Raw genomic sequence first — 72,089 nt, forward strand, 5'->3', positions numbered from 1 at the left:
ATCAGCATAATAAGCAGACGTGTTTTTATTAAATAAAGCATCTTAAGTCTGTTTATATTAATATTTTTGGTTTTGATACAAGATTTTATAGCATTAAGTTTCAATGCAAATTAATTTTTAACATGTTTTGTTAAATTTAAACTGAAGTCCTGGTGTTGCTCTGTTCTTTGACCTCTTTTAACAAAACCACATGATCAGAAACTCCACCCTACAACATTTACCAGGAAGAGACTGACTTATTTCTCCTTTCTGAATTTGTCTCAACAAAAGCACAAGAGAATCAATATGAAGAACAAAAAACAAAGAGAACAAAGAAAAACTCTTTCAAGAAGGTTTTTTGCTAAGTTTTTTTGTGACTATGAACTTAAGCATTTCTTGGTGCAAAGTGAATATTTCACTAGATATATAATCGTAACATGAACAAACCACCCTAACTCTGTCAAATTTAGTAATCATCAGTTTTCTTGCCCTCTCTAAAGATGGGTCAGGTGGCTTCTGGAGAATTATGGCACTGATGAGGAGGCCACTGAAGGTCATAGGCTAACCTAACAAGTCCTGTGTTTGATATTTCCGGAAGATCACATATGTTAATTAATTTGTTACATGTAGGCCCTACTTTTGACATGCCTGTAGAAAGCACTCTGAAAAAAACAGGAAAGGACTAGAGAGGGAAATAAGGACTGAGTTAAATAAATAAATAAATAAATAATATATATATATATATATATATATATATATATATATATATATATTAGTGTCCCCTGTTTTTATTTTATGTTATTTTTCTGTTATTATTGGGCCTGGCATATACTGACAGCCCAATGAGTTCACACCTCCGTCCAGAAGAGGGCGGTAATGCACCTCATGTTTACACTGCCAATAAGATCCACAGAAGTAGAAGGGATGCCAATTATGAGATGCTGTTTGCAGGATGGCAGCTCGAACAGACACAACGGTAAGAATATTTTTGTGCTTCTCAAAAACCTGACTGTTTCTATAGACCTTATTGTCCAGAGAAACAAGCGCGCCGCCATATTTTGAATGTTGTCTTTGAACTCCCGGTTTTGCGGGATCTCTGTACATTTCTGTGGCATCGCTGTCAAAGAATAATTAGCTGGTAAAGTGGATTTACTTATTGTAGAGTTAACAAAAGTTATCATGAGCATTGTATGTTTTAAGCTGATGTCTTTAACAAATGTCAGTAGACCGGGAATATTTTAAAACGAGCAGTTCATTCATAAATATGTAAGATCGCTCTGTGGAAATACAAACCGGAAGTCAAAAACGAGCGCAGCGCTGAAAAGGGGCGGGGCTAAACAAGGTCTATATCGTAAACCCTGCGATTTTGTTTTATATATTTTCATTTTTTTGACATCTTCTCTCTTCTGACTGCCTTTATCAATCGCTCTCTATTTTTTACTCTTTTTGAAAGTTGTGAAAACACTGTTGAGCTTATATTTTGCTGTTTGAGCAAATGGAAACACAAAATATAATCTTTCGGCGATTTTCGACGATTTAGTCCCTCGTGGTCAGATTGAGCCCACACTTTTACAGAGCGATTGCATAAGGAAATATGCATTTTTTTTTATATGATAAACTATATATAATTTTTTTTATTTACTTCTCATCTATGCATTTCTGCTGCGTTTTAGTGGATATTTTGTATTTTATTACCTATTTACTGTACAAATACTTAACCATGTCATAAATTGGCTTATGAAAAATAGATTTTTAATTAAAAAAATAACTTTAATGATGAACTTAATTAAATCTAAATTGTATTTGGACATTGTTCTATGTGTTAGGGATAGAATACTACCATCTAGAGGTTTGTGGAAAAACTTTAGGAATTATAGTTAAAGAAAAAAAAAGTGCAATGACCACATATTTGTATGTGTGTGTGTGTGTATGAGATAGAGCATTCAATCCACTTTGTGTTTATGGTCAAGGATCAGACCTTTATTTACATGTAAAATCTTTCAGATTTAGGCCAGTTTTGTTGATTTTATTTGCCAATTTCTATAAAAATGCCCTCTGTTGCAGTCACACACGTGTGTGTGTGTGTGTGTGTGTGTGTGTATGAGATAGAAAGTTCGTTCCACTTTGTGGTTATGGTCTAGGACCAGACCTTTATGGAAATGTAGAACATTTCAGATTTATTCTGGATTTTTTTTTTTTTTGACAAATGAAATGGGGAAAAAAAAAAAGAACAACCAAATCAAGCCCAAATTTTTTGTGCATGTTTAGATTATTTAGGAGGATTCACTGAGTTTCATGTCCCTGAGATGAAGGGAACACTTTTTAAAAATGAAGGAAACTGTCAGCGGGGTCAGCCTGACCCCAAGAGCTGATTAAGGGTTAATTAAGTCTCTCATTCACTGCTATAAAAGTTTACCCAACTATGACGACTTCCACTTCTGAGAAACCCGTAAATGTGAAAAGAGTCTATAGGGAAAACTGCGAGTAAAATGAAGTTTAAACTAAAGGTTGGACTTGATAAAGTGTTCCGTAAACTTATCATAGATCAGCACTGCCAATTTAGCGTTTTTTACCGCTAGGTTTAGCGACTTACCCACCCCTTTCAGAGTTTTAATGCTTACATTTCTTTTTAGGAGCACTTCAAAAATAAAAATAAAAAGTCAAAAATTAAGGAGCAAGTTCTGATCAATAACAGAACCTTCCCATTATAAGGCGATATTTTTCCTTAGAATGACTTCCTGGGAATATACATAGACCTATATATTATACTTTTGAAAGGACATTTTTTGCAGTCCTTATTAAATTTGTATTTATTAAATTTAGCTTACAGCTCTAAAGTTCTAGCTTTCTTATACACCCGTGAGCGATTTCAGACACAGCTACAGAGTCCACAACGAGAGTCGATTCCCCATCACTACTTTTGAGACTTTTTTTTTCAAAAGCCTAGTGACAAATCTGGCAACTTCTTGGAAAAACTTATTCTAGATTCCTGTCATTTATATAATTTTTAATGCAGGAGCAATACATAAAGCAAATTTGCTTGTAAACACTTTAAATAAATACAATATAGGTAGGTCTAAATCCTGGTAACCACTTACCGGTATGTCAATGTTATATCGACTCGTCTAGCCCAAGTTTTTGTCGGTGTTTGCTTAAAAACATCCAATAATGGAAAATATATGGTAAATATTTAATTGATGAGTTATCAATACAATATATAACAAAACAATATATAGGGTATGATTTTACCACAAAATTCAACATATTGACATTCAATGATATTTGCAAATGCATGTTTCGCTCTCTGGAGTCCAGCTGTTTCTGTGAATTGCAGTGATTCATTTGCTTCTTTTTTTTTCTGTAGCTTTCAGCAGTCTGTAAAAATATACCTCAGATTTCTTGTCAAATCCCAATTTAACCCCTGCATGAGAAGTACAATGAATAAGAAAAAAAAAAAAAATAGTGAAACTTCCTATAAAATAAGTAGAGTAATTTGACTGTATAATGGTCAAATTAATTAATTACCAATCACGGGCAAATTTATTCTCTGGAAGTTATATGAGTAACACTTACTGCATTGTTGACATTCCTCACATGCAGCCCTTGTCTATAACATTAATACCAAAAATATGCAATATTTTTTGAAATGTTGATATTTTCTGCAGGTAAAGAAAATGCACTCATTATAAATTCAATGTGTTTTTCAGATGGATAAAGTATTCAAGCTTTTGGAAAACTACAAACTAGAGAAGTTCTACAACCAGTTTGTTGAACATGGGATTGAGGAGGTGCAGGATTTCATTGACGGGGTCACTGATGAGGACTTGGACAACATGAGTAAGATTTATGAACAGATTTATCTGAAAAAATGTATTGCTGTATATTTTTATTAAAATTATGACATGCCATTACCTATTACTACAACAATTATTCAAATTATAAAAAAAAATGTTACATTAATTATTAAATTACATTCTCTGCTTTGTGCCTCCCAAGAGTTTAAGAAAGTTCAGAAGAACAGATTCAAAAGCATGATAGATGAGATTCAGAGACTTGGTTTAGCTCCTCCCCATGAAGGATCATTGAGGAAATCACTACAGGCATATCGCCTGTATTATTCATTTCCAAAATGTCAAGGTCACAAAGAAATACTTGGTAAGTGTTTTGGTAAATCCCTTAAACGTAAAAGACATAATGACTTTTTTTGTGTGTGATAATCATAATTTTGAGTTTTTTGCACAGATATGGACCCATTACAAAACACAGTGGAGGATCTTATTCTGAGGATTAGCTTTCACGAGAACATTAGTGACAACATGACTGTGTGCCTGTTCACTGCTGATGGAATGCCTTTGACAGACGATCCATTTTTCAATACATGTTAGTGGTTATTGATATTTTCTTATATATATATATATATATATATATATATATATATATTACTAATGTGCTACTGTAACTAGGGGTGTAACGATACACTCAGCTCACGATTGGATGCGTATCATAATACAGTTAGACGTGCTGATATTCAGTAATACAATATATCACGATAATGAATATGCACAATATTATCATAGATATCATGGATACCATGAATAATTATTACGAAATATTAACATTTTTATATTCCCCTTCAACTGTTTAAAATGCACAACACCGCTGTATGCTGCGTCAAAGGGACACACGCACTCATATGTTCATCGTGCACAAGAAGCACATGGCTGTGAATCATTCTATTACATTTAGTGTTAGTGGCGATCAATAGTGGATGATAATAGGCTGTATAATGTACTGATGATAATAAGGTTGCGCTGTTGGAAATGGAAACATGAACGAAGCACACACAAAAAGAAACTCAGTTAAGCATACTGCAGTAAAAATTTTGAGTTTTTATAACTTTATATTGGTAAGCAAAATCATGACCAAGAATACTGTTTTCCTAAATAAGCTACCATCATGATTAAAAATGTGACACTGATTTCATACAACAGTTCATAGTTAATATCAAGCCACTTGCATTTTAGAAGAAACATTGACTGTTTTTGTTCTATTTTAGCAGCAAAAATGGTTTCAAACAACGATCACAGCAGTACCAAAGCTCAACACTCAGCCTTGTTTTCATTACTGAATGATTCAGTGTTGAGTCAAAGATTCAATGACCCATTCATAAACAACTGCCTCATTCTTGAATGAATCGTTTGAATGAATGAATCAGTGATCCACTCATTAAGATGGTTAATTGACGCCACCTACTGGTGGTTTAGTTTCATTTTTAAAATACTGATTGAATTACTGATTGAACTTAACTGATTGAATAAAATTGTTGTTCAGTGATTAATCACTTCTCTATTTAGAATGTTCAGACTGCTTTGATATTCTCAATTGAATGTAACTGAAATTGTATTTACATTTCTTTTTTCTCACAGGGTCCCTGAAAGACAGGCACATTGAAAATGGGAGTGAACTGTATGCCATATTCACACCAAAAGAGAATTTGAGAGGAACTGCCAAACACTCCCAGAAAAACAACATAAGAAATGAAGGCCCAAATAGTGTCTTCTGTCATGTGATGCTAAAAGTAACAAGACAAAAAGAAATTTATCAGTTGAAGTGCAGCTTAATACATTTTATATTTCATTTATTGAAAGTTTCACAATTTTAATTGTCACCCCTTCTTTGGGTTTGAAGGGTCTGACCTTGTGCCACTGGTTAAATGTCATCCTACAGTGTGCACAATTCTTTGAAATTCATTTTCACATCTTTTCTTTAGATGTGCTATATCAGTAATTTAAAGTCCTCTAAAAATGAAAATTCTCTCATCATTTACTCTCATTCCAGTTCATAAATGACTTTCTTTCTTCCACAAGACTGTAGGGCAGGGATGGGCCACTGTTCCACAGAGTGTAGCTTCATCACATACACATGAAAAATCAAAAAACAAAAACAGGCAAAAGCCGCAGGGACCAGGGTCTAAATTAAATTCCGGATAAAAATTTCCCCCTCCAAAAGTCAGTTTCAGAGTTCAGGAACTTTCGGAGATGGGACTTGGGTGCTGAACATGCTGATTGGTCACGCAGTATTTTATTTCAACCACCATTTTTAAAGGTCTGTTGCGGTGCGTGCATTGAGAGTTGTTTGCTATTTAAATCAACAATATGACTGATAGACCGCCGATATTTATTAAGCTTATATGCAAAGGAAATCCAGCGGGAACTGGAAAGTTGTGCGCAGTCCTGTCACCAGACTAATTTGGCTAATCTTCACAGTCCTTTAGACAGCAATGGAAACGCAGACAGCAACAGGTCTTGGGGGGGAAAATAGTTCCTGGGACATGTTGTTCTGGGTTATTTAGGTGGAAAAGAGGCTAAATTGGCATTATGTGTTGAAAGTATATGATGGCTGCAAGGGCTTAGGCTGCCTTTTGGGAAAGGCCCAATGTCTTCTAATGCAAAATCCCAGCAAAAATTGGTTTGATGGCAACGTCGTGTCACTGGCCAAAAATAGTCGCGGTAGGACTGCATAAACGGTAAAAAACATTTCCTAAAAATGCATTCAGATATGTTTGTACATGTATACAATTTGCTGGGGTTGCATGTATAATTTTTTATTTTGACTTTTAGCTACATGTAGTTTAATATATAAAATACTTAATAAATTAATGGATTTAATAAGATAATGTCTAAGATGTCAGTTCAAATTTAATTTTGGAACTATTTTTCAACCATGACGGGATGTGTCGGAAGGATGTCATTAAACGTCCAAATGTTTGCTGGGATGATAAGTGTGTGTATGGATGCTTTCAAAACACTGCTTCACGAAGCTTCAACACTTTTGCAAAAATTTTATTTTGAATCAGTGGTTCGGAAAAGACAGGAACAAATTCAGTTTTATAATTTTAGATAACTTTTCACGAATGCAATTGTATAATTTGGTGTTGGGCCATTGTGGGTCAAGCTCTTGATTGGGTAGGCCTGTGTGTGTGTGGTCCCACAGACTGTAAAAAAATAAAAATAAAAAAAGACCAGGGGGAAATCTAAATGTTTTTGCTTCACTTTTCAGGACTTGTACTGCACTCTTATATATGCGTTATATGTTAAACATTGCTGTTTGGATGCTATCGTTGGCTGGGTTTAACTGGAACGGCATGAGTATAAATGCTGAGAGAATCTAAATTTTTCAGTGGACTATACCTAATTGTGGTGTTTATCAAGAAAATGGGGTATAGTGCGAAAACACCTAAATTATATGGCATCAGCCATCAATAAACCATCATGGAAGGTTTATTAACACACATTTGAGTGATTCTGAAAATGTCTAATTGGCTCTAACCAACCATATACTAAATTATTCAACCCCCAAAATTCAAATGTTTACTCTTTATAACCTCAAATAAATGTTGCTGCTGATCACATGGTCTATAGTACCATACATTTTAAACTTACAAACATTGCTGCCAACTGTGTCTCTGAAAATTTCTTGAACGTCCATAGCCTTTTCTCATAGCTTTTATGAGAGCTCTTTTGTCTTGGCCATTTTCTATTCTTCAGCACATGCATGGACTAAATTATACATATAGCAAATTAAGTGTTGTTAGAATTACCAAAGGCTTAATTCTGCTTTAACACAATTTTGTTCTCTACAATTCTAGTGACCTAAAAACAGAAATTTCGAATAATTGTCACATAGCTGTATTATGAAAAAAAACCTATAATTCAAATGTGTAACGTTGAAATTAATACTTTTTAATATGCCACACTTTTTTTTTTATCTCAGAATCGTTAGAAAAGCTTACATTTGTAAATTTTTACAGTCTCTGTGGGGTTGAATAATTTTGATTGCAAGTGTATATGCATGTAAGTGTGGACATCTACTGTACATGTACTGTATGTACACACATACAACCATTTTTTTTTTAACAAACAGGGCAGGTATGAAATCCATGTGGACTTGGATTGTGACACATTGATTGACTTGAGAGGACGGCTTTCACTTGAGAGTGGAATACCTTCACATGTGCTTTACCTGAAGTAATTTGCTTCATTTTAATATAGAATATCCTAAATACTATATCTGTGGCAAGTTGTATTTGTCCCAGTGGTTAAATCTTACTAAATGTAATCAATATTTAATGTTGCTCTCTTTTATAGGGACTATGAATGGACTGTCAGTGAAACACTAAATGATCTTGGAATCAGTGAAGACACAGTGCTCCAAATCTCTTTGTCTTCATTTCATGATAAAGTACCGCACATGATCGAATTCTGCCAAAGTGACATCACACCATCAGTGAAACAAACAGAGAAGGGCGTCAGTGCCTTTTTCTGTGCTTTGAATGCCATTGTAAGTTACCCTTTCTGATCACTCTTTACTTGTTTTTAGTATTAAAGCTATTACCTCACATCACATTCAAAATACTTGTTTTACACACCAGCTCTCATGTTATAGTTTCTTTGGAAAGACAGAATCAGAATCACACATTTACTATGGTGTATATAGCAATTGACAATGGTATATATGGCAAATATAGTGAACTACTGTATATAGGTGATAGGGAGTGATTCAGATATTTTAAACATGCTTTCTATTGAAATGAATGCTGTCCTGTTTTCTGTCAGTGTAACTCAAATCTCGGTGTGCTCTGGTAAAGAGACATGATAGCACAGAGTGGATCTTCACAAGTCAAAATGTGTCAGATTATTTTATTAATTAGTATAATAGAATTAATTATTGTCTTCATTCTAAACAGAATAGTATATTAAAATGTAATAGAGATCAAACAGTGCATTATAAACAGCAGTGATGAGAAGAGAGAACACTGGTGCCATGCACCAGAAAATATTACTTGTTTTTCAAACTCATCGTCATCTTCATTACTAAAATTATCGCTACTTTTTCTAGTAGTAACAGTTTTATATATTAAATCTAAAGGGTGAATCTCTTACACTTAATTTTTAAGAAAACTGTGAGTGTCACAAGCTGTCAAATGCTGCTTTGCCAGGCTGTGAAGTAAACAAAACACTATCTCCCTTTGACTTCCTGTTTCAGTGGATATTATGTCAACAAAATGAATAGTGTTGTGCTTTTCAAACCGTTTCAGTGGGATTTTGAAAAGTGGATGAAGCCAAGTGTCTTTTGAAAATAATCATCACTTCTACACATGCTGCAACTGGAGTAAACACATGCAAATTGAAAAATTAAGAGAACTTCTTCGTCAATTTGACAACATGTGCGTTTCTGTATTTGTTTGCGTTGTGAGTATTTCCAGCGTGTTTCTGTATCTGGTTGCATTGTGAGTATTTTCAGCAGGTTTTATGGTTGAGTTGTGAGTATTTGCAGTGGGTTTCTGTATTTGGTTGAATTGTGAGTATTTGAAGTGGGTTTCTGTATTTGGTTGAATTGTGAGTATTTGCAGGTCGTTTCTGTATTTGGTTGAGTTGTGAGTATTTGCAGTGGGTTTCTGTATTTGGTTGAATTGTGATATTTGCAGTGTGTTTCTGTATTTGGTTGAATTGTGAGTATTTGCAGTGCGTTTCTGTATTTGGTTGCGTTGTGAGTATTTGCAGTGGGTTTCTGTATTTGGTTGCGTTGTGAGTATTTGCAGTGGGTTTCTGTATTTGGTTGCGTTGTGAGTATTTGCAGTGGGTTTCTGTATTTGGTTGCGTTGTGAGTATTTGCAGTGGGTTTCTGTATCTGGCTGCATTGTGAGTATTTTCAGCAGGTTTTATGGTTGAGTTGTGAGTATTTGCAGTGGGTTTCTGTATTTGGTTGAATTGTGAGTATTTGAAGTGGGTTTCTGTATTTGGTTGAATTGTGAGTATTTGCAGGTCGTTTCTGTATTTGGTTGAGTTGTGAGTATTTGCAGTGGGTTTCTGTATTTGGTTGAATTGTGATATTTGCAGTGGGTTTCTGTATTTGGTTGCGTTGTGATTATTTGCAGTGAGTTTCTGTATTTGGTTGCGTTGTGAGTATTTGCAGTGGGTTTCTGTATTTGGTTGCGTTGTGAGTATTTGCAGTGGGTTTCTGTATTTGGTTGCGTTGTGAGTATTTGCAGTGGGTTTCTGTATTTGGTTGCGTTGTGATTATTTGCAGTGGGTTTCTGTATTTGGTTGCGTTGTGAGTATTTGCAGTGGGTTTCTGTATTTGGTTGCGTTGTGAGTATTTGCAGTGGGTTTCTGTATTTGGTTGCGTTGTGAGTATTTGCAGTGGGTTTCGGTATTTGGTTGCGTTGTGAGTATTTGCAGTGGGTTTCTGTATTTGGTTGCGTTGTGAGTATTTGCAGTGGGTTTCTGTATTTGGTTGAATTGTGAGTATTTCCAGCGTGTTTCTGTATTTGGTTGAATTGTGAGTATTTCCAGCATGTTTCTGTATCTGGTTGCATTGTGAGTATTTTCAGCAGGTTTTATGGTTGAATTGTGAGTATTTGCAGTGTGTTTCTGTATTTGGTTGCATTGTGAGTATTTTCAGCAGGTTTTATGGTTGAGTTGTGAGTATTTGCAGTGGGTTTCTGTATTTGGTTGCACTGAGTATTTGCAGTGTGTTTCTGTATTTGGTTGCACTGTGAGTATTTGCAGTGGGTTTCTGTATTTGGTTGAATTGTGAGTATTTCCAGCAGGTTTTATGGTTGAATTGTGAGTATTTGCAGTGTGTTTCTGTATTTGGTTGCGTTGTGAGTATTTGCAGTGTGTTTCTGTATTTGGTTGAATTGTGAGTATTTCCAGTGTGTTTCTGTATTTTGTTGCATTGTAAGTATTTGCAGTGTGTTTCTGTATCTGGTTGCATTGTGAGTATTTTCAGCAGGTTTTATGGTTGAATTGTGAGTATTTGCAGTGGGTTTCTGTATTTTGTTGCATAGTGAGTATTTGCAGTGCCTTTCTGTATTTGTTTGCATAGTGAGTATTTGCAGTGCCTTTCTGTATTTGGTTGCATTGTGAGTATTTTCAGCAGGTTTTATGGTTGAATTGTGAGTATTTGCAGTGGGTTTCTGTATTTTGTTGCATAGTGAGTATTTGCAGTGGGTTTCTGTATTTGGTTGTGTTGTGAGTATTTTCAGAAAGTTTTCAAACTAATATGTTTTCTTAATTTGCTGCTGTTTTGTCTATTTGCATGTGTTTACTTCAGTTGCAGCACGTTGAGCTGTCTTTGTCACCCGTACTTCTGGCATGCATAGCACAGCAAAATACATGGTTCATAAACGGATAACCTACATTAATAGTTAATAATAATATCATGAATAGGCTACTGTTTTGCTCATAGTGTATAATCTAACACTATGCTTCCACTCAATCTAATTCTGAATGTCTAGAGAATTCAAAATGGAGGAGTTTGGTTCAAGAAAGTGATTGCATACATTAGGAGAATCAGTGGATGCAATGCCTTGGCTCAGAGCTTGTTTCAGGTCGTGTGCCAAAACAGGACTGGTACACGGGTCCAGAAGGTAAAAATATGCGTAACATTTTTATTAAATAAAATTTAACAATTTTTTTTTTATAAATATGCTACATTATATAATGTCTTAATTTTTTTATTGCCTTTACTTACAGATTGCCATAGTTGAAGGACTTTACTATCTCTTCAGGGAGTTGTTACCCAGCCATACAAAAAGATCTGATGACAGGATAATCGAGGACATTGATGTGTTTGAGTATGCCCCAGTTTGCTGGGCCTACCTCTTGTCTCAAGCAAAGGTATAATTGCATTGTATAATGCACAGGTGTTTTCAAAGAAGTGTTCATGGTTAGTGTTAAAAGGTCATGCCAAAAAAAAATAGCCTATTTTTTCCAAGGAAGTTTTTTAAGTTTACAACAAAGACACATTTTCAGTGTCTTAAATATATTCACCCAATGGATTGATGTTTAATTCATACCAATATTATTCCCATTCCCAATTCATACCATTCTCCCTGCAGGATGGGAGCACAGAGCATGAAAACTATTCTCCAATTTCCCTGAAGGCACAGTCAACAGATCAGCGTTTTTCTGAGCCGGTGCGTGTACCGGACGTGCCTGAAGTTTTTGAGAGAGCGTATGTGCTGGATGTAATTAGAGGTAAAAGTCTTCACTTTTTATTTGATCATTTATGCTGTATGGGAGGTAAATGTTAAATGGATAGTTCACCCAAAAATGAAAATTATCCCATGATTTACTCACCCTCAAGTGTATATGACTTTCTTCATTCATTTAACGCAATCAAAGTTATTTAAAAAATATTCAGACTTTTCCTTTCTTTATAATGGGTGTGAATGGGGACACGATTTTGAAGGCCAAAAAAGTGCATCCAACATAAAAATAAAATCCATACATCTGCAGGGGGTTAATAAAGGCCTTCTGAAGTGATTTTTGTAAGAAAAATGTCCATATTAAAATCTTTATAGCCTAAAATAAGTAGCTTCCACCGACGGCCTACGCAAGTCGACTTAAGCCTACAGAGTAACTTCTGGCACGGAAACGTAGAGGATAGTGCAAAACAAAACACCGGTTCTGACTTAAATGAGAATTTTTAAAGAGAAATATCAGTATAAGAGAAGAGGAGCTTGAGTTTGTTGCCCAGCTCTTTGCTCTCCAAAGAGAGCCGTCTAAGCCTATAATACTTAAATATGGATATTATTCATACAAAAACCCATCGCTTTGCTTTAAAAGGCCTTTATTTATTAACTCCCCGGAGCCGTATGGATTCAAACTTGCTTAAGGAGAGAAATATTCCCAACTCTGTTAAAGCAGTCTATCCTATGACAGTACTTTTGTGTATTATTTGTTTTTGTTTTTTTGTTTTAGAGGGTGGTAGAATTCCAAACTGTAATGAGCTGAACCTTAAGGAGACATCCCTGAAAAAAGCCACTGATGTTGAAAAGATTTTGCTCAGTTTACCGCCATTTATTGAATCCTTCCCCCTTTGGACTGACTGTGATGGTACTACACCTGATTCCAGGTATGACACATTTTCATGTGCTGAATCATTTTATTTTTTACAGGAATTTTTTTAACAATTGCTTGGGCATGTTTCTCAATACTTTGGGTCACTTGTTCAAAACTTTTCACAAATTTCTCCTTACCAACTTTCAGCTCAGCACAGCATTTAATTTCACGGTCAAAATGCACTAAAACTACAAAAACACTTATTTCATGTCTCAAATCAATTCATTTTTCCAGAACAGGCTTTTACCCACCAAACACACTTTGTCATTCATAAAACAACAACCTAACAGGAACCATTATACATTATACAAAGAAACCGACTGCCTTAAATTGTCCAACTGCCATTTAAATTTATAAACCAATATATTAGTGTGATCTTATTTGATTTGAGTCCACTAAAAAAATATTTTAAAGGGGTGGTTCACTGTTTTTTTTTTTTTTTTAGGCTTCATTGTGTTTATGGGGTGCTGTTTAATACGGAAGAGCATTAGGGCCAAGCAATAATAAAAAATAAAACCATCTCGAGAATAAACTTAAATTATGAGAAAAAAAATCGTTAAATTATGAGAAAAATGTTGTTAAATTTTGAGAAAAAAGTCGATAAAATGTTGAGAATAAACTTGTTAAATTACGAGAAAAAAGTCGAGATAAAATGTTGAGAATAAACTCATTAAAATATGAGTTTATTCTCAACATTTTATCTTGACATTTTTCTCGAAATTTAATACGTTTTTTCTCAAAATTTAACAACTTTAATCTCGAGATGGTTTTATTTTTTATTATTGCTTGGCCCTAATCCTCTTCTGTAGTTTAACATGTCTTAATGATTCGTTTAAAAAAAAAAATGCTGTATTTTTCATATATTTTACCTTTATTCTACACCGCTGTTTCCATTGTCATTTGATACCACTCCCTCCGAAATATGCAGTGTGCTCAGATTGGTTAGCTGGCCCAGTATATCGTGATTCACTGAAGCGTCCGGAAATGCCACACCCCTTACTATTAGTTGTTACGTGTGCTTCAGTGGAAATGTAAATAACTACGTCTATATTATCAAATTGAACCTGAATCAGACCCAGATAGCAGTAATGATGAAAAGGGTCAAGCAGAACCTCTGCAAGCACGGTTTATTTACTTTTGTACTTGTGTCAAAGTGTTTAGATGCTGTCACTTGTAAATGTTACTGCTGTTTGTTAGCTTTCAATATATGGTTTTATCCTGATTAAAGCTTTACTGTAGCTGAATACATGACTGAGTAGTAGCATTTATGTAAAGGTAGTGTTTAATTTATAGTATGAACAACTGTTTGTCTATGAACATAGAAGTTGAAGTATCTTCGTAAGTATTGCCCCAACAAAACACTCACAAGTCCAAAAAAAAGTCCAAAAGTCAGCTTGGTTCCTTTTGCAAGTTGGTGTGTAGAGTAAAATGATGTACACTACCAGTCAAAAGTTTGGAAACATTACTATTTTTAATGTTTTTGAACAAAGTCTCTTATGCTCATTAAGGCTGCATTTATTTCATAGTAAATACAGGAAAAAAACACATTATTAACCAGGTGATTTATATCTATCATACATTCATTCTTGTTAATAAATGTTTAGTTTGTCACATTGTGGTGATCAGTGTTCGTTTTAGTCAGACTCTTAATCCTTTAAGACTTTATAACATCTTTTTTTTTTTTCCTCTGACCACCTTAACTGTGTTTATAAGACATTTATTATAGCAAAACAATGATGTGAATGATGGTTAACAATGATAATGACATAACCATTATGTTCTTGATTCACTTATTTCATCCAGTTTTTAAACCATTTTCAGCAAAATAAAAATACTTATCCATAATGCTAATCCTGATGACAATATACTTTTAGTTTTAACATCAATCCAGAGGAAACATTTGCCCAAATGAAAAAGAAAGTGGAAGATTATTCTCATTTGATTCTAACTCCACCTTTACAACTCAAGGATGTCGGAATTAGCGGACCACGCTTGATCCTCCTCAGTCACGGTAACTGATGTCACACATTGTTAACATATAATATAATGTTTGAAGTGTCAGAACAGAGATGCCCAAACTAGGGCCCGTGGGCCAAAGTTGACCCGTGACGTAATTAGATTTGGCCCGCCATGTCATGAAGGGAAGAAAAAACTATGCCAAAAAAGATGTGTGCCATTTATGAGCGCTCTAATGCAAAAGCAAACAAAAACAAAAGCTACAATGAAATAATGAAACTGCATTATCATTTGTTTATGCCTATTACTACAGCGTACATCTCCGATTACACGTGCCCTGCACCAACAAACGTGGAGCATGCAAGATTGAGGAAACAAATGCACAAGTTAAATTATGAAAAATCGCTCTGCCAAGTTTTAATTTCTGCATTATTATTCATAAATGTGTGTCAGTTTTTAACCAAGTTCATTTTTGTTTTCATCCACATGCATATTATGCATAAGCGAAAGCATTTGGAGAACACTGCTGTAGAGCTGCAATCACTCCAGCTCCTCGTTCAGCTCCCGCAACACTCGCTCCTGCTCTGCTTCATACTACAGTAACGTTAATAATCACATCCATGAACATGAGTTCTTACCGACTCCAATCCCTATTCTTTTGCACCGTCCGTTGAGATGGAGACCACATGTCCCAAGTTTTCACTCTAAAACTTGGAGTCATCAAACTACGCCTTTGTTTTGAAAACGCTTCTAGCGACCTCTAGCGGAAAAAAATATTACAGATTGTACCTTTAATGCCATTGTTACGCCAACAGGTGGCGACAAATTAATGTTAAAAATGTATTTGTCATTGAATCATTCTTTCAAGAGATGCGTTCAAAAACGCTGATTCATTCAACCAGTAATGAAGCAAGTGAGGTCTTTATGAGCGAGTCATTGAATCATTCTTTCAAACTGATTTTTTTTAAAAAAACCAATTAATTCTAATTAAATAATTTTAAATATTTTTCAAATTTTGCAACAATTAACATTTGTCAGAACCTCTAGGAAATTACATGTTGTTTTGTTTAGTTATCTGTTCAGAATCGTGGATTGTGATTGTTTCTTAAATGTCAAGATTTTTTTTTTTTTTTTTCCCTAAAATGCCATTTGGTGTTTAAAAAGTAACTGAAAACATCATTAAAAACTGCATTGTACTATAAAACTTTGAAAAAAAAAAACTGGATTTTAAGCAAATTGATGTTTTAAAATAAAGAAATCATAAATTAACCAAAGTTTACCACTTAATATAAAAGTTTGATATAATGCAACTTTTACTTTCGGCCCACAGACCTCAATCAAGTTTGATTATTGGCTCTTCCTTGGGCACCTCTGTGTTAGAAGAACTGATAATAATAATCCACACTTTATTATTAGTAATAATATTAATATTTAATCAGCAGTGGCATTAACTAATGTTTTACTGTTACAGACAAATTTGGTGTGTACAGCCATAAAGATAAAGATTCTCCTCAAAGAATTAATGTTTTCGACCCTCTTGCTGGAGAATACACCAGAGTGAATATTGATGAACTGGCTAATAAGTAAGTGTTCTTTATTCATCATTTTAGTCAAGGGATAATTCACCGATGAGGAAAAAAAAAAAAAACCTTGTCTTTCCAAAACAAGATTTTTTTGAGGGTTTTTTTTTTTTTTTTTTTGTCCATACAATAAAAATCTACGGTCACAAAAATGTTTTCAACATTCTTTAAATATCTTATTTTGTGTAAATATAAGAAAGAATATCACACAATATTAGAGTGAGAGTAAATAATGACAGAATTAGCATTTTTGGGTGAACTGTTATTTTTAATTAAAATGCCAGGGCTCATTTTTTTTATTGTAATCTCATCTAACAGGTAATTTTATGTAAATAAAATATTCTAAATACAGCAGATTTACAGCAACCACTGTAGAAATACTGCATATAGTGATGTGCTGATGTGCATAAACGTTAATATCATGTAAGCTTTACAAAGTGCCATGTGACTGGTTTGATTATATATGTCTCCCTAGACTGAGAGACGTCAGAGATGATCTAACTCTCAAAGTCACCAAGACTCCAAAAGAAGCTATTGTGGTACGTTCACTATTGTACATAAATGTATCAAAAATAAGAAGGTTCCATAAATTGTTGTATTTAATGTAATCTGTGTGGCTTCATTTTTTTTAAAGGTACTTCTTGATTCAAGTTCCTCGATGGGTGAGGAGTGTTTTGACAAAGACTGCAAAATGAAGCGAATTGAAGCCGTCAAAGAAATATTTGATAGCTTTGCCAACCGATGCATGGCTTATAATTTTGAACAAGTCATCTGCCTTGTGAAATTCGACTCTACAGTGAAAACTCTTCATACATTCACAGAAACAGTGGAAACATTTAAGGTAAATTTAAGTGTTTTAGATTTTAGTTTTTCTTAAATGATTTTTATTTATTTATTTTAATATATTTGAAGTGCTCAACACCCATATGTTATAACAACTGAAACAAAGTTAATTACATTTAATACATTAGGAATGTTCCTTGTTTTTTAGGAGCATGTTCATGGACTTCAGGCATCTGGAGCCACTTTACTGTATGATGCTTTAAATCGGGGATGCAAAGAACTTAAGCAAATCAGACAGAGATTTCCAGATTGCCGATGTCGCATTTTATGCCTGACAGATGGAAATGATTGTGGGTGAGTTTTCAATAACTCTCAGAGTTATTGAAACTCTATATATAACTCTATATATATATATATATATATATATATATATATATATATATATATATATATATATATATATATATATATATAGATTCTGAAGTATTCTAATGTGTCACCAATCATATTATTATAGCCATATGGAGAATCTTATGGGGGAAGGTTTAAATCAAAACACACTGCAGTCCCTGTGTGTGCTATTGTATAATTATTAACTGAATAAGATGCATTAATTTAATGAGTATAATATTTAAAATGCCATAATTTTATTAAATACAGATCAATGTGTACACCGGTTGACACTGCAAAAAGGTTGATGGATTCAAAAATTGTCGTTGATGCTGTGCTGATTGGTACAGTGGATAACGCTGAGTTGCATGGGATCAGCAATGTTACAGGTAACTTATACAGTGTATATATATAAAATGGATAAATAGGTTTTTTATATATACAACTGTGCTTAAAGGGTTAGTTCGTCCAAAAATTTAATTTCTGTCATTTATTACTCACCCTCATTCCATTTCACACCTGTAAGACCATTCGTTCATCTTTGGAACACAAATTAAGATATTTTTGATAAAATCTGATGGCTCAGTGAGGCCTCCAATGACAGCAAGATAATTAACACTTTCAATGCCCAGAAAGCTACTAAAGACATATTTAAAACAGTCCATGTGACTACAGTGGTTCAATGTTATGAAGCGACAAGAATACTTTTTGTGCGCCAAAAAAAAACAAAATAACGACTTTATTCAAATATTTCAGAAACACTGCTTCATGAAGCTCCAAAGCTTTATGAATCTTTTGTTTCAAATCAGTGGTTCGGAATGTGTATCAAACTGCCAAAGTCACCATGATTACAGTAAATGAAGATTTGTTATGTCATAAGTGTTTTGAAACATTTCGAAATTTCATGTCACTTTGGCGGTTTGATACACGCTCCGAACCATTGAATCAAAACAAAAGATTCGTGAAGCTTCTTGAAGCAGTGTTTTGAAATCATCCATCACTAGATATTGTGGAATAAAGTCTTATTTTGTTTTGGTTTTTTGCATACAAAATGTATTCTCGTCGCTTCATAACATTAAGGTTGAACCACTGTAGTCACATGAACTGTTTTAAATGTATCTTTAGTAGCTTCCTGGGCGTTGAAAGTGTTAATTATCTTGCTGTCAATGGAGGCCTCACTGAGCCATCGGATTTTATCAAAAATATCTTAATCTGTGTTCTGAAGATGAATGAAGGTCTTACGGGTGTGGAACGACATGATGGTGAATAATTAATGACATTGTTTTCATTTTTGGGTGAACTAACCCTTTAATTTTGTTTTCATTGGCTAATTATTACTGCTAAATGTTTTGTTTTTAGGTGGTTGCTGTTTTAAGCCTGAAACAAGCAAAGCAGCCTTGCAACTCTTTGAGATGGAAACAGTCTTGTCACTGGAACTAAGAAAGGAAAAGAAACACTTTGATATTTCATCAATTAACAAAGTGGTATAGCATTTAGGATAACTTTTATTTCAGTTATATCGATTATGAATGTAGTTTGCTAAAATGTATGAAAAGAATAACAATAGACTGAAAATGTGATGCAAGTTTAAGCTTTCTCGCTGAATGTTTTTGTATGTATTTGACAGGATGACCTGAACATTTTTGGGACCTATGGTTATGATGTCAAACCAGAGGTTAAATTGCCTCCACAGATACACAACAAAGTGACGCTGACAAAGACGTAAGCTAACGTGGAGTTGAGCTACATCTAAAGCACTCCAAATTTCACAGTCATTTTACTTTTTTGGAGAATTTAGTTTAATGTACAAAGACATTGATTTATCAGTCTTAAATTAAAAGATTTTGAAAGGAATTAAAAAAATTTCCTTTCAACACTGAAGGCACTAAACGTACATTACTTGATAAAACGTTTGATATTTTGTCTAAATGTTTTCTTTTTTAATTCAAATTTTAAAAAATGTGCCTACTGTAATTTAGTAGTTGGATTTCTTTACACTGAGTCAAATTAACTGAATGGGATTGCAATATTCATCTTGAGGAACAAATAATATTGTAGATATGAAAATGTAAGTGTCTCATCTTCTATGCCAAATTTATTGCAGTGCTTTGAAAAACCGGATCAAGGAATCCAAGAGAATGTTCGTTTTTGAGAAGGACAAGAGGATTTTGGAAGAGCTCAAGAATCTTCATTGTGACCCTCACCCTTTCTGCACAGTGCTGCCCTCTGAGTCCGATTTCAGTAAGTAAGAAGTGGATGTGGTTTAATATTGGGGTCAATGCAAATAAGGTTTTTAAAAGTGTAAAAAACATAATGGAGAATTAATTTAAGTTTTATTAAGTGTTAATGAGATTGTTTTTTATAATCAATTAACAATTAACTTTTGTCGTTTTTTATAAGATGGACATTTTTTATTATTTTTTAAAGTCATTCAGTGTAACACTGTGACACTTTGGGTTATACCGAATGATGATATTTTCAAAGAATATTAACAGGCTAATAGGTAGCTAGTTAGCTTGCTAGCAAAAGGACAATCAAACATTTTATATTTAGTACAATTTTTATTTAAATATTACAACATTTTCCATGTTTTATAGCAGTTCAACCAAAAGACCTGAAGTTTCGGGACATGCGTTTGAGCAAGTGAAACACAAATTTATCAAATAATTGAAAGAGTTAGTTACTTTGTTTCATGACCATGTGGTCCTTTTCAGGTGTCTGAATGATGTCACATCCTGTCACATGATATTGACCGCATGACTTGATCCAAAATGGTCCCTTTATATTGGTTACTCCGAATGACATCTATGAAATTTATTTTTCCAGACATTCCTTCTCTTAACAAATTAACAACTTTTTACACATAATATGAGGTTATATAATCATGCCAGATTTATTACATTTTAAGATATTTTAATCACAAATGAAATGGCTGTATTTGCCTTTGGACGGTTAAATCGAGTGACCTTTTGACACTTAAATCTTTAAAATACCTTTTTATGTAGCAAAATATAATTAAAACCTTTTGGATTCAATAAAAGAGATCTAGCTGTTCTACCTTACATACTTTAAATGTCATATCTTTGTTCATTATTACTATTATCATTAAGGCCTTTAGACAAAAAGAAGTCCCATCATTGATCCATTAATAATAATGAATTAACTTATAATAATGGCTTGTATGAATTAAATAATTGAATAATAATTACAAAAATAAATAATTTGTTTATATGACTTCACATAGTTCATGTAGTCTGATATAGCAGCATGACTGACTAAAAAACAATTAAAAAGTTCAGAACCAGATTATTCTTACTTGCAGAAAGTATCTTTGTACTAATTTACCTGTTTAAGTTATGCTACACATTGCACTACACTACTGTGAAAACAAATAAATTAAATAAGGGCACAGTGGTCTCAAACTAATTCTGAATATCGTATAAAGATTTGATTTCACTTACCATTTTTTCCTCAAAGGGATATACTGTATCAATATATCTACACTTTTTCTAGAGGGACTAATAACAAAGTTTGTGTTCTTACTCTCAAAAGCTGTGTAAAGAGAACCAATATCCGTAATCCGTCTGTGATTAACAAATACATTTAGTTTAAATGTGTCAAATGTACCTGCAATATAAGCTAGTGTGCTGTTAAATAATACAGTTTTTGTTTTTCAGCCTTTTGGAAGATCCTCATGAGAGGTCCACCTGATACCCCTTATGAAGATGGAGTGTTTGAGCTGTATTGTGAGTTTGGTCCTGAATACCCTGTGAAACCACCTCTTATGAGATTCTTCACCCCTGTATCCTTTTTTCCACTGTTGTCCTCAAATTTGGTACATCCATACAGGATCTGGATGAACTAATAGATCGATTTTTGAGTCTTCTTTCAGCAGTTACAGATAGGTGACAGACATTCATCCCATTTAAAAAACACAAAATGAGAATATTCACTGACAATAAATGAACATAAACACAATTTTTCTTACAGTCCCTTAACTTCTTTACAAAGGTTTACCATTGCAATGTGAACAATGTGGGAAGAATCTGTCACAACGTTTTTGATCGAAACTACTCAGCCCACATTACCATGAGAGAGATCCTGGATGCGATATTTGGGCTCTTGATCGCTCCTGAACCAGATGATCCTCTTGACAGGTAAACAGAAAATATAGGCTGTTACAGGTTTTGAGATTTTAAAATAGTAGCTGTTTAGATGTTTCATAAAGTAGTCATTCGGTAAACATTATGCTCTTTGTTAAGCATTCTGGCAGAAGAATTCCTGAGCAACAGACACAAATATGAGGAAGAAGCCAGGAAAAGTACAAAGATGTATGCCAGTTCCTCTCTGGATGACTTGGAAAAGGTACATTCAAAACTGCAAAAGTTAACAAAAGCCTCCTATTACTACTAACTATATAAAGAGAAAGCATATTCTTTCTTTCTTTCTTTCCTAGAAATATGTAGGTCCAGAGTTACAGAAAACTGTCATTCCTCCTACTTTAACTTGTCCTCTGTCACACAAGTTGTTTGTCGATCCAGTGAAAACCACAGATGGGATGGTGTATGAGCGCAGTGCTATTGAGGATCATGTGAAGCAGTAAGTTAAATGTGAAACATTATCTCTAAATATAAAGCAGATTATTCTTGAATGTTTGTTTGTTTTTTTTTCTCCCAGGATTTAAATTAACCTAACCCTAACCCTAACCCTAACCAGATATATTTTCAGTTGGACAGATCTATATTAGAAAAATCTCTACATTTTTGACTTTTCCATTATTATTTTAGGCATGGAAGTACTGATCCACTGACAGAGGATGTGCTACAAATCGCACACTTAAAGCCAGACCTGAATACAAAGAAGGCTGCTAAGGAATATCGCATGTCACAGATCAAGGAAACGCCTGTTTAGGGTTTTTCATTCAGATGTACCATTATGATAATCTTGCGAATTATCAGAGCAGTTTGATTTGTTACTATCCCTGAATGGGACCCTTTGTTCTCAGGTTTTCTAAATATGGGGCTTGTTCGATCTTCCAATGTAAGATTTCACCCCTTTTATTTTAGCAATATATTATTACATGTCTGTAATTCAAAATGTTGACTTTGGTTTGATGTTGGTTTGTGTGCTTTATGACTCACTGTCAGTTGTCTGTTAGTAACAACTGCTAAATTTCAAATCAATAAAAGTAATATTAAAACTATGTGGGTAATTTTATATCAACAGAATCAGGTTTTCTATGTCAGCATCAGAAGGTAGTTAATATTACATGCAGTCTTCCCTAAATTACACACCCACAAAGAATAACTAAACATTGCCTGCATGGGCAAATATTGTGTGGCATGAAGCGTATAGGGTCTCACCACTGTCATTATAGTAAATGCCTACATCTTATGGAAAGCTGTTTTAACATTTAATCCTTAAAGGGGTTGTTCATTATTTCACTTTTTTAACTTTAGTTAGCAGTTCCTAAATCACCATCAGGACTTCAAATATGGCATCAAAGTTCAAAAATCATCCATCATCCATTTGTTCCATCTGCAAATGACCCACAGGTCAATACCATAGATATATTTCAAAATGCAGAGAATCAATGGACATATTCATAACCCATGTCAAAGGTCAATCACCATTTCATTTCCATAACCATTCCATATTGTAATAAATCAAAACTTTATTTTAGCTTCTTTAAGGTAGGCAGTGGTTACATAAATTTGCAGAACTGTACAATTAGCATTTCCTCAAAAAGACTCAATAAGAATACCACACGGGATTCTTTTACAAAGCATCGTGGGTTTTGTGCTTTTCCATCCATGTACAAATAATACAAAAATAGTTTTATAAAGAAAAACAGAAACACATAAACATATGTTTATCTACAAAATTAATTTCAAGCATAAGCCCTCAGATCAAAAGGTTTAAGCATTTTTGAATGGCTTGTATGTATATAAAAACGTATGATATGTACTGTACATATATGGGATGAACCATCAATGAAATCATTGCAGTCTTAGTCAAGCAGACTCTCTTTTCATTTACACACGTTCAGAAGGTCAAACACAACTCATAATGCCATCGTTTACTGTACACGTGTCAGATATAGGCAACCAAGTCCCAGACAGAGCTGTGAATCTAGATTCAATTCACGATTCATAGGTTTTCAAGAATTATTTTTTTGCAAGTTCAGAACAATTTGATTTAAGACAATTCACAATTAAATTAGATGAGATTTGATTAATGATTTGATTCTGAATTCTTTAAGTGCATTCACAGGATTATTTAAAGGGATTGTTAATAGTTTGACCGAGAGAAAAATAAAACTACTTTAGCAGTAGTGGCCACGAGTAGCCTGAGGAGAGATCACACATTGGCTGCTCAGTCAGTGAGAGCTATATGAACGGAGCGCAATCCTGTGACAGCATGCATTGCGGCATAAATAAAATAATATGCTACTGAATTGTCTTATTTTCTTTTTTTCTTGTTTTTATTTTGCTTTTTTTTTTTTTTTTTCTTGTTTTGTGATATTCAGAGTTGATCTTTTTATCTAAATCTGTTGATTGTCACCATTGTTGAGATTCATGATGTCTAAAGTTGTATAAACATTTTTGTTCAAATTAATTTTAACACTGTTATCTCTTAACCTGCATCATGGACAATAACCTAAAACTAACTGTGGTGGTGTGGCCAAGAACAAACTGGACAGGTATTGGGCAAAAATGAGCAGGGTTTATTTGTTCCAACAAAAAGAATAAACTTAACAGGGAAGTTGAAAATCATTTCCAAAATAAACAAAGCAAAGTAAAGTAACTCTCCCCTGTAAACAAAATAACAAAAACTACTGAGATCAACTGGCCATGATGTTACTGTGGCTAGACAACCCTGACTAACTTCTGCTCATCTGGTCATTGCTATAAATACCCCTTTAGCACATACCAACCCAAGTAAAGGTACATATCAAATAATAACTTTACCAAATAAACTCAAACAAAATAACAAAAATCACAGAATATATGCCATCATACAATCATTTACCTAAAATACTCAACCCAACAAACAGATTGAATGACATAACAAAATAACATAACACCAAAGATCCCCTCTAACCCAAAACATTATGGTACAGTCCAACTTCCTCTGGCACAGCACAAATTAGGAGATTGAAGCACCACCTCTCCCTTTGTCTGCTTCCACATGGAATGAGGCCATCACTGCTCGAGCAATCTTGGACTGCTGTTAACTTGTAAAGAGGGGATTCAAATAAAAGTAGCAAACCATATTAAATTAAACATTAATTCAAACACAATGGTAAGGCTAATCACGTGAGGTGGGATATGCACCCATCACACTAACAATTCCTATAAATGGAGATTAAACTCTGAGTAAGATCAGGGGGGTATTTCAGAAAGCAAGGTTAACTTACTATCACATATAGGCTACCCTGAACTCTCAGTTGATTAACCCAAAGATTTTTTTTTTATTTTTTTTTTATTTAATAAGTAATATTTATTCACTGAGAATAATAATTATTTAATACGATACATGTGTTATTATAGAAATGATAGCAGAGAAAATGTCTTGGTATCCATGGGTTTCATGTGACGTCACTGTATTCTATCGCCGCCATATTTGTGTCCGGTCACAGCTGCGCGCTCTGTTTAAGTCTATGGTGACAGCAGCTACAACTAGCAGAGGAAGGCCAACGAAACACTCTCAGAAGGTCCACAACAAATTTACAATATGTCTGGGATATGTGGTGCTGTTAGCCGTTTCAACAGTCGTCAGAACTGCAAATTTATTTGATCCCAAAGGAGTTAGATCGGCAGAATTATTGGCTTCATTCAGAAAGGACCATACCACTGGCAGCCAAACAGCAATGCACAACATTAATAACTGCTGGGACTGTCATTTACATAAGATTATAATTGTATACAATATTGTATTAAAATATTGTGAATTCTAGTTGCTGTGTTTCGGCGTGTTATTACAGGATGAACAAATTCACGACACGAGCTGACTACATTACTTAGTTCAAGTACATGTGTGCGTGATTTTGTGCAAATATAAGTTGTAATTTTATGTCTATCTTGTATAAATATATATGAATTGCCCTATATAGGATGCGTTCCTTTGAGTTAATTAACTTAAAGCGCTTCATTTTACGGATGTTCATTCAGCGCGCGCAGCTCAAATAATACTATCAAAATGAGATGACTTGAGAAAAAAATCTGTTATTGTTCGTGATCCTTATTAATCAAACCATGTGTTGCTGAATATAATACAAGAACAATATAAGAGCTAGTTATTAAAAATAACGTATCATTTTTTTTTTTTAAAATATGAAAATTTTAATATTACTGTAAACATTTTAATGACATAATCATTGCTGTTTGAGCTGCGCACGCTGAAGCTGAAGAGAATAAAAGCCAGGGTTGCCAACTTTGGGACTTTGGCTGGAGTGAGACTTTGTAAAAAATTCAGTTTGCGCGTGTGCGCGGAGAAAATGTTTGGTAACCCTAATTTTAAAAATCAATGTCAGTCCATGTTTACTTAGTATCACTGGGGTGAAATAATTTATTTTATTTTTCGTCAGTTTTGTTACCTGACAGGGGCGGAGCCAGACATTGTAAACATTAGGGGCTTAGCCCAAATCTATATTTGTCCAAAGACATTTCAATTTTCTATTAATAGCTTTAATGACATGAAAGGAGCTTTTGTTGTCGTATGAAAATGTACATTATTTGACACTGTAATTTGTAAAACTTTGTTGGATGTACCTCCGCTAGGGGGGTCCGGGGGCATGCCCCCCCGGAAGAAAATTTTGTACATTTTAAGGTTAAATGCATCAGTCTGGTGCACTCTGGAAACTCAAAATTAAGAGCTTCAACCCATGTACAGTGTGCAAATTGAAGAAAGAAACAGCATTGACTTGTACCTGGACATTAAAAAGGGTTCAAACATTTTTTTTACAATACTTTTGTACTCATTTCTTTTTAAAAGATATCCTTGAGCTTTTATTTTGATCACCAGCTGATCGCGTGCGCAAATGCGCTCACTTCTCTTTAAAACACGCAGCACAGACAGACTGTATATATACTTAATCACTGTCTTTTGCTGTTTTATAAAGGCACAAAGCCATATCACAGTTTCGATTTTAGTTCGTTGGCAAACGTAGTATGTTTTAAATTTTCAGTTCATTATGAAACGGTGGCGGCAGCAGAGGGTCATTAATGGAAAACACTGAATGAATGTATAGCTGATAAATGTGCTAAAATTGTCATATCGGTTGTTATATAACAAAACGTAAATAACTTACTCGGTTACTTACGTAACCTCGGTTCCCTGAGAGATAAGGGAACGAGTATTGCGTTGCAAACGCTATGAGAAAACTCCTTTTCTCGAGAAAATAACGGCCATGGTGTGTAAAGCAGAAGCAGCCTGGCTAGCATCGGAGTGTGCACGATCCGGGAGTGCTGAAGATGTTCTGTGCTTGACGCTTTGGCCGCTCTGTATATTGAGTGCGCGCGCGCGGCAGGGGCTCTCTCTCACTTCTCACACGCAACTGACGTATCAGGTGCAAGGTTTTCAGCCAATCAACGATCAGAGAATACTGCAGTGAGAACGTTGTAGGGAGATGTAACAGCTGTGGGCCTCCTCTCCTGTCATTAATACGCTGTGGTCTAGGCTACTCATCAACAGAAAGTAACGGATTGAGAGGGGAGAAGAATGGATTTTGGCGTGACATTTCTTGCGTGTGCGTGAGAGCGTGAGATTGATGCTGAAAGCGTGAGTGTCACGCCAGATGCGTGAGAGTTGGCAACCCTGTAAAAACCCGTAAACAAAGTTAATTAACTCAACGGAACAAATCCTATATAAGGTATATATTTATACAAGATAGACATAAAATTACAACTTATATTTGCACAAAATCATGCACGCATGTACTTGAACTAAGTAATGTAGTCAGCTCGTGTCGTGAATTTGTTCATCCTGTAATAACACGCCGAAACACAGCAACTAGAATTCACAATATTTTAATACAATATTGTATACAATTATAATCTTATGTAAATGACAGTCCCAGCAGTTATTAATGTTGTGCATTGCTGTTTGGCTGCCAGTGGTATGGTCCTTTCTGAATGAAACCAATAATTCTGCCGATCTAACTCCTTTGGGATCAAATAAATTTGCAGTTCTGACGACTGTTGAAACGGCTAACAGCACCACATATCCCAGACATATTGTAAATTTGTTGTGAACCTTCTGCGAGTGTTTTGTTGGCCTTCCTCTGGTAGTTGTAGCTGCTGTCACCATAGACTTAAACAGAGCGCGCAGCTCTGACCGGACACAAATATGGCGGCGGGCATAGCGGAAGTGACGTCTTTGAAACCCATGGATAGACCTTATGTAGCCCCGCCCCTTTTTAGCGCTGCGCTCGTTGTCTTTTGACTTCCGGTTTGTATTTCCACTGCGATCTTACATATTTATGAATGAACTGTTCATTTTAAAATCTTCCCGGTCTACATTTGTTAAGACATCTGCTTTAAACGTGTGTATGCAGTCATCCGAAATGCGTTCATGGAGAGCCGCGTCACAGCGCGCAAATTCTCTTTCAAGTCTTGCACCTAAATGGACAAATTCACAAATGCCCATTTTAGCGATTATCCTAACAAACATAGTAGGTTATGTCATAAGAGAAAAATGAGACAGACAACGCATGTGTATCAGTCTCAGTGTACTAGATCTTTGAATTATGTCTTAAAGGGACAGCAGTCTAATATTCCTGATTTGTGTGTGTGATGATAATCAAAAGACGAATAAATCACTCTTGACTGAATAGCTTTTGTAACTTAATGTTTCATCTTTATTTAATTATTCAAATTAGTTCTTATGCAGTTATTTTATAATTGATTACTTTGTTCAATTTCTGTATCTGAAAATCACACTTCAATCTAATATATAGGCAATGATGAAAAAAAAATGGATGTGTTAAACAAGATAAATGGTGTATGCTTAATTTCACGATAAATGCGATTATCATGAATAAAAAAAGAATCTATTGACAGCCCTTGCTGCAAACAAAACTCAATAAATCATCATTATCTAAACCTCTGTTCTATGAAACTTTGTACACGTCTGACAGAAATAAAGTTAATCTGGTTAGTAATGATCCTCTGCTGGGATATTCAGAGATTTATTGTCTTCTCTTTTCTACAACTGATTTCAGGATGTGTGGCTTTTTTAATCAGTTGTGCAAGCATGATTTTGAACCAACGTCACATTGTAACATTGATTCAATGGCATTAAATTTCAACATTTATCAACACTAATTGCAGGTGCAAAAGTGATGTTGATTCAGTGTGGTTAATGGCTTATTGTGATGTCTAGTACAATAGTTGTTTTCCCTTGGTTTCCTGTCCACGTCCCTGTATTTCTACAGTCTGTCAGTTCAGTTTTTTTCCTTTTGTTTCCTGTCCACGTCCCTGTCTTTCTACAGTCTGTCAGTTCAGTTTTTTTTTCAGTAAATCTCAGTCCAGATATTTCCTCAATTACTTGAATGGGCACCTGGTATCCTTTTAATTTCTTTAATTTTTTTGCATATTTGTCCTTTGCGTTAGTTTGTTTTTTGCTGTCTTTTGATTCTTCTTGGTATTCTGATTCATCATTGGGCATCAGATAGCATTCCGGCTCTTCTACTCTCCCTTTTTCATTCTCCACAATTATCACCTTAAAGTAGTGAGTTGGCACTACTTTATCAAATTTCACCTTATATTTTGAACTTTCAGTTAGGAAAAGTGGTCCAGAGTACACATGGACATTCCTGACTGAATCTTTCAGTCTTTTATTTCGACACTCTTTCTCCAGCATTTTCCACAAGCCCTTGTTTAAAATCTTCACCTGTGGCGTCATGTTGCTCAAATAAAAAGTGTCCTTATAGGCTTCTTGACACCACTTGTGATTGGCAGCTGCAGCAAGATGACCTTTTTCACAGTTCATCACAGATGTATTGCTTCTAACTGGATAGTCTGGTTCATCACCCTTAATAAATCCTTGTTTCTTTAAAAAAGGTAAAGTGTGAATGTTCAATATTTCATACACCCATAAAGCATTATTTGTTTTTTTGTCGAATGACATGACATAAGATTTTCTCTTCCTTATGTCTATTTCAGTTCTTTCATCAGTGTCTTTTTTTATCTTTGAAGGTAATCCATCTATTAATTTATAGTTAGAGTCATCATCATCACAAGACATTGAGATTGAATAACTGTCAAACATTTGTGTGAATGGGATAAATATGCAGGTGGTGGATTTATCTTTTTTATCAGTCCCGGACTGGCCTTTGGAATTGGCAAGAGAATTTATTCTCTTCCTCTTTATGTCTGGAGATGGTTTTGCAATCTTCTCGACATCATCTGTCAAACACTTTCTTTTTGAACGCTTATCTCCCTCAGCAGCTTCCCCTGTCTCCAGCACATCATTGCTTCGAAATGATCTGTCTTCTGAGTTTTCTTTCACTCTTGGTGCTTTGCCATGAACTAGATTAATATTTGTTGACCGAAGAACATTTTCACAGCTTACATTCTCTTCATCATGCACATCTATTACACACAACTCAAACTTTTCAAGTAAAGTTTGCTGCTCACAGTTGTTAACTGAATCATCCTCGTTCTCATTCACCGATTCAGAATCACTGGTTTCACTATCGTTTGAATTTACCTCAGGATCTTCGTCTGTGCTAGACGTTATAGACTGATTTTCTGATGCAACACCGGATTCCTCCTGTGCTGCGTTTTGTTTACACTCATCACAAATGAATTGTTTTAACACCTGCAGCAATATCACACAAGCCCAGTGTTTTCTTCTGCTTGATTTCATATCCATTCTTTGTGTTTTTCCCCAAGCTCGTTTGATATCATCAGCTGGCCAGCAATTATGTCCATGCTCATTTTTAACATCGTATTTCTTTTCAATCTTTGTTTTAGTCTCAGGTATTTGCTCAAACTCATTAAAATACAACAACAAATCCTTAGCTACATGATCTAAAGTGACATCAGGTGGGTTTTTACCCCCTTTCTCAAGAGTGGTTTTGCCATTTCCAGATGATTTAAAAGCCCATTGGAAGCAGTTTAAACTCATGATGAAACAGAGCAACTTAGGAACAAAGTTATGGATTAATTCACCCTTCCCTCAATGTGGTATTACTTCTTCAAGGTCTTTATCCACGGATCCTCTCTTCTTCCTGGCTAAAGTAATGTCTACACTTCTGTATTAAAAATAAACCTTTGTGTCAAAATTGTGCATAATTCAGGATTTCAGTTCATTAGAGACAGAAAGATATACTCACATTAACAGGTTGTGATCATCTGCTGCTCTGATTGATGTCAGATCTGTTCAACACTGCACAAAACAAAGCAATTATTTTATGTACTGTTATTTTGTATTAAAACAGAACAATTTAAAAAAATTAAGACCATTGTCTCAGTGAAGGAACAACATTTACTGAGACTTACAATACATCCATCTCTTAAAATCCATTAAAGGGGAACTTATTCTAGAAGATTAAGAAGTTAAAATTTCATAACATCCTGCTGAAATGCCTATGAATGATTTACCAACAGTGTGTAAATGCTCTTTCTCAGTGTACGGTATGTGAAACAAAACATAGTGTGGGTTTTACATCTAGAAATCAGCCTCAAAAAAAGAGGCGATAAAGATAATGGTTCTAAGCACACATATTTTATGTCATAATTTCTAATAAACTGTTGAGACATGAATATTTTTTTTTTTTTTTTTCGAGAATAGAAAAGTTTTGGTAAAATGTTAACATTTTACTTAAAGTCCTTATATATATATATATATATATATATATATATATATATATATATATATATATATATAATGTTAAAATGCATATTATATTTGCAGATTTTGAATTTGGTTATTTGTTGTGTGTGATGGAATTTTTTAATTAATCATAACTAACATTTATTTTTCCTTGCAGGAATAACATATGTTTTTGAAACCTAAATGTACTCAAACTTTGGGCCTAAGTCAGTATGTGTCTGAATCATGTCCAAAAATTAGAAAAGGGGGAATTAAACTTTGGGACAGCTAGACAACCAAATAAAATAGCCCCATGATATTGAGTAACCAACAAACTAATAAACAGATGATTTGGGCAGATCTTGCTTTACCTAGTAACAGAAGGGTTTGACATATGAAGAACCAAACATATTGCAGAATGCTCCTATATAAACTGCTGTATTCTTCTTGCCGGTGGGATTCTCTGTGATTGATTCAAGGTCCTCTGGCCGTGAATAAAGCATATTCTACTTTGGAACTAATTACTTTGGAACTAATTACAAAGATTGAACTATAACCAATCACTGTTTTTAATATTTTTCAGTGTGAAACATACACTTCAAACTTGACTGTACACTACACTTTTTCCACACTACAGTTTTCCAGAATTCTTCCAGAATTCCAGGTTTGTACTTGTATATGTACTTTTTGTAATGACCAAAACATATAGTATATTGCTGTGTGCTGCCAATATTTCAGTGAAACTAAACAAGGTGTTATATATTTATTCATTCATTCATTTACTTGCTTAGGACTGCAATCCTGAAGGAGCTGAGAGAGGAATTTCTGAGACCACTTTTTGTGACTTTTTGAAAACTTTCAAACTTCTGTAACAAATTGAAGACAGTATGATTGATGACACTAATTCAAATCAAGAGACTACACCTAATGCACCTTGGCTTCATTTAACTCTGATATTTTTAAAGGGTTAGTTCACCTAAAAATGAAATTTCTGTCATTAATTACTCACCCTCATGTCGTTACACACACCATTTATCTTCAGAACACAAATTAGGTTATTTTTGATGAAATCCGTGAGCTGTCTGACCTCAGATAGACTACAACACATCTACCGCTTTCAAGGCCCAGAAAGGTTAAAATAGTCAACGTGACTACAGTGGTTCAACCTTAATGAATAATGACTTTATACAAAATTTCTTCCCTTTTATGTCAGTCTCCTACGCAGTTGACGTTGTACACACATAATATCTTAATTTGTGGACTGAAGATTAATGAAGGTCTTAGGGGTTTGGAGCAACATTAGGGTGAGTAATTAATAAAAAAAAAAAAAAAAAATGGGTGAACTAACCCTTTAACAGAGATGTTAGCCCTTGTGCTATTCCTTGTCCAGGTTTGTACATCTGAATGTCAAAATGCTGATATGTGACAGACAACAGAAAACCTGTTATATGTAAGGTAAAATATAATCCTTCAGATTGCTTTTCTTTTTTCCCTAAGTGTCCTGATTGGTTATTTGTTTGAACACATGTTTACAAGGAATGTAACCATTTACAGTTGTGTGTCAAGTTTCAGACAAGCAAAAGCACAAACTACCATACTATGCTAAGAGATCCCAATGTTACTTTGAATATGTGAAAATAATGCTTGATGTTGAAATTTGGTTCCTTGTTGATCTATGAACTTGTTGGCACACAGACTTAAAACTAAAAAGTCAAACAAGGAGCCATAACCATTGCGTTAGTATGGGAGAAGGCACAAACTGCTGAAAACAGCCTTAACTTGTCAAATACTACATTATGTTCTATTTATTGTCAGATTGGATGTTTCTTATTATTCCTGCAGCAATTGAGACAATAAATGTTTATGAATGTAACATGTTTTGACCATTTATTTAATATAAATAATGAAATGTAAGGTAGTTATATAAAGCAAGTAAGAATAAGTTATATTAAAGGTACAATCTGTAATATTTTTTTCCGCTAGAGGTCGCTAGAAGCCTATTCAAAACAAAGGCGTAGTTTGATGACGCCAAGTTTTAGAGCGGAAACTTGGGACATGTGGCCTCCATCTCAACGGACGGTGCAAAAGAATAGGGATTGGAGTCGGGAAGAACTCATGTTCATGGATGCGATTATTAACGTTACTGTAGTATGAAGCAGAGCAGGACCGAGTGTTGCGGGAGCTGAACGAGGAGCTGGAGCGATTGCGCAACACACGCCTCACGAGCAGCGGGACTTTTATTATGTCACAGTCGCCGGCGCCGCTTCCGCTTTTCCGGTCATGAGTATGAGGTTTACGGGAGCTGTCCTTGTTGACAGAACCAGCGGCAGATGGTAAACAGTAATTATGTTCCTTAAATAAGTAACACAATCCACCATAAAATGTGCAAGAAGTAAATAAGGAACAGCTTGAAGCAAGCTAGTGGTTTGCTTGACGCTAGACACTACTTCCGCATTTGTCCACGACACTGTTGTCATGTGGTTTCTACGTCAGTAAAGGCGGTAACAAAGGGTAACTGACGTCATTGACAGGCGACTGCACTGCCCCGTGTCACTGTTTAGAATGGGAATTTTCTCATGATTTACAAGTAGTTGAAAACATTAGAGATATTGTTAGTCATCAGCTGGACAAAATATATAACACTAGCCTAGTGTTTTTTGGATATTTTACTGCGGATATTTTACAGATTGTACCTTTAAAAGAGTAAGGTTTATGTATTACACAATCTTAAATTGCAGATTATCAGTTAACATAACCTTTATTTAATTGAATGTCAACTGAACATACTGGGGAAGCTTAAGTAGAAGTTAACATTTTTTTACATTGGATTTATGTGATTAAATTGGATGGAAATTTTATATGCAATTGAATTACAAAATATTAAATAATATCGATTCAACATAAAATGTGGATTAGAGGGAAAAAAGTAGTTTGGTTATATAACAGAAATGAATTAAAGTCCTTACCTTGTCTAGCAGAAATACACAGCAAATCTCGAAAACTTACAGGGTCCAGTAAATTTATATACACTGTCTTAGAGAAATATCAGTAGATTCACCGTCACAGTTCTCCAAAGAGCTTTAGTCATGTCTGTTTTTAAAATGAAGCAATGTGTTAGTCCTTGCCAAATTTTTGCTGAATGAGCCCCTCCCTCCATAGCTGTTTATACTGACCATCTCACTGTTCTGGGAATATGCGTTTTTTTGTTTCACACATTATTACTTTAAAGTGCTCCAATTATGTTTTAATTGTTGCTCATTTGTTTTGGAGGACTCATACTAGGTTTACATGCATCCAAAGTAAAACAAAACAAACAAAAAACACTTTCACTAATTGCATAATCATTGCACAGGACCTCATTTTTCAAAGAGTCTGAAATGATTCGTTTGAAGAGTCTGTCTGGATCTCTGCTCTGATTGTCTGTAGTGATTGGTCTACCCCTTACAGTATGCGTCGAAAACAAAATGCCCATTCATTGTGAAGGGAAAAAAAAGTGCTGTCAAAACAGTAATGATGGCAATATACATTTTGAGTCTGATGATGAAACATTGGAAATTTAACCAGAATCTCCATCGCAAGGGCGACTTTAGCAGAACATTTATCAGTGCAAGTTTTTACTCATGTATGTATTTTGAACACTTAGCAGTGTTGGGGAAAGTTACTTTTAAAAGTAATGCATTACAATATTGCGTTACTCCCTAAAAAAGTAACTAATTGCGTTACTTCGTTACTTTTTATGAAAAGTAATGCGTTACTTTACTTTTGCGTTACTTTTTCTCACCGGGGCTGGGCTTGCTTGTTTGTTTGTTTTTTTAATAACAACAAAAAAGTTCTATTTTTGGCAAAAAAGGCCCTTTCACACCAAAAGTGAAATCAATAAGCCTCAGGCTGAAGGAAAAGCATATTTACATCTGTACAGTAGAGGGCGCAGCTCAAACAAACCTTTCAGATGTGCTGCCGTTCTGGATTTAAGAAGAATAGGATACAGGAGAAGGAAGTTCTAGTTCTTATTTCTAAATCTTATCTAAAGTATTTCTGCTTATTAGTATGGTTGAATTAGATATATTGAAGGTCAGCAGCAAAGACATTGGTTAATAATTGAGATTAAATACATAAAGTATATTTGTGTAATTTAATATAGTGAATTATTACAGGTTTGCAAAAATTCTGAGATTGCATTTCACTGTTTTTATTCATTTTGAGGAATACTGAATAATTTCGTGCAAGTGAGATGAGTAACTGCATGTTCACATTCACATAGAACTACAATAACCATCATACTTACACAGCGCACACAATATCTCTGCACTTTATTTCTCTCAACATGGGGACAACATGTCAGTCAATAAATGTGAAAAAGTAACTTGCGTTACTTATTTGAAAAAGTAACTTAGATATTTTGTTGTAAATTGAAAAAGTAATGCGTTACTTTACTAGTTACTTGAAAAAGTAATCTGATTACGTAACTTAAGTTACTTGTAATGCGTTACCCCCAACACTGACACTTAGTAGACAATAAATTCATCAGTAATTAATCACTTAGTTGTGAGTGGAGCCAGTTGGTTCAAATAAAGCGGGTACTGTCCCATCTTTAAAGGAGAAGTGTTTTGCAAATCTGATTGATTTCAGAAGCGGTCGTCTGTAAAATGACAAGAACACAACTAAAGGTTATTCTGCTGTGGTGTCACATGGGATTTAGGATAGAAAGAGAATTTTTCTCAATGCAGAAAACAGTGTCTTCTTGACTTGATGTCGACAACACAAAACAACAGTGTTTGAGGGTTAAACATTGTTCACTAGCGCTTAATAAATTTGTGGTAACACTTTAGAATACTGATCCTTCGTTAATGAATAACTACACAGGAACAACTGAGTAACACACTATTAACACTCTAGTAACTACTATTAACTAATAATAAACTCTGATTGAATTGATTGATTGAATCAATTGAATTCATTCTGATTGAATGAATTAATAAGTAATAGTGTCAGTTGAAGGTGGTAGTTCACTGTTAACTAATCAGTAACTACTGTTTTTTCATACCTCCCATATATATATATACAGGTTCATAATTGACATGAATAATGCATAATGTATAATTCATTCTAAAGTAAAGGTCTTGGTAACACACTAGTAATGACCAAATCCTTCAGAAGGAATTACTAATTATTTGTATTAGTATTCTAAAGTGAAAAACATGATAACTCTCTAGTAACTACTGAAGTCTTTGTAAACTTTAGATGTTTTTGTACAGTAATTCCTTATGATATTTGGTAACACTTAAGTAATAACTTGAGGGTTGATCTTCACTTTAGAAAATTGATCCAAATAAGAAGTAGTTATTTAGAGTTATATACACTCTAAAAAATGCTGGGTTAAAAACAACCCAAGTTGGGTTGAAAATGGACAAACCCAGCGATTGGGTTAAATGTTTGCCCAACCTGCTGGGTAGTTTTATTTAACCCAAAAATTGTTTAAAAATTACTGTATTTCTTGCTTAAAATGAACCCATAATATGTTGGAAATTAATATTTATTAATATGTTTAATAAACAAACATTTGAATAATACTTAAACAATAAACATTTATTAAATTGCTTATTAATAAATGCTCATCTTTTGATTATTATTGTTGCCTCTAGTAATTATGTGTCTGATTTTTAATTTCCAACCTATTTTGGGTTCATTTTAAGCCAGCCGTACAGTAATTTTTTAAAAAAAAATTTGGGTTAAATAAAACAACCCAGCAGGTTGGGCAAACATTTAACCCAACCGCTGGGTTTGTCCATTTTCAACCCAACTTGGGTTGTTTTTAACCCAGCCTTTTTTAGAGTGTAGTAACTCTTGAGTTATTACTATCGAATACTTTACAAAAACATCTAAAGTTTACAAAGACTTCAGTAGTTACTAGAGAGTTATCATGTTTTTCACTTTAGAATAATAATTAGTAATTCCTTCTTAAGTATTTGGTAATACTCAGTCATTACTACAATGCGTTCCAAATTATTATGCAAGTGACAGAATTTAGTTTTTCTAAGAAAATGTTTGTTTGTTTATTTATCCATGTCTTTTTAGATAAGGGGTATCAATCTCAGACAAAATAATTTGCCAGGTCTATGGAAACCCTACTTAAGCCGTGCACACACTTAACGATTGTAAGGCCGATTATGAATGTAAATTGATATGACTGATCGCGCTCAAACGCGTCCAGTCGCGTTCAGTCTGCGATTACAGTCGGTGTTCAAATTCCATGTGTAAGTATTTAAATCTGCTTCAGTAGCAGGAAACAATCACTGTATGTGTTTTCAGTTCAGTCTTAGAATGTTTCAGCTAATCGTTAGGTGTGTCCCCGGCTTTAGAGGTTGTTCCGCATTATTAAGCAAGTCACAGTTCTCATGCAATATGGGGAGGAAGAAAGATCTTTCTGAAGATGAAAAGCATGAAATGGTGCAATGTTGAACTCCACATATCTTGCAAAAGATATGTTAATACCCTAAGAAACTCTAAAGTGACCTTCCATCTCACTTCCCAACATTCCAGCCCAAATCATCATCCGCCAGCTCCTTGCTGACGTCGCAGTCTTGTTGGAACGGGGTGGCCATTCACCAACCATCCAGAAATCCATCCATTTAGACCATCCACTGTAGTACGGCATTAGTCAGTGAATAAAATTATTTAAAAATTAGTCTTCATGTATTTCTAAACCCACTGTAAACATTTGTCTTTGTGAGCTTTGGTTTGGAGTGGCTGAAATGCATCTTTACGCACAACTGCCAGCCTCCATGGAGAGCTTCTTGAGACTCTTGAGACTCCAGAGACACCAGCAGCTTCAAATACCTGTTTGCTGCTCAACACTGGCTTTTTTTATAGCTACCCTTTTAATACAATTAATTTTTTTGACAGGAACTTTAATTAATAAGAGTTCTGCTGTGCTCTAAATCACTCAAAAATCTTATGATAATTTGATAATTTCCATTCAGTTTCACACAATATTAGTTGTTTTCATGCCTTTTGCACAACATTGCACCATTTCATGCTTTTCATCTTCAGAAAGATCTTTCTTCCTCCCCATATTGCATGAGAACTGTGACTTGCTTAATAATGTGGAACAAACTCTAAGTAGGGTTTCCATAGATCTGGCAAATTATTTTGTCTGAGATTGATACCAGTTATCTAAAAAGACATGGATAAATAAACAAACAAACATTTTCTTAGAAAAACTAAAATCTGAAGGTTTATTGTACTGAAATCTTACTGATATGTCACTTGCATAATAATTTGGAATGCAGTGTAGTGGGTTACCATGACCTTTAATTTAGAATTAATTATACATTATGCAATATTCACATTAATTAAGAACATGTATTTAGTTCTTAGTAGCTCTCTGGGAGGAATGAAAAACTGTAGTTACTGATTAGTTAATAGTGAACTACCTCCTTCAAATGAGCACTATTACTTACTAATTCATTAATCACACTTTATTGTTAGCTAATAGTAGTTTCTAGAGTGTTAACAGTGTGTTACTCAATTGTTCCTGTGTTATTCATTAATGAAGGATCAGTAATATAAAGTGTTACCGTTTTATTCCACATCATATTGCATTTTATTAATTTATTTATTTATTGTTATGTATTATTAAATCTGATTTTGGAAACCAAAACAATTTAAAAAGCATGAAATTATCAAATTAATTAAATTTCAACTATGTGTTTGTGTAGCATAGCATGCAAAATCTTAAACAATATTCCATGTGTCTCCTACTGTACATTTTTTTGTGCATCCATGGTCAAAAACACCTTCATTTTCACATAATATACATTGCACATCACCACAAGTCTAAAATGATTAATTTGAAGAATCTGTCTTGATCTCTGCTCTGATTGGTCAGACGCCTGCACAGAATGTATTATTAATAATGTGTGCCCTCCAATATTTCTGTCTTGATGCATGAAACCATATTAAGCATTTTGACGTTGAGCATTTTAGAACTTCCCTAATTTGCTTTTAACCTGTATGAGACATAACAAAGACTCAAGATCTGTTTCAGGAATGTTCCAATAAAAAATAACATTCCCAGAATATCCCATGAATTAGACATTAATTTTACAAAAAAAAAAAAAAACAAAAAAAAACACTTTTTTTACTACTTTTTAATAAAAGTGAAATAACAAATAAATGTAAATGCAAAAAAGTCAAAACCTGAGGAAATCTGTGTTCCAAACCGCAAACTGACGTTTTCTGCTTTTCTGCTGGATAGCCTTATTATATAAGATGTATATCTTGTGTTCTTGAATTATTTTGCTCTAGTCTTTTGCCACTACTTTGTGGGCTTAATTAAGTGAACTTGTCAACCAATCAGAAAATGTGTTTGTAACATCGATGTCAGATCAGATGTCTGCTCACTTTTTCCAGCAAACCACATGACTTTCATGAGGAGGGGGAGGGGGGGACTTCCTTTTTTTGTGTGTTCTTCAACTTGAGCAAGAGGAAGATTTGAAAAAAGATTGCAGAAAGAGAGATGAGACACAAAACAAAAGAGAAAAGCTTTCCAGCGCTGGAGAGAGCTAAGAGGGAAGGCCTGAAATCAGACGTGGTGGTTGCTCTTGATTTCACTCCATGGGCCCTATCATACACCCAGTGCAATGCGGCGCCAGGCACGACACAAGTATTTTTTGCTAGTTTCAGCCTGACGCATTTATAATTTTCACTTCCTGTGCCACATTGTTTAAATAGCAAATGGATTTGCACCCAGCTGTTCAACCATGGGCGTGCTGGTCTGAAAACGAGGTGTGTTCAGGTGCAAACCAAACGTAGTAGTCTAAACACCATACTAAAAGTACAGAAAAGCACATGAGCCCAGAATATGAACATGACACGTTTAATTACAGGTTAAACATTTTCCTCCCATAAAGAAAATGCTTATGGCTTAATGTACTAAGACAGTGACATTAAAAGACCAAACTTAGTCAATACTAATAGATAAATTAGTGTGTGCAGAATTTGATCTTTTAATATCACTTAGTAGACTACATTAAGCGACATTAAGCATTTTCTTTATTATGGTTTTAAATGGATAAAAACTGTGTGTAATAAGACACATTTTGTTCACATTCTGCTCATCTGCTTTGCTGTACATTTCTATGGGAGTAAAACACTTAAAGGTGCCCTAAAACCAGTTTTCACAAGATGTAATATAAGTCTAAGGTGTCCCCTGAATGTGTCTGTGAAGTTTCAGCTCAAAATACCCCATAGAGTTTTTTTAATTAATTTTTGTAACTGCCTATTTTGAAGCATCATTAACTATGCGCCGATTCAGGCTGCGACCCCTTTAAATCCTCGCGCTCCCTCCTGCCCCACGAGCTCTCGACTATACAGTGCATAAACAAAGTTCACACAGCTAATATAACCCACATTATGGATCTTTACCAAATGTTCGTCATGCATGCTGCATGCATACATCGAATCATGTAAGTATAGTATTTATTTGGATGTTTACATCTGATTCTGAATGAATTTGAGGCTGTGCTCCGTGGCTAACAGCTAATGCTAAACTGTCAGAGAGATTTATAAAGAATGAAGTTGTGTTTATGAATTATACACACTGCAAGTGTTTAAAAATGAAAATAGTGACGGCTCTTGTCTCCGTGAATTCAGTAAGAAACGATGGTAACTTTAACCACATTTAACAGTACATTAGCAACATGCTAACGAAACATTTAGAAAGACAATTTACAAATATCACGGTCCCACTTTATATTAAGTGGCCTTAACTACTATGTACTTGCATCAAAGAATAAGTACAATGTACTTATTGTGTTCATATTGAATTGCAAAACACTTTTGCTGCTATTGAGGTGGATATGGGTAAGGTTAGGGACAGGTTTGGTGGTATGGGTAGGTTTAAGGGTAGGGGTAAGGTGTAAGGGATGGGTCAACAGTGTAATTATAAATGTAATTACAGAAATTAATTACAGATGTAATTACATGCAGGTGTTTTTAAAATATAAGTACAATGTAAAAACATGGATGTACACAATAAGTGCATTGTATCAAATTATTAATTTAAATGTAAGTACAGAGTAGTTAAGGCCACTTAATATAAAGTGGGTCCAATATCACTAAAAATATCATGATATCATGGATCATGTCAGTTATTATTGCTCCATCTGCCATTTTTCGCTGTTATTCTTGCTTATCTAGTCTGATGATTCAGCTGTGCACAGATCCAGACGTTTATACTGGCTTGTCTAATGCCTTGAACATGGGCTGGCATATGCAAATATTGGGGCATATTAATGATCCCGACTGTTACGTAATAGTCGGTGTTATGTTGAGATGCGCCTGTTCTTCGGAGGTCTTTTAAACAAATGAGATTTATATAAGAAGGAGGAAACAGTAGTGTTTGAGACTCACTGTATGTCATTTCTATGTACTGAACTTTTGTTATTCAACTATGCCAAGATAAATTCAATTTTTCATTCGATGTTACCTTTAACGTTCAAATTCTGGGCTCAACTGCTTTTCAGTACATAGTATGGTTTATTAGTATAATGTTTACTGAGTTTGGTCTATTAATATCACTGTCTAAGTACATTAAGTCATGCTAAAGTCCTGAAAATGGCGCTCCATTTCAGATCTGTTTTCCACGCTGATCAGTTTATGGAGATAGTTCATAACACAGTCAGCGTTCATCGTTCTAATTTGTTTTTAGCTGTATAATATACATTTTAACATCCACCTCCACTATTTCCCAGTCTCTACTGTATTGTAGGTGACCTAAAGTCCCAAAACTGGGTTTGGCTGCAGTCTGTTAAGCTGTAGCAATAACAATGCTAGTGATATAATGTTGATTAGTCGTATGTTAAGGACTGCCATGGCATTTGTATTATGGATTAAATCAACATCAGAGACCTGCCACCACAGCCAGTATACTGGCCCAGACCAACCACTGGCCTACCATGGTGTCTCAAAAAGGCAGGTGCAAGTGGCTGTAAGTGTATTGTTAGGGTGAAGTGCACCAAATGTGATGTCTACATGTGTCTCTTTGTACAGAAAAAAGGTGAAGTTTCAAGGATTATGGGGGGTTCATGTTCATAACCTTCCTCTCATAAGATTGCGTAATGTTGAATTTTCATGAACTACAATGTTTTTGGTTTTATGTCAATGTTTTATGATACATGATGAACAGTATTAGATTTGTTTTTAACTGTATAAATTTGCAATTTAAATAATATTCATGAAAAATGTAATGAAATATAAAGCATTATTCAGCAAAAAAAAAATTAAAAAAAATGGAATAAATAAAAACACAAGATGTTGGAAAATACATGTTACTGCTAAAGCTTATAATAGCACCAATTAATTCAAAACACAACATTTCTGAGGAAAAATATTAACTGTATACCCTTACACTTATTTTATTTTATTTAAGTTATTTCCACTATTGTACGTTGTTGCCGTATGATATTCTTTATATCATAAAGTACCTTAAAATAATATATTTTTTACAATATATATATATATATATATATATATATATATATATATATATATATATATATATATATATATATTTATTATTATTATTTTTTTTTACAGCACTTTAAGTTAGGCCATATAGGCTATATTTTATATGGGGCTATCATAATGGCGTGTGGTAGAGGGTTAAATAGTTTTTTTAATTTCACTAAACATTTTCAGTTAGTTTTGTGAACATTTTTATTAAACATAGACCTTTATTTTCATTTCAAGGATTATTTATGGTATTGGTGGTACACTTTGTAAATGTAAGGAACTAATTTAGATGTGCAAATGGTGTGGTGAGGTGTACATGCTCTTGCAGATTCGCCTCACATTTGTGCATCTTCGGATGCTGAGCCAAGCAGAAAGTTACAAAAGTTGTTGTGCACCCCGCCCATGCGAAATGGGTTCGCGCACACTCAATGAACACTTCCACCAACACCACAAATGATCATTTTTGTTGCGCGCACCCAGGCAAACTTGCGGACGCGTGGAGTATAAATCAGGCTTCAGCTTCACCACAACCTGCGCGCTAATCACTGCAAAAGTGTTTATTTTGCAGCATTGAGTATTGTAGCCACAGGCATTACTGTTGAAAATAATGGCCAATCAGAGGTGTTTAAGTTAGGCTTGACATACACTGTGTGATTTCTGTTCTGTGCGATTTCAGTAAGGTTACCAACTCACACTGTACGAGTAGATCACATGCGAAGTAAAGCCAACGCTCATGATTAATGTGCTCACACTATACGGTCCGATCGTTGAGCTGCGACTTGCTGCTCACATTGTACGTGTGGAATATGTGCCATAAACCCATGTATCCAGAGATATTGTCAAAAGCATTAGCTATCAATATCAAGAAGATTTAGCATATCCAATGTATTAAATTATTATTATTATTACTATTATTGTATCAATATTATTATTAGGGTAGGGCTACTTAATTAATATTGCAATTCATTTGCAATAATTTCACAGCGCTTCACCACATGACCGACGCACTGCACAACATAAGATTAGATAGATTAGCTTACTCCTCAGTGAAAATGTTTTAAAAACATATAGGTCAATTATAGCCTATACAATGAATTATTGGCCTATAATTAAAATTATTAACAGTCTATTTCCAAACAATCAGTAATCAGTCATCAATGAAAATTATTTAAAAAACACTAAATACTTCTTTTCTCATTGTGTTTCACTACGTAGCCTATACAAGAGAAATATTAAGAAAATAAATTAAGACACTTAAGCCTTTTCAAAAATAATTGTAACCAAATTTAAAATGTTCAAAGATTCCTTGTTACATCTGAAATTGTCTGTTTGTCATGTTATAATGTTGTAAATATACTTTATAAAGCTTTATTACAAGGTATTATAACTGGTTACAGTTATTAATGAAACTATACAATGCATTATAATGTGCATTACAAGACACAATTAAAATACTTTTATACATAAAAGGTTTAAGTAAAGTGATCCTGACTGGTGATTATTATATTCAGAGGAGCAACTGTACATTTGTTGAGTGAGGGGTTTCTTCATCAAAAAAACAAAAAACAAACAAAAAAAACCTTATAATCTTTCATGTCATTTTTAAACACATTCCATTAAACATGAACACATCTTCAAAAGAGGACGAGTTAAATGGTAGTGGAAGTCAAAAATGTACAAGTGAAGTTTCTGACCACAGTTTCCTGTGTTTCAAATTCAGATCAACATTTGCAACCCTTCAGTTCCTCAAAAGGCACTTTTTCCTACACAAAACTGTAAAAAAGTGCATGTGTGCAAAGAGCATCAGGCAAAAAGACACTATAAAATTACTAACAAAAAAGACAATTTCTAACGTGGAACGAGGCACGTAAAGCACAATACACAGTTAATAATTCGCAGTTCTGGTGTGAGAATAAAGTGCAAGACTGAATTATGTACGTCATTCAACTTTCCAGAATGACTTGTGTAAAGATTATGCCTAAAACTTGGTTACGGTGCAAGTCATGGTTGTGAACATGAAACACATAAGATATTTCTGAATATTATTACAATAAGATATTAAATATTGCAATCTACAATAATAAAATAATTTTTTCCACTTTTTTTTTTAAATAATCTGTGAAACCTATGAACACACATTCCCAAAAAAACTACATAGATCTAAATTTAACTCACATCTCAGTTTTGTTTAATAGCTGGAAAAGGAGCTGAATCTGACGGTGACGCCCTAAACTTTACTATGTTTTAAAGTTTCACAACTGAAACAATCATCATCATTGTTGACTGGACAGCAGATCTGAGTAATCCTCGACAGAAAGGAAAAGGGCGAGGTGTTGCTGTAATTTATAGTAATATTTATAGTATCAGCCAGAAGTCTTTCAAATATAATTCCTTCGAAGTGATGGTGCTTTACGTAACATTATGTAAGTTGACATTTGTGCTGGTTACTGTATACAGGCCACCAGGACACAATACAGACTTTATCAAAGAATTTGCTGATTTTCTATCAGAATTAGTACTAGCCGCAGATAAAGTCCTTGTTGTTGATGACTTTAATATCCATGTAGATAATTTAAAAAAAAGACTCATTGGGATTGGCATTTACAGACATTCCAAACTCTATTGGTGTTACACAACACGTGTCAGGACCCACTCATTGTCGTAATCATACATTAAATCTAACATTGTCACATGGAATCGATATTGATGATATCGATATTGAAATTCTGCAGCAGAGTGACGACTGGAGTAAACAGTGATGCCTGTTAAACAAAGCACTAAATGGTTTAGCTCCCCAATACCTGAGCGAGCTCTTAATGCATTATAGTCCTTCACGTTTATTGCGATCTCAGAATTCAGGCCAGCTGATAATACCTAGAATATCAAAATCAACTGCAGCTGGTAGATCCTTCTCCTATTTGGCACCCAAACTCTGGAACAATCTTCCTAGCATTGTTCTTCCGAGGTTTACTGTAGTCAACCGGATCCGGGCCGTATCCAGTTGAGACCGAGGACCGGTACCCTGACGCGACCACAACGCAGCCCTGAAGTATCAGCAGAGATCGAGTCAACTAGATCATCCATTGTGAAGACATCATCAACACGACAGCCAGTAGCACAATTCCTCAACAAACCGTCCATACCGGCGTGATGAAAAAAACACACGATTGGGCTAGTTTTGTTTTTTAAAACCTGGCAACCCTGTGTGGCAAGCCCATGTTGAGAAGAGGAAGAGTTTCTGTAGTAGCTTTGTTATTATGTCTTCGATCTATGCGAGTTCAATGTCGGAGTCACAAAAAAGGTTGTCCTGAGAGATGGAGCAGTTCCCACTTTAAAAGCAGAAGCTGTTTATAGGCTGTTTATAGGTTTGTGTTTTCCATTACTAGTTTCTATTGCTTTTTTTGCAACACAGTTGCCATTTACCAAATTGCTAATTTAAATGTATCTGACAAACACATTGTGCCAGCCATAAGGAAGCATGTCACCTCCAGCACCATGGAAAGCACCATCAGAGCCACCCAGTGATGTTCAGGACCAGGGATAGCTCCTCCAACACAGGTGTGCTCAGTTTCCCTTCTAACAGGGAGCCTCAGCTGCAGGCTGTTGGGCCTAATCAGCAGCCACATAAAAAGAGAACAACGAAGTCACAGGTGAGCAGACACAGTGTGCTGAATGTGCCCCAGCCCAGGCATTGGACCAGTGCTAACCAGGGTAGCGTTTCCCAAAAGCATTGTATGCCTAAGTTGATCGTAGCTCCATTGGTTTCCACTTTTTCCTACACAAAACTGTAAAAAAGTGCATGTGTGCAAATGTGCAAAGAGCATCAGGCAAAAAGACACTATTACATTACTAACAAAAAAGACAATTTTTAACATGGAACGAGGCAAGTAAAGCACAATACACAGTTAATAATTCACAGTTCTGGTGTGTCAGCTTGTGAGGGCAGAGGCCCAGGGAAGGATGTGAGTAGTCTGAACTACATAGACTAATCCTATATCTCTTCTGCCTTCCCCACCCAGATATAATTTGATGCCACAAGAAAGAAGAAGAAATGCCTGAGTTACAGTTTCTCCACATTCCCCTCTCCTACAACGTTTGAAAAAATAAAGAAAGTTTAAGTTTTGATGCACTGAAAACTGTTTGCGTTGACCTGTTGAGTTTAACTTCCCTATCTTGAATGTGAAGGTTACAACATACACACTTTTTTTAAATCTCACCAGTGAACTTGGTGTTTGTTGCCCTTTGTGATCGGTGTAAATTATTCTTTGATAAGAGCTCTTATGTGTTGTTAACCCACATGCTCGTTTGGCAATGCTAGACATGGTTCTGTGTAAACGTGGTCTTTACTGTGGTAAAAACATGGTTAAACTTTGGAATGTGCTCATAGTTCTGACGACAGATATTTGGCCACACTCGTTCTGTAAAGACAATGGTGCTATACAGTCAGAACCAGAGACACCAGCAGATCACTCACCTTTCCACTGAGACTGGAAACTTCTGCAGAACAAACACACCATTTATCATCAAGAACTCAATCAATCAATGATGTGAAAGCAGACGTCATTGTCTTTCATCATCTTCTCCATGTCTTTGATTGTGTGTGAAAGAGCTGAGATGTGTCTGTTCATCTCCTCCAGCTTCTCCTTCATCATCTGCTTCTTCTGCTCCTCTTCCTCCCTCAGTGCAGTGATTGTAGCTTCTTCTTCATCTCTGAGAAACTGATGAAGCTTCTCAAACTGCTGTTTAATCTGACGCTCTGTGTGCTCAACTTGAGACTGAAATCACATCACTTTCACTTCAGTCATAAAATTAAACATTCATCTGCATCATTTATGCACAAAGACAAAGCAAAACTCTATTTTTGAATATTGTTTTCTTTAAACCTCAATAAATCACTAATTAAACTTAATTTAATTTTCAAATGGACAACTAAAACCTACAGAAGAACAAATGTTTCAGTTGTTTCAAGCACTGATATAATTTAAATTTGAATATATATATATATATATATATATATATGTAGTACAGTCCAAAAGTTTGGAACCACTAAGATTTTTAATGTTTTTAAAAGAAGTTTCATCTGCTCACCAAGGCTACATTTATTTAATTAAAAATACAGTAAAAACAGTAATATTGTGAAATATTATTACAATTTAAAATAACTGTTTTCTATTTGAATATATTTTACAAAGTAATTTATTCCTGTGATCAAAGCTGAATTTTCAGCATCATTACTCCAGTCTTCAGTGTCACATGATCCTTCAGAAATCATTCTAATATGCTGATCTGCTGCTCAAGAAACATTTAATGTGTACAATTGTACAAAATATTTGTGTACAATATTTTTTTTCAGGATTATTTGATGAATAGAAAGTTCAAAAGAACAGTGTTTATCTGAAATCTAATCTTTTGTAACATTATAAATGTCTTTACTGCCACTTTTGATTGATTTAATGCATCCTTGCTGAATAAAAGTATTCATTTCTTTAATTTCTTTTCAAAAAAATAAAAATAAAAATTCTTACTGACCCCAAACTTTTGAACGGTAGTGTATAATGCTACAGAAGCTTTGTATTTCAGATAAATGCTGTTCTTTTGAACTTTCTATTCATCAAGGAATCCTGAAAAAAAAAGTACACAACTGTTTTCAACATTGAAAATAATCATAAATGTTTATTGAGCAGCAAATCAGCATATTAGAATGATTTCTGAAGGATCATGTGACACTGAAGACGAGAGTAATGATGCTGAAAATTCAGCTTTGCATCACAGGAATAAATTACTTTGTGAAATATATTCAAATAGAAAACAGTTATTTTAAATTGTAATAATATTTCACAATATTACTGTTTTTTACTGTATTTTTAATTAAATAAATGTAGCCTTGGTGAGCAGACGAAACTTCTTTTAAAAACATTAAAAATCTTAGTGGTTCCAAACTTTTGAACTGTACTGTATATATATATATATATATATATATATATATATATATATATATACATTATTAAATACTAGGAGGAGCTCAATACAGGACTGAAGTCCTTATAAGATTAACTTCAACACAAAGAAAACATTAAAGGAGAAAACACAGAAAATGAGGGTAGGGTACCCTTTGGGCCTTTCAGCCTTTGAGTTTCTCACTCTGTAAACTGCAGATCTCCTCTGATGAGAAACAACAGAGTTCTTCTACAGATACATTCAGTGAATCCATTTTTATTTTTTGAGCTTCAACAATCTAAACTTTATGAATGGCAGACAGAAAGGAGAAAGTCAGTCTCTTCCGGGTAAGAGCTCCTTTCTGCTTCAAGTCCACCACTGTTATCACTTTATTAAGAAACATCCTGAGCACCAAACCAGAGTCATTTGACCTACTACAATTTGTGTACAGGACAAACAGATCCACAGAAGATGATATTTTTAATTTATCATTCACAAAATTCAAACCCACTTGAAAAAAGGGACAGTTGTACCTGATTACTTTTTATTGACTTGACAGTATTTTCAGAATACTTTATGCACTCAAAAAATACAATGTTGGATTTACGTAAAGAAACGGCTCCACAGAAGTTATAAGAACTGAATTAACCATTTTAGCCCACCGGCAACTATAGTTGCCGCAGTGTATGGTTGTCATTTTCCTTTTGTACGTTTTTTTCTAGATGTTTTCCATGTTTTATTTCTCAATGACATGCAAGAAAACATCCAAATAAAGGATTTCAAGAACAAAAAAAAAAAGGTATTCACTTCCTTCCTGTGACATGAGGCTGTCAACTTCCAACCCCTACTTCCAGGAAGCATAGTGAAGGCAAACCCTCCCAAATAAAAGTAATTTTCATGTTAATATTAGGAATTTTTTGTTGACATATATATATCTATGTAATCATGAGAGTCTCTAGAATCATCCAAACAAAACAAATCTTACAAGAGATCTATAGTTTTTTGTATACTTAGTCAAAAGTCCAAGCGGCAACTATAGTTGCCGGTGGGCAAATGACTTGTAAGTACATATATCATGGGGTAATGGGGTATACTGTGTTTAATGGGTTAATAAATCAAGGTTATTTGTCTTGTTTAGTGCTTTTTGCTTTCATAATGTTTTATATTGTTATATATTATATATTGTTATTTGTTAACTTATTTATTTTTTTAATTTATTTATTTTTTGTTTGTTTGTTGTATGTGACCCTGGACTACAAAACCAGTAATAATGGTCAATTTTTTTAAATTAAGATTTATACATCATCTGAAAGCTGAATATATATAAGCTTTCCATTGATGTATGGTTTGTTATGATATGACATTTGGCCGAGATACAACTATTTGAAAATCTGGAATCTGAAGGTGCAAAAAAAATCGAAATATTGAGAAAATTGCCTTAAAGTTGACCAAATGAAGTCCTTAACAATGTACATCCATTCACAAAAAGAATTTTTTATATATTTACAGTAGAAAATTTACAAAATATCTTAATTAGGATATTAAGTAAAGATTATGTTTAATGATTTTTGGTATTAAAGAAAAAAAATCAATAATTTTGACATACAATGTATTGTTTGCTATTGCTACAAATATATCCATGCAACTTATGACTGGGTTTGTGGTCCAGGGTCACATATAGATGTAATTTTTTCTAATGAACAATGTAATTTAACTTTTTAATTCACAATGCTCTGTTGGAGCAACTTAATGGCTGCACTTTGTTCTGCACTGTGTTCCACCACTTTAAATCAAACGGATTTGTTGTTTGCTTTGTTTTCAAATTCAAGAGATTATAAGTTAGATGCAGCTTTTTTGTGTTCACTTCGAATGATCTTCAACTTTGATTGATCTGTTGATCTGTTGAAAGCAGTTATTTTGAGTTAGATGCATAAATGTTCTCCTCCTATTCAAATTTTACATTGAGGGGTGCATACAACATATTTGCCCACCAGCAACTATAGTTGCCGCACATTCAGACACGTTTTTTAAGAAAAAAAACAAAAACCTGGGGAAAATAAATGCAGAACATGTTCACATAGGACACTATTAACAGGACTATATGCATGAAACCATTCAGAAAAATTTGGGCACAAATGGGTTAAGTATTATATCACTTTATGTGAAACTAACTGATCTACATTGATTGTTTGTGTGTGATTGTACTATTATTGTGTACCATTTTACACCAGGGTTTCACCCCTAATCTTTCTGAGAAAGACTTTGAAGTTTATATGAACCCTTTTTACAGTACAGTTTATGGCAACTGTACTGGGGCATTAGGACCCACTCAGACCAAAGGACGAGCAGCGCCCCCTGCTGGCCTCACTAACACCTCTTCCAGCAGCAACCTGCGGGGTTTAACAAAACAAGCTGACCAAATATGCCAGGCTTATTTCAGTTAGTCTGACTCATTGTCAAATGATTTGGTTTCATAAAGCAAATTTAACATAAATCAAGCTCAGTCTAGCAACTTATTTTGGGAAACTATCCTGATCCAGGGCAACTGTCAAGATAAGCTGATTCTTCTAACACTGACCAATAGGAACGCATTACCACTGACTCTCTCACATATAAATAACTCACAGACTTAATTAACCGTCAGTACAAAAATAAAAGAATAAAGAAAATGCAACTTAATAAATGAAATAAATTACATCCAACTGTATTTAATGTATTGTGCACAAGATTAGGCCTATTTTCTGTTAAAATGCACACTTTAAGCAGCTCATTATTCATTCCTGAAATATGATTTAATTAAATCAGATTTCAGGTGGATTAATGGTGGATTTCAGGTGGATTAAAAATATCAACTTTTTTTTTTTTTGTTAAATCATAATTACATGCAACTTAAGCTAAATTATTCTTGCATTTTGGTTATTGACATTTCAATCAAGCGACTTATCTGGTCAGGCAAGTAAAATTCTCTTTCACTTCAAAAAATCCACTTGTCCCGCAGTGCAAGACAAGCGTATGCCGAGTCCTCGTAAGCTTATGTGCCGGGGGGTGAGTCCCGGGTGGCCCCGGCCCAATTTAACCCCTGGTAATGATACATTTTTACCTGACAAATAAAATGTTACACTTGATTTAAATCATTATGACCAGTAGATTAAATGGAGTCTGGTATTTCCGCAAATCTGTGTTCAGGATCATACTGAAGGCCAGGGACGTGTAATTGACTCCGCTTCGAGTCGTGACCGAATCACCACCTCAGGTGTGTATTATTTTTCTAATAATTCAACGGCCCGTCGTCAATTATTCCTTACTTGAATCACAGCTTAAATAGTGTTTTGACATCGACAACCCAAGTGCATTTTACCTCAAACTTGCGTCTAGTTAACTTTCTAAAGTAGCAATCGCTTCTCAGGTCGACATTAACACACTGACAAAATTATATTCAGAATTAAAAATATTTTTATACCACTTTTTAATGTGTGATTGAGTAAAGGTTTTCACGAGATACCAACCTTTCGCGAACTTGCTTCCAATACTCGTTCTCATGGAGGGGCTGTGCGCGCGCGAGACGCGAGTATGTGAGAGACGCGTGAGTGAGAGACGCAGGGAAATGAAATGCAGCTGAACGTTTGCTCTATGAAAGACATTGACAAAGACGAAAACTAAGGACATTTAAGCTATAATTTTATTTTAGTTAGTTTTGCCAAACACACATTACAGTTTTGGTTAGTTATCGTTTTTTTGTAATGCCTCGTTTTTATTTTTATTTCAGTTAACGACGATGTTTTTTCCCACCTACTTTTCGTTTTTTTCGTTCGTTTTCGTTAACGATTATAACCTTACTCACCTTTCCGACAACGTTAAGTCGTCTCACCCGACAACCGCGACAATCTCCTTCTAGTGCCGCTCATGCAGGCTCAGCTCAGGTGCCGGTCGCGTGCAGCGCTGCAGCCACGTAAACAGAGTTTGCCCTTCCCCTACTGACTTTCACTTTCGGACGGGTGCCCGAATATGGAAGTGAATGAGGCTGTGCGATTTTTTTTATTTATCTAGGCCTACGTGAAATTCTGTATCCATTGTACGATTTTTTATTTCTTTTTTTCCCACCTTGGAAGAGCAACTTGAGTCGAGAAGGGCATATGGGCAGTTGCCCGGGCAACCTGAGCAACCCCCCTGTGCACGTCCCTGATTTCATATGTTAGTATTAATTCAGTGTTTATAATGCTAATACTTAAGTGGAAGGCTTACACAAAGTCTTTAAAATAAACTGTTAAAAGGTCTGTGTTGTCATCATTAAGGCTGGATTTCAGCTTTAATGTACGTTTTGTTTTTAAAAAAAAGCAGCTAATATTGCCATAGAAACTAGTGGACTGATGACTCGCTTTCACCACAAAATGGCGGAAACGCAGGACCGCTGCTGGGCGCCGTTGTTTCAATGGAACTTTCGACTGTCTTTTCTTGTTAGTGTATATTCTTCACCCTCTACCAAACGACCTGACTTACTCGTACTTGACTAGGCTTATATCTGGTAGCTACTGTGCACTAGTACCCTCCAGCGGCTCCTAGTGGAATTAGAGTTGAACCAAATACCTCTTTTTATGCAACAGACCGTGAAAAGTGCAATAAAAAAAAACAAAAAAAAAAACAAACTGGTAATGTTTCGACCGTTACATACCCCTCCCTGTGGTCTAAAAAATTGACTCATGGCGAAGACTGATTCTGATGAGTGAGTTGACAATACCATGCAAGCCTGAGGCACGTAATGGAAATATGCTTATTGTGACTATTTAATTAAATTAAATTTTTTAGCTCCACTGTGGTTTTAACAAATTAAAAAAAAAATAATTAAAAAAAATAAAAAAAATTCAAAACACCCCCCCCCCCCTCTTTTTTTCACAAATCGCACCCTGAGGCTAATCAATATTAGTCAACTGTGTCCGACTTAAAGGATCCACAATCCACTGAAACTATGACCACAAACGAGAGGGGGTTCACAAACCAAGTGAATGAAAGGCAATAATTAGCAATAGGCTATGTGTTCACACAAATAACTTTTTATTTTAATGTTTCAATATGCGTTGACACAAATGACTTTATTTAAATATTTCATCAATAAACATGGCGTCGAGTTGTTAGAAATGAATGAACCTATGAATCGGCTTTTTGAACCGGTTCACTGAGCGGAACTGTCCGAAAAGAGCCAGTTCGCGGAAATTAATCAGACTTTGCATCACTAAAATACAATATATAAAACCCAAAATAAACAAACTTACATTGTTTATGAATACACACACGTTACAAGCATCAAGCAGCTCCAAAGTCTCACAGTCCATCATGCGTCACTGCAGGCATTTATAAATCAGGACACATTAGTACATGGCTTCAGTGATTGGCTAATTAACAAAGGGTGCATACTAGTCAATAAGCATTTAATTAGGGAGGAGCCAGGATTGAACAAGAAAAGTTGGGGCATAGTAAGAAAATAAACAAAATAACAGTGACCAAAAATACACTTCCAAATAAAGACAAAAATTATTATTGTTTTTCCACATTTTAGAATAATAGAACAGTCATCAGAACTATGAAACACAAAGTTGAAAAATGGGAATTATTATAATATATATATATATATATATATATATATATATATATATATATATATATATATATATATATATATATATATATATATATATACTTTATTACTTTATTCATTTCCTCAAAAAGACTTCATAGGACTACCACACTGGATTCTTTTACAAAGCATTGGGGGTTTGTGCTATTACATCCATGTTTATATATAAAAATTATACAAAATAGTTTAATAAAGAAAGCCAGAAATACATAAAGATATGTTTGTTTACAAAATTAATTTCAAGCATTTAAGTATAAGCCCTCAGATCAAAAGGTTATAGAAAGCATTTCTGAATGGTGTGCATATATATTTATATACTGTATAGAGTCATAAATACATTACATATATCTATTTTCAATAAAGTGGAAAAACCTTTACTAAAAACACTGTACACACATCAAACACAGGCACCACCAGTATCATCATTAAACATGTGGTGGGCTTATTCTGACTTCAAATCCAACACTATGTAACTCTCCATTTCCATCTTCTCCCGCCCATTTCACTTTCCTTTTCATTTGCTTGTTAAATTTTGTATCACGTTCTATGATGTTCAGCCAAGGCTGTTTCTCAAAATCCCCAATTTTCAACTTGAAGTGCTTTAGCAATTCTCTGTTGCCTATTGTTGCCTCTTCTTTCAATACTTCATTTTCTTCCAATTGTCCTTCGAATTTTGGTGTTTCATTGGGCATCAGATAGAATTCCGGCTCTCTTACTGTCCAGTCCTCGTTCTCCACAATCACTACCTTAAAGAAGTGAGTTGGCACTGCTTTCCCTCCCAAATAACAATCATTCTCAATATTGTTGCTTCTCTTTCTGCGTTTTGCATTTCTTTCTTTTCCACAGTAAAGTGGTCCAGTGTACACATGGACATTATGAACATTGACATCCATAGCTGTGTCTCGACAATGTTGCTCCAACATACTCCATATGCCCTTGTTTAAGCTCTTATCCTGTGGTACCATGTTGCTCATCAAATAAGTGTCATGATAGGCTTCCTGACACCACCTGTGATTGGCCGCCGCAGCAAGATGACCTTGATTAAACTCTTTTGTCTCAAATTCCTTCCTTCCAAAGCTCATTTGCTCCTTACATTTGTCCTTTAAAGTTTCCTTGTTTAATATCTCATACACCCAATCAGCATTATTGGTTTCATCGTTGAATGACATGATGTAAGATTTTCTTTTCCTTATTTCATTGTGTGAAGGAGGTCGGTCTATTAGTTTATAGAGAGATCTGTCGTTTAGATCTACATTTGTGTAAGGGGTTTCACCAAACATTTCTGAGAATGGGATCCGAATGTAGACAGGCCTAGTTGCAGGATTAGATGTTGACTTACATGGCCCTGGAGGTCTCATCTTCTCCGGTTCAGCAGTTGAGACAGTTGATGGGACTTCTGAGTCTTCTGTCATGCTTTGTTCTGTTCCACAAGCTTGCTCATTACTGTCTGTTCTTAACGGAAGATCGCTCGGACTCGACTCTGCGCAACTCTGGGATAAATTGCCCTCCATCGGATTAGACTGTGCTGAATTCCTGTTGCACTCATCCTCATACAACTTCATTTTTATCACCTGCAACAATATCACAATGGCCCAGTGTCTTCTTCTGCTTGATTTTATATCCATTCGTTGTGTTTTTCCCCAAGCTCGTTTGATATCATCAGCTGGCCAGCAATTACTATGATCTATATTAATGTCATATTTTTCTTCAATCACTTTTTTAGCCTCATGTAAGCACTCGAACCCGTTAACATACAATAACAAATCCTTAACTATGTCATCTAAACTGTCATCAGGTGGGTTTTTCCCCCCTTTCTCAAGAGTGGTTTGACTGTTTCCAGATGATTCAGAATTCATCATGATGCAACAGTGTGAAACAAAGTTAAGGAAGAAATCAGCCACAACTCAATCAGGTATGATTACTTCTTCAAGAGCTTCAACAAATAATCTTCTCTTCTTCCTGGCTAAAATAATGTGTTCTAAAACAAACAAACAAAAATCCTTTGTGTCAAAATTCTCCTTAATTTATGACTTAAATTCACTGAGTAAAACCAGATTAATGAACTCACATCAAGAGACGGTCATCTTCTGCTGCTCTGATGTATGTCAGTTCTGCTCTGCACACAACAAACACCAAAACATATTTTTAAATGTACTATATTATGCATGAAAACAGGAAAAAATAAGGTTTTTTATTAAAGGTCCCGTTTTTCGTGGTTTTTTGAAGCTTTGATTGTGTTTATAGTGTGCAATATAACATGTGTTCATGTTTCGCGTGTAAAAAAACACAGTATTTTTCACATAATTTACTTATCTGTATACCGCTGTTTCCACTGTCATAAAAACGGGCTGATGACTTCCTTGTTCTATGAAGTCCCTCCTTCAGAAATACGTAACGAGTTCTGATTGTGCCAGCGGCTCCTGTGTTGTGATTCGACAGCAGTTTAGCGCACCGTGCCCGGAAAGGTCACGCCTCTTACCATAACGTGGAGATGCATGCGCTCAGTGTTATTGTAAACATGTCTTTAATTTTACCCTATCAATTTGAGCCGGAATCAGACCCGGTGATTGGACTGCGGGATGAAAATAACAGCGTTTCGACGACATGGAGACAAACACACTCTACAAACGCAACTCTTGTGTATTCCTGTGGGCGGAGGTTAGTCAAAAAACTGTTTTAGTGACGTCATTAAAGAAGGAAGTAGAGGGATGTAGTCCAAACTGGCCGTTCGATGTAGGCGACTTCTGTTAAATAAAATATCTCGCTTGGCATTGAACTTTGAGCTTTAAAATTTTACAGATTTTATTTATACTCTAACAACAACATTACACACTAACTAAAGTTTGAAACATGGGATCACGAAGAACGGGACCTTTAAGAACACTGGGTTAGTAAAAAAAAAAAACGGTTGCTAGTTGACTCATACTCTCAAAAGGGGAAATACTTCTGTAAATTTCATGAACTATATGAATTTCATAACATCCTGCTGAAATGCCCTATTGAAGACACTTTCTCAGCCTGTGGTATGAAATGTAATGGTAGGGGGAGTGTGGGAGAGGCTTTAGACTATCTACTAGCATTCAATTTAAATGTGAACTGTTTGTTGCATTGCATAATTAACATTTTAAACATTATGTTGATCAATAGCCTAACTGTTAAGCCAAGTATTAATGTTACAGTATTTTTATAGTATTAACAGAATTGAATAGAGTCCCTTACCTCATCTGTCCTCTAGAAACAGAAAATCATCAAACTTAAGTGTTCAGTGAGAGTCCAGTAACTCTTCCAATGAAATCCGCTTAACTTTCATACGGTTGAATACGGTGAATTCTCTGTTCACATTTCAACAATGACAGTTATTCAGCTCTGTTCTTAAGTAAATGACAGACATTGAGGAGTGTTTCAGTTGCACTCTTTTTTCATTCCACTGCACTGTGATGGCGTTTCTGAAAAAGAAGAAGAAGAAGAAGAAGAAGAAAAAAAACGTTCTGTTACCAATTTGTTCATTCAGCAAAATAACATATCACTTTATGCCACTGTGTCTTTCTCTTACTGCACCTTGAATTCTTCGAAGGTTTCCGTCTGCTTGCTTGAAGCTTGAGCTCGATGATGCATCAGTAGTGCTCTGCAAGCACAGTAAAGTTGGTGTCAGGTTCCTTCTCAAGGCTGTCTCCTTAAGGGACCGTCTACAAATTTGTTTCTCAGCGTAAGATCATAAATGAAGACAAATCATTCCTTCAAAACAATGATTTTTACAGGGTTATAGCAAATAGATAGTGGTACTTGCTGTATGTGATTTTGCCAATATATAATTTTATATGTGTGCAGTACTCAGTAATTGTAGATGTAAATGATTAGTAAATCACCTGGATGTTTTCACATTCCAGTTGCTGTTGAATATTCCTAACAGACGGACTTACTACAGGTGAAATTTTGCCAAAACCTCCTTTTATATAAACAGGGACGTGCACAGACATTTTGGGGGCAGGGGCTCAAGTGGAAAAAAGGCACTTTTCATAATTATTTATTTAAAAAATAATAATAAACAAAACGTTACACAACTTCGACTTCCTTACCAATTTATGTTTTAATTCCCCCACACTCACGCAATTGTTTCATAGCCCACGGATTTCTACAAAAGTTCACATATAGAGACCATGGTATTTAGTATTCACTTATCACAAGAGCAGGCAACAGCAAAGGAAACTATGCCTAAATGTGCATGTTTTCTACACTACTATTTTCAAGTAGCTATATATTTAGAATAAATGACTGCACCAAGGAGAGGGACATAGTTTCACTAATAATTTGTTTATTTTGCACAAATCAATAAATCGTTTTAATTCTTTTGGTGTTATTGTAGTGGACAATTTTAAGATTTTGGTCTGTTTTTGCTTCCATGTCTTCTAAAATACACATTTAGTTGTTTTAAGCCCTCCATCTGTGTGCATTGGTAGATTTCTTCTAAATTAATCAAAACAACCTAATCTGCATATTTAAACACATCAAGATTTTTTTTTCCTCTGAAATGTTATAAATTCCTGCAGAGGCATTTAGCCTCTGACTAAATACTGATACCTAGTGGTCAAAAGCAATAGCAAAATTCATTATTATTAAATTGCAGACAAAGATTTTGGATAGCTAGGTTGGTTTGTATGTTTGGTGCGGAATGGGTGCGGTAGGGGGCCCAACCCATAGACTGTAAAAAAAAAAAGGATGGACAACCGCTTCCTTCCATTGTAATGAACTGAATGTAAAACGTACAACAATGGGCACTGACACGTTACACAAAAACATCATTTTGGAGCCTGGGCATGCTCAGAAGGAATCGTCAATGGAGCCCGGAGGCGGAGTCGCGGTGTCAAACTTCCGCCCAGACGACTGCGTCATCATTGATGTATTTTAAAAGAGTAGCTTCCTGTTGACGTTCAAAGTGTTGTCAAACAAAACGGCTAGCTAGACCCTCCCTCCTCCACCCCTCCATGCTTCCTGAAACAGTCATGAACGCACATTTAAAGGGGTGGTTACGTGTTTTTTTTCTAGGCTTGATTGTGTTTTTGGGGCACAGTTTAACATGTCTTAATGCTTCGTTTTTTTTAAAACACTGTATTTTTCATATATTTTATGTTTATTCTACACCTCTGTTTCCACTGTCATATGAACGGCTTGTTTGACTTCCTGCTTCTATGAAGCCACTCCCTCCGAAATACGCAATGTGCTCAGATTGGTTAGCAGGTTGGTAGCTGGCCCAGTGCGTCATGATTCGCTGAAGCGTCCGGAAACGCCACGCCCCTTACCATTCGTTATTACGCGCTTAGGTGGAAAGTAAATAATTGCGTCTATATTGCTGTATCAAATTGAGCCGAATCAGACCCAGATGAAGAGGATAAAGCAGAACCTCTGCAATCGCGTCTTTTAAAGGACGTTTATGAATGGTATTTCATTTAGTATTTGTGTCAAAGTGTTTAGATGCTGTCACTGCTGTTTGATAGCTTTCAATATACAGTTTTATCCTGATTAAAGCTTTACTGTAGCCAAATACATGACTGAGTGGTCGCATTTTTGTAAAGGTAGCGTTTAATTTATAGCATGAACAACTGTTTGTCTATGAACATAGATGTTTGTTGGTGTTTGTTGCAGTAGAACTTCGCTAACTGGCTAGCAGAAACTAGTTGCTCTTTGTATATGTCTTTGATGCATTAAAAATAGCAACAGAACTATAACATTACGTTTAAAAGACATATACAAACAATAAAACGTACTTACAGTTTGAAGCCAATAAACAGCAGCTTCTGTTTTTAAAGTGTGAACTGCTTCATCTTTCAGTAAAAGCCTTTGTGTAAATCCAGCATTGAACTCGTGTAGATTCTGGAAGCTGTCTTCAGCACCGCATCCAGTGTAGAAAATATCACAGATTATAATGGGTTCTATATCTATAAAGGGGTGTAACCACCCCTTTAAAATCATTCTTGTCGGTTATTGGCTGGAGCATGTTTATTATGTTTTGTGGTCCAGGCTGCACCAGGTAGTTTTTATTGTGTTTTTAGGCCAAAACATTTTTTGTCACATACAGCAAACATCTCCTCACTATCTGCTAGCTGCCTGTCCCCTGAACACACTTTAAAAAAAAAAAAAAAAAAAACGCGGTCTCTGTAGTCGCCACAAGCTCCGAAAACGGCAATAAAAACAAACTGGTGCAGCTGCTGCTTCATCTTTCAGTAAAAGCCTTTGTGCAAATCCAGCTGACAACTGCTGACAACAACTCATTTTTTCAGTATGCAAAATAACACAGAAATCGAAAATTAATAGTTATTTATTTATCTTCAATCTCCCCTCGAAGCCCCGACAGTCCTCAGAGAAGCTGGCAATCACGACTGTCAATCATGATGACATGCCCCGTTTCTATAGCACCAAATTGCTAGCTAAAAGAAATAAGTGACACTTGCATTTCAGACCACCTCCCTGTTATATTTGAATTTAAAGTCCCTCTCCCTGCAGCCAAATCTCTCATTCCAGCTGGTCGCCGCCGCGCCATCACATCCACCACAGCTGGAGAATTTGCTGCTGCCTTCATGAACACCACTCTTTATTCCCAGGACATCATTGGCTCTCCTCTGTTCCCAGAGGACTTCATCTCCTCCTTCCATTACACCTGCTCAGAGATTCTTAACAACATTGCTCCTTTCAGGTGCGTATCTGTCAGGACTAAACCAGACGCCTGGCTTAATGACACCACCCGCGCCCTCAGGCGGCAGTCCAGACAGACTGAGCGCAAGTGGAAGAAGGACAAGTTACATGTATCACTGGGTATATTGAGGGACAGTCTCACTGAGTATCAAAATGCTGTTAAAGCAACTAAATGTCAGTATTTGTCAAATGTTATTTCCACAAGCTGTAATCGCCCTAGAGTGCTATTTAGTACAATTCAGACTCTTACTAATCCATCTAGTAATGTTCTGCAGCATGTGACAAAGTAAACCTGTGATGATTTTCTTCATTATTTTGTTGACAATGTAGCCTCCGTTAAACAGAGCATTAACAATATGCCTAACAGTTTTGACTTGTGCTCTTCTTCTGCACTCTCGGTGTTTAATGTGTTTGAGCCAGTGTTGTTGTCTCTCCTCGCTGAGGTGGTCCAGGGGTTGAGACCGACTAGTGTCCTATGGACACTATTCCTTCCAAGGTGCTTAAACAGGTTTTTAACACAGTGGGGCCATGTCTCCTCTCATTCATAAACAGCTGCCTCAGCTTAGGTTCTGTACCAACTGCATTCAAGCACGCTGTGGTCAGGCCTTTTCTAAAAAAAAACCCAATCTTGATCCTGCTGTCCTGTCAAATTTTAGACTGGTGTCTCATTTGCCTTTCCTGTTCAAGGTTTTTAAATAGATAGTCTTCATTCAGTTACACTCTTTTCTAGAAAACAATCAAATCTTTGAAAAATTCCAGTCTGGTTTTAGAACACGACACCGCACCGAATCCGCTCTGCTGAAAGTACAGAAGGACATTCTCTTGTCCCTTGATGCGAAAAAGCCGGTGTTGCTGGTAATGTTGGACCTTACTGCAGTGTTTGACACCGTGGACCATTCAGTCCTTCTGAGATGTCTGGCCCAACAGGATGGCCTTCAGGGAACTGTGCTGCAGTGGTTTAGGTCATATTTAACAGATAGGACATTCTCTGTTATGATTGATGACATCTCCTCGTCTTCAGCCCCTATGACCTCTGGTGTGCCACAGGGATCCATCTTGGGCCCTGTTCTATTCTCTCTGTACATGCTACCTTTGGGTTCAATTATTTCAAATCACAATGTGTCCTTCCACCTGTATGCAGATGATTTACAAATCTATCTGCCGGTTGTCCCCAATTCTTCTGAGAGTCTTGAGTCCATAAACAGATGTTTGGGCGACATCAAAGTATGGCTGTCTCAGAACTTTCTCTGTTTGAATGAGGACAAAACAGAATGTATTGTTTTTGGCACATCCAACCTACCCAGTGTTTTAGCTCCAGGTCCTGTTGCATTGACCCCCCATTTTAACCACGTTGTGAAAAATTTGGGGGTGAAATTAGACAGCAGTCTAAAATTTGATAAGCAAATTGATTCGGTGGTCAGGGCAAGCTTCTTTCAGCTCCGCTTCCTAGCAAAGGTTAAACCCTTCTTGAGCCGTTGTGACCTGGAGAAAGCTATCCATGCTTTTGTTAGTTCCCGCATAGACTACTGTAATGTGCTCTATGTGGGAGTTAATCAGGCTGGTCTTCACCGTTTGCAGCTAGTGCAAAATACTGCGGCCCGCCTGCTCACTAACAGCCGGAAACACGAGCACATCACACCTGTCTTATACTCTCTGCACTGGCTCCCTGTCCAGTTCAGAATTCATTTTAAAATTTTGACATGCAGTCAATGGCCTTGCACCTTCCTATTTGTGTGAGATTTTGAGTCCTCACAGACCCAGCAGAGCTCTACGATCTGCTGGGCAACATCTGCTGAAGGTCCCCCGGTCATGGTGCAAACAGTGGGGCGACCGTTCTTTTGCAGTGGCCGGTCCAAAACTCTGGAACGCTCTGCCCATTGACTTACGTTCCATCACTGACCTGCCTTTGTTCAAAGCCAAACTTAAAACCCACTTATTTAGAATGGCTTTTAACACTTAGTGGCCCTGTGATGCTTCTCTTTATTTTAATGTTGTAATGTGCTCTGTTGACCTATTTGTATTATTACTTGTTATTTTTCTTATTACTTTATTTATCTTGTTTTATTATCTTGTTATTATTTATTTTGTTTTAATGTTGTACAGCACTTTGGTCAGCTTTGGCTGTTAGAAGGTGCTATAGAAATAAAGTTTGATTGATTGATTGATTGAGCTAAAATCAAACTTATAACAAAAACGAACTATTGAATATATATCAGCATGATAACAACTACCTTAAATGACCAAAACCATCTTTCGGAAAATTTTATTTGAAGCATAATTTATTTTTATGTTTTGACTCAAGTCTCGTTCGTTTGCATTGAGAGGACGAGGTTTATGACCTCCTGCATCCAGCCACCAGGGGGCGATCAAAGAGCCCGCGGCTTCACTTTTCAGGACCTTTGGTGTTCTTCATTGCTAGGAAAAAGGTTCTGTATAGAACTATCATTCTATCATTAGATCATTTTATGGATTTAGTTTTTGATTTATTTTAATTTTATTTTAATTTTCATTTTTATGAATTAAACTGCTATAGGTACTTTATCACTAGAAAAACCTTAAATAGCCATAGGCATAACACATCAAATATGTTATCACTTAAGGCATTTGGTAACACTTTCTATGAAGACCATGCTTATAATGATTTATAGCCATATTTATACTTATTTATAGTATTAATGAGTATTAATTATAGTATTAATTAAAATATATTTATAGAATAGTAAGATATATTGTTGCAGTGTTTTGCTAACATGTAAAAAAGATACTTTTTTTCTTCAACTGTTTGTATTAATGATTTATTTTTTTATTACAGGAATTGTTGTTCATTAGTTACATTCACAATTAAGCAACTTAAAATGTAAAATGAGTACATATTCGTGACTTAACATTTTATTTATGTTTTCACTTTACTTAAAGCCAACAATGATGCATTTATAGAGATTAGTAACTATTATTACTCACACAAAGTATTTATAAGAACATAACATGGCTATCAATAACAATACAGTCACTAATTTGACAGAAATAAATCTGAATAAAAAGTCATTGTAACTATAATATAACATTATATCAATGCATGCTGCATCCACAACTATGGGATTAAATTCCTGCCCCCAAAAACACACAACGTGGCATCTGAGGCAACATTGTTGCCAAGTCTGCGGGTTGAAGCGACCCCAAATAACATGATCTTTAGCCCTGGAATGTGACTTGTGAAATTTGAATATATATATTTATATATATATATATATATATATATATATATATATATATTTTGTGCATGTATGCATGTATCATGGTATGATGAGCTCAATACAGGACGGAAGTCCTTATAAGAGTAACTTAAACACAAAGAAAACATTAAAGGAGAAAATCAAGGGTCGGGTACAATTGGGGATTCAGCCTTTGTTGTTTCTTGTCAGAGGAGATAGGCAGTTTACACAGCGAGAAACTCAAAGTTCTTCAACAGATACATTTAGTGAATCCATTTTTACTTTTTGAGTTCCAGCAATCTAAACTTTACTTTATGAATGGCAGACAGAAAGGAGAAATAAGTCAAGCTGACCAAATAAGCCAGGCTTATTTCAGTTAGTCTGACTCATTGTCAAATGATTTGCTTTCATAAAGCAAATTTAACATAAATCAAGCTCAGTCCAGCAACTTATGCTGGGAAACTATCCTGATCCAGGGCAGGCTAACGGTCAAGATAAGCTGATTCTTCTAACACTGACCAATAGGAATGCATTACCACTGACTCTCTCACATATAAATAACTCAGATTTAATTAAACACTGTCAGTACAAAAAATAAAAGGATACAGAAAATGCAACTTAATTAATAAATGAAATAAATTACATCCAACTGTATTTAATGTATTGTGCACAAGATTGAATTAGGCCTATTTTCTGTTAAAATGCACAATTTAAACAGCTCATTCATTCCTGAAATCCGATTTAATTAAATTATTTTAATTAATCCACACATTAAAAATATCAACTTATTTTTGTGTTAAATCATAATTCCATTAAGTAGTATTTGTTATATATGTTTGTCCAATGAAACCAATATATTTTAAAAATGTAGAACGTAAAAAAAAATTAATATTGTACTTATTTTGAATAGATAGACAGATAGATTCTGCTTGTTAACATCAAGTGTTCATCATTAATGCTCAATCATCACTTACATATTCACTTAGTTATCTCACTGCAGCATGTCAATGTTACTTTTACTCTTTGTAGTGTGGACACTGCATGACTTACCTGTGAGGTTGAAAGGGTTAAAGGTGCAAGATAAAAAAAAAAAAAAAAACACACTCACGAAATGTATTTTAATAGTAATAAACTGTGAGTAAAAAAAAAAAAAAAAAAAACCCAATGATATACTGGAAACATTTGCTGGTAGTTTCATGTAAAATTGAGTTTTTTGGGTCACCCTTGTGCTTCAGTTCAGGAGAAGAGATGACCCAAAAACATTGATGATATGCTGCATGTTGCTTTATTTAACGGGTGGTGACTGCAGTTGCTGATGCAGTGAAAATCTCTTTATTTAAAATATTTTTGTGGAATCAGTCTGACAATTTATGGCAGTCTATCTGTGTGGGACCTTTACAGCACTGCAGATTACAGTTAATAATTAAAAGCCTGGTAAGGTCTAACAGTGTCCATACCATAGCACTTCTTAATTAAAATATACATTACATAACAAATAATAATAGTAGTTATAATAACAGAAAACCAAATAATAAAATTAATTGAAGGAGCATTGGTACTGATATCCATGGATGCCACTGCACAGTTCAGGTCACTTCTTGTTCCAGAGCTGTGCAATATGAACACAGTGTCACACCAGAGATCCTTCTGACCTTTTCTCGTGTTGACAGCAATGACTTTGAACCTCTCATATGGAGGAATCAGCACCTCTTTCTCAGAAAGAAATATAGAGTAATGTGACACATCAGCACCTTCACAAGTGAAGATTTTAAAACAAGATTTAGTTCCAAAACGTTGTGCTACACTTTGATATAAAGAGGAGGATGTAAATGATCCAAAACGAACCTCTTTGTTCAAAACATTCTTATCAAATTCCTCTGTAGTACCACGATACGTGAAATAGCATCTATTTTGTGTTTTCTTCAGAATCTGTATCGCATTTGTTAACAGAAAGTGAAGCGAATACCATTTAAATGTCTTGTCTTTGTATTTTTGTTTCTGACTACGAACATCATTATTGAAAAATTCATACAGTGGACTTGAATGTGTGTAAACATAAACAGCAACTGAATGATTTTTTGACAAGTTATCTTCTGGTGTTTTGGCTTCATGGACACCCTCTTCCCAAAGTTTTGCAAATTCATGTTCAGACTGAGATTTTTCTTTCTCTAGAAGTTTTGTCTCCACCAGGTGTTTCATGTTCTCTATACAACCCTTATACTGATCATCAACAGAATTTGGTGCCATATCCAATGAAAATATCTGTCCTGCAGATCCTCTGTGATCCTACAGCAACAGAAATCATAATGATCACATCATCAGTATTCATGTCTGTACTAATTATACTAGAACACAAGCTTACCTGTCCTAAAGCAGCAAAAATGAGAAGAAGAGCTTCAGTAATCAGCAGCATCTTGATTTAGCCAAATTCCCAAATGAAATAGTTGATATAGAAGAACAGATGCTGAAAGAAAACCAGAAGTACAACAGCATTTCATAAAGACTAAATCTATTACTCCAATATGTTGCACAATTAAACTGTTTCCAACATAAAACAGTTTTAAAATTATAGAAGTGGCAGAATGTTTTGAATAATAATCATATTAGCGTGACATTTACTGATATGTTGACCTTTGACTTTAACCTCTAACCTTTTACTTTAAGATTATTATTCATGTCGGCACCAATGATGTCCAACTTCACCAGTCAGAGATCACTAAAATTAACATTAACGACATGTGGGAACTCGCAAGTACGATGTCAGACCCTGTAATTTGCTCTGGCCCTCTTCCTTTTGCTGGAGTGATGAAATACTTAGCAGACTGTCATCACTCAATGGCTGGATGTCTAAATGGTGTCCACAAAATAATATAGGGTTCATAGACTTTTCAAATGGAAAAGTTTTTGGGGCAGACCTGACCTGTTGAAAAGAAATGGCATCCATAGTGCCGCTCTTCTCTCTACACTCTAAAAAATGCTGGGTTAAAAACAACACAATTTTGTTTATTTGACAACCCAGCTCTGATGTAAATATTGGACAGAACATACTGTATGCTGGGTTTTATACACTAAACAATTTGCCATTTTTTTATTTTTATTTTTTTTTTAAGTCAGTGCTGAGTCAGTCAATTTGATAGTTTTTTAATTTTAAATAATAAAAATTTGTTTGATGGAAACTTCCATGATGGTGCCGGCATGTCTTTCACTCTGAGTGTAGTGGGTGTGTCTATTTTCCCCCCACAAAATGTTTAAAAATGAAATCTCAAAACATCATTCTTCTTGATGGTGTAAACCATATCACCCAATTGCTCTTGTTTGTGGTCTCTTTTATAACAAATGATGTGCTTCTGTAAACATTGTTACAAAGACCACAAACTTAACATAAAAACCAAGTTACAGTGCCCAACTAAATGAAACACTGATCACCATAATGGTCAGTTTCAATAAAACATTAACATCTAAACCTGTTAATTCTCAAAAAGAACTGTAGACAAATGACAGAAATAAAGTCAGTCTGCTTTTTCTTTTCAGTTGGTTTCATCTAAGGCTGTGGTTAGATGTCAGATGTAGTTATTGTTTTTTCTCTTTTCTTCAGCGATTGTGATCGTTATCATCAGGGGCCCATTTCAATAAGGAGGTTCAACCAACTCTGAGTTAAAACTTGAACTCTGAGTTGACTTACACTGAGATGGGAAACTCTGACCTTTCTGTTTCAGAACAGCTGAATTGAGTTAGTTCAATCAACTCTGAGTAGGTTGACTCTGTGTTAAGCTTGTGCACCACGACTATGAAAAGCTATGATCAATGGAGCTCCAATATTACGATTCAGCATGACAGCAGCACCCAACAAAAACTGGCAGAATGTCAAGTTCTATTCATGTTAAGTACTATTCATTTTCATTCACTGATTATATTTATTCAAATTATAAATACTTTTATTTTTATTAAACCCTCGTTAGGCACTTTACTTCCTGAAAAATAAATGCCTTTCTGATGTGATATGTGATGGGAAGAGGGAGAAGAGTGAGCTCGGCAAAAGGCGGATTTCCACCCAGTCAATCGCGGCACAAGTTAGTTTTCCACACCCAACACGCTACTGCTTACTCCACTGAAGTCATTAATCACATGTGTTGTTTTTAACCTTGTGTGACATTGGTGGGCGGAGCTACTGTAAATTTGCATTTAGTAATAGACACTCAAAATAATCTTGTTTTCCGTTTACATTAAGGTTGTTTTTATTACCACACTGACAGATAATTTTACTTAAGTAAAATACACTTAATTTAGACCACCAGGGAATTTACTGTGTAGTATCCCAGACAGCAACATAGTGTGGCCCAGATCCGGCGAACATCTGGTACATGTGGATTACACGCAGACCAGATATGGGCTGACACAATGTTGCTCTCAGGGATATATTTTAAAAATCTTAAACAATATTCCATGAGAAACTGTTAACCCATTTTTAATAAATTACATGTGGATTAAGGTTACCATAATTTTTTAAAATGTCAACAGAACTGAACAGTGTCCTTACCTTGTCTATACTCTAGAAACAGAAAATCATGCAAACGTCAGTACAAAGTCCAATGAAATCTGCTGAATTTTCATACTGTTAAAAAAAATATCACTGGATTCTCTGTTGTCACTATTCAATAAAGAGAATTTCTCAGGTCTGCTGTCCAGTCAATGATGATGATTGAGGAGTGTTTCAGTTGTGAAACTTTAAAACATAGTAAAGTTTAGGGCGTCAGCATCAGATTCAGCTCCTCCTCCAGCTATTTAAACAAAACTGAGATGTCAGTTAAATTTAGATATATGTCGTTTTTGTGGGAATGTGTTCATAGGTTTCGCAGATTATTTATTTAAAAAAAAAATGTGTTTCATGTTCACAACCATGACTTGCACCATAACCAAGTTTTAGGCATAATCATTGCACAGTAAGTCTTTTACAATTCATTCTGGAAAGTTGAATGACGTTCATTATAACCTATTTATAATTCAGTCTTGCTCTTTATTCTTACAGTTTTGTGTAGGAAAAAGAAGCATTTGAGAAGCTGCAGGGTTGCAAATGCTGATCTGAATTTGAAACATTTAGGAAACTGTGGTCAGAAATTTCACTTGTACATTTTATGGTGACTTCCGCTACCATTTAACTCGTCCTGTTTTGAAGATGTGTTAATATTTAATGGGTCGTTTAAAACTGACATTAAAGACTATAATTGTTGGAGTGTTTATATCTTCTGCACATTGAGTTTTATCTATCTATCTATCTATCTATCTATCTATCTATCTATCTATATATATATATATATATATATACATATACATATACAGTACAGTCCAAAAGTTTGGAACCACTAAGATTTTTAATGTTTTTAAAAGAAGTTTTGTCTGCTCACCAAGGCTACATTTATTTAATTAAAAATACAGTAAAAAAACAGTAATATTGTGAAATATTATTACAATTTAAAATAGCTTCTGTAGCATTATACACTACCGTTCAAAAGTTTGGGGTCAGTAAGAATTTTTATTTTTATTTTTTTTAAAAGAAATTAAAGAAATGAATACTTTTATTCAGCAAGGATGCATTAAATCAATCAAAAGTGGCAGTAAAGACATTTATAATGTTACAAAAGATTAGATTTCAGATAAACACTGTTCTTTTGAACTTTCTATTCATCAAATAATCCTGAAAAAAAATATTGTACACAAATATTTTGTACAATTGTACACATTAAATGTTTCTTGAGCAGCAGATCAGCATATTAGAATGATTTCTGAAGGATCATGTGACTGAAGACTGGGGGCTTGGGGGGTGTCAGAGGGCAGAGTTCAGTAAGGAGACAGCTGTAGGGAAAAAGCTGTTCCTGAATCTGCTGGTCCTTGTCCGGAGGCTCCAGGAGGATAAACAGCCCATGGTCAGGATGAGAGGAGTCCTTAAGAATGCTGCGAGCTCGACGAAGACAGCGTTTTCACTGTATGTCCTCAATAGCTGATAGTGGTGTCCCTGTGATGCGTTGGGCAGTTTTCACCACCCTCTGCAGTGCCTTGCGGTCAGCAACTGAGCAGTTCCCATACCAGACTGTAATACAACTGGTCAGGATGCTTTCGATCGCACACCGGTAAAAATTCATCAGGATGGCTGGAGACAGCTTATTCTTCTTCAGTGTCCTGAGGAAGAAGAGGCGTTGGTGGGCTTTCTTGACCAGGCTAGAGGTGTTTGTGGTCCACGACAGGTCCTCCGAGATGGTGGTTCCCAGGAACTTGAAGCTGGAAACACGTTCAACAACCCTCCCGTTAATGTGGATGGGGTCATGCATGCTTTCTTTCTTCTTCCTGAAGTCCACAATGAGCTCCTTTGTCTTGTTGGTGTTAAGGAGCAGGTTATTGTCAGTGCACCTTGTGGCCAGGTACTGTACCTCCTCCCTGTAGGCAGTCTCATCGTTGTCTCTGATGAGGCCAATCACTGTGGTGTCATCAGCAAACTTAATGATGGAGTTGGATCCATGCACGGGCTTGCAGTCGTGGGTGTAAAGGGAGTAAAGGAATGGGCTCAGCACACAGCCCTGTGGTACGCCAGTGTTGAGTGTGATGGTGGTGGAGCAGGTGTGGCCTGACCTAACATGCTGAGGTCTATTGGTCAGAAAGTCCATAATCCAGTTGCAGAGGGAGGTGTTAATGTCCAGGTCTCTAAGTTTTGTGGACAACTTGGAGGGAATGACAGTGTTGAACGCTGAGCTACATACTAAGTCAACAAACAACATTCGTACACGTGTTGTTATTGTCCAAGTGTGTGAGTACAGAGTGCAGCACTGTGCATACTGCATCCTCTGTGCTCCTGTTTTTACGGTAAGCAAATTGGTGTGGGTCCAGTGTGGGTGGGAGGCAGTCTTTGAGGTGTGCTAGAACCAAACGCTCAAAGCAATTCATGATAATAGGTGTGAGTGCTACAGGACGGTAGTCATTCAGGCATATTGGGGAGGAGTGTTTTGGCACTGGCACAATGGATGTGGACTTAAAGCATGTTGGCACAGTTGCTTGGGTGAGGGACAGGTTGAAAATGTCTGTAAAGACCCCTGCAAGCTGCTCTGCACAAGCCCTAAGCACACGACCAGGAATACCATCCGGGCCAGCAGCCTTACGTGCGTTGATCCGGCTCAGTGCATTATGGACATCTGTGGAGGTGAGTTTAAGAGTTTGGTGGTCTGCTGAGAGTGCGATTTTGTTGGCTGTCTCCTTGCTGTTGCTGTTGAAATGAGCATAAAAGTCATTAAGCTCGTTAAGAAAGGAGACATCTGTGACCGTTGGAGTACAGTTACCTGTAAAATAATAAATAATAAAATAATAAAATAAAATAATTTATCCTAATTTAAATAAATAACAAAAAATGTTTTACAGAAAACACTGTTATTTTACAGGTATTTCCTGAATTAATTCAAATGACTGGCAGCAGCACAACATAAAACAGTAACAGATCTTTCAAGATCTCAGCATCTTTACTTATTACAATCCAGTTTGACATTATTTCTTTCATACAAAAGATGTCTGGAACAATAATAACGGTTGCCTTAAAAAAACTCCCTCTGGGGGTTCAGATAGAATATTTCACACGTGAAAGGGTTAAGATTCTTACACCACTTCTTGATTTCCTTGTGAGTCTATGATTCTGGCTAAATATTTTCTCCAT

The 72,089-nt window shown here is 35.2% G+C and overlaps 4 protein-coding genes across 5 annotated transcripts; 1 reads left to right on the forward strand and 3 right to left on the reverse strand.

Annotated features, from left to right (window-relative positions):
- Nucleotides 1–832: 832 nt before the first annotated feature.
- On the forward strand, nucleotides 833–22,802 carry LOC125261343. Its single transcript, XM_048179921.1, has 25 exons — nucleotides 833–955; nucleotides 3,687–3,816; nucleotides 3,976–4,134; nucleotides 4,222–4,359; nucleotides 5,406–5,557; nucleotides 7,903–8,006; nucleotides 8,127–8,319; nucleotides 11,282–11,413; nucleotides 11,520–11,663; nucleotides 11,885–12,023; nucleotides 12,750–12,903; nucleotides 14,765–14,901; nucleotides 16,318–16,429; nucleotides 16,902–16,965; nucleotides 17,061–17,267; nucleotides 17,418–17,563; nucleotides 17,870–17,988; nucleotides 18,959–19,083; nucleotides 19,227–19,321; nucleotides 19,704–19,840; nucleotides 21,277–21,401; nucleotides 21,611–21,756; nucleotides 21,862–21,964; nucleotides 22,056–22,198; nucleotides 22,387–22,802. Exons 1-25 carry the CDS (start codon nucleotides 932–934, stop codon nucleotides 22,508–22,510), a joined length of 3,252 nt encoding a protein of 1,083 aa, XP_048035878.1. The 5' UTR covers nucleotides 833–931; the 3' UTR covers nucleotides 22,511–22,802.
- Nucleotides 22,803–28,044: 5,242 nt separating this feature from the next.
- Nucleotides 28,045–39,753, reverse strand: LOC125261344. The gene is made up of 4 exons (XM_048179922.1): nucleotides 39,620–39,753; nucleotides 34,387–34,510; nucleotides 30,942–30,994; nucleotides 28,045–30,860 (listed from the first exon to the last, which is right to left on the reverse strand). The coding sequence occupies exon 4, from the start codon at nucleotides 30,731–30,733 to the stop codon at nucleotides 28,961–28,963; it is 1,773 nt and encodes a 590-aa protein (XP_048035879.1). The 5' UTR covers nucleotides 30,734–30,860; nucleotides 30,942–30,994; nucleotides 34,387–34,510; nucleotides 39,620–39,753; the 3' UTR covers nucleotides 28,045–28,960.
- A 14,150-nt stretch (nucleotides 39,754–53,903) lies between these two features.
- On the reverse strand, nucleotides 53,904–58,169 carry LOC125261342. Of its 2 annotated transcripts, none has more exons than XM_048179919.1 (4): nucleotides 58,059–58,169; nucleotides 57,720–57,946; nucleotides 56,569–56,616; nucleotides 53,904–56,478 (listed from the first exon to the last, which is right to left on the reverse strand). In XM_048179919.1, the coding sequence occupies exon 4, from the start codon at nucleotides 56,357–56,359 to the stop codon at nucleotides 54,926–54,928; it is 1,434 nt and encodes a 477-aa protein (XP_048035876.1). In that variant the 5' UTR covers nucleotides 56,360–56,478; nucleotides 56,569–56,616; nucleotides 57,720–57,946; nucleotides 58,059–58,169; the 3' UTR covers nucleotides 53,904–54,925. The 2 variants fall into 2 exon arrangements, with proteins under 2 accessions (XP_048035876.1, XP_048035877.1); XM_048179920.1 differs by having other exon boundaries at nucleotides 58,054–58,161.
- A 7,546-nt stretch (nucleotides 58,170–65,715) lies between these two features.
- LOC125261341 (NAD(P)(+)--arginine ADP-ribosyltransferase 2-like) lies at nucleotides 65,716–67,181 on the reverse strand. The gene is made up of 2 exons (XM_048179918.1): nucleotides 66,762–67,181; nucleotides 65,716–66,685 (listed from the first exon to the last, which is right to left on the reverse strand). The coding sequence occupies exons 1-2, from the start codon at nucleotides 66,810–66,812 to the stop codon at nucleotides 65,816–65,818; spliced, it is 921 nt and encodes a 306-aa protein (XP_048035875.1). The 5' UTR covers nucleotides 66,813–67,181; the 3' UTR covers nucleotides 65,716–65,815.
- Between the last annotated feature and the right edge of the window lie 4,908 nt (nucleotides 67,182–72,089).

This window comes from Megalobrama amblycephala, unplaced genomic scaffold (genome assembly GCF_018812025.1).
Source record: "Megalobrama amblycephala isolate DHTTF-2021 unplaced genomic scaffold, ASM1881202v1 scaffold399, whole genome shotgun sequence".
NCBI lineage: Eukaryota > Metazoa > Chordata > Actinopteri > Cypriniformes > Xenocyprididae > Megalobrama > Megalobrama amblycephala.

Bases quoted from the DNA above. Each gene is read 5' to 3' on its own strand.
- LOC125261343 (XM_048179921.1), top strand. From the start codon at position 932: ATGGCAGCTCGAACAGACACAACG. The intron at 12,024-12,749 runs GTAAAAGTCTTC...TTTTTGTTTTAG, and splicing joins TGTGCTGGATGTAATTAGAG to AGGGTGGTAGAATTCCAAAC. The intron at 19,841-21,276 runs GTAAGTAAGAAG...TTTGTTTTTCAG, and splicing joins GCCCTCTGAGTCCGATTTCA to CCTTTTGGAAGATCCTCATG.
- LOC125261344 (XM_048179922.1), bottom strand. From the start codon at position 30,733: ATGAGTTTAAACTGCTTCCAATGGGCTTTTAAATCATCTGGAAATGGC.
- LOC125261342 (XM_048179919.1), bottom strand. From the start codon at position 56,359: ATGATGAATTCTGAATCATCTGGAAACAGTCAAACCACTCTTGAGAAA.
- LOC125261341 (XM_048179918.1), bottom strand. From the start codon at position 66,812: ATGCTGCTGATTACTGAAGCTCTTCTTCTCATTTTTGCTGCTTTAGGA. The intron at 66,686-66,761 runs GTAAGCTTGTGT...CTGTTGCTGTAG, and splicing joins TTTTTGCTGCTTTAGGACAG to GATCACAGAGGATCTGCAGG.